General features: G+C 40.0%; 1 protein-coding gene, 1 long non-coding RNA gene and 2 pseudogenes across 2 annotated transcripts; 1 reads left to right on the top strand and 3 right to left on the bottom strand.

Annotated features, from left to right (window-relative positions):
• Positions 1-32,908: 32,908 nt before the first annotated feature.
• Positions 32,909-37,890, bottom strand: Tmem229a (transmembrane protein 229A). Its single transcript, NM_001109480.3, is given in 1 exon segment — positions 32,909-37,890. A coding segment is annotated over 1 exon segment (1,110 nt). The 5' UTR covers positions 37,549-37,890; the 3' UTR covers positions 32,909-36,438.
• A 2,013-nt stretch (positions 37,891-39,903) lies between these two features.
• LOC120102560 (U4 spliceosomal RNA) lies at positions 39,904-40,010 on the bottom strand (annotated as a pseudogene).
• A 3,396-nt stretch (positions 40,011-43,406) lies between these two features.
• On the top strand, positions 43,407-52,886 carry LOC148006254 (uncharacterized). The gene is made up of 3 exons (XR_015685964.1): positions 43,407-43,500; positions 45,600-45,643; positions 50,589-52,886. It is a non-coding gene; the product is annotated as an uncharacterized LOC148006254 (long non-coding RNA).
• Positions 52,887-58,727: 5,841 nt separating this feature from the next.
• Positions 58,728-58,837, bottom strand: LOC120102770 (small nucleolar RNA U3; annotated as a pseudogene).
• Between the last annotated feature and the right edge of the window lie 13,252 nt (positions 58,838-72,089).

Below are 72,089 nucleotides of genomic sequence, written 5' to 3' on the forward strand. Positions count from 1 at the left end.
TGCCAGTTGCTTAGTTTACCAAAATGACTGTTTCATGAGTGAAACTTTATACTCTGACCAACAGACGTCCATTTTACCTCACTACTCAGCCCCAGCACTAGGCAACTACTATTGCGTCCTTTCCTCATATTGAAAGGGAAGAAGTAAAGCAGTCCAGGCATAGACTGCAGCTGCCCAGCAGGAAGGCCAGCACTGAATGACTCCAGTGTACTGAAGTGACCAGCTAGAACCAGTCCCAGCTCAGCTCCATGGGTCACAAGCTGTGGTTCCACCAGGTCCAATCTGTCTGGCTTCATAAGTCAACCTGGTCAATGCCAAGTTTGCAATCAGGGAGGATGGACCTCTTCAGGATCATTAGAAACTTCTTATAAAGATGCTGCTGCTGTGTCCCTTGCAGGCTGGAATGAGATGCACACTGCCCAGAGACAGAGGACTCTGCTCCCTACTCTGTCAATTCACCAAGACTGCAGCTTCCAGGGACCGACTTTTCGCTTGCAGAACCCACTCTTACCTGATGTCTGAAATGTGACATTAATGGCAGGCTTTTGGCATTGTATGAAGCAGTTCAAGGAAGAGGCGGAGGGAAGTCTTAGTGTAGCACATACATGATCATAGAGGGAGGCCTGGGAGAGGCTTCTGAAAGTACTGGGGAGCAATATTCAATCAAGAAGCAGCTAAACACTGAGGACCACTTGACAAAGACTCTAAATCATGCTGTCAAATTTAAGTATAGCTTACCTTTGGCCTACCTGCAAAGAACCATAAAAATGAACTTTTTTTTTCTAGAAAGAATTTGAAAATATTCTTAGATTGTAGAACTGAAGAGTACAGCATCTTTATGACTCAGCATAAAGGTTATCCAGATACAGTAACACATTCTTGTAAAGCCAGCACTCAGGATGCTGAAGTAGGAAGATATCCATGAGTTAGAAACCAGCCTAGGCTATCTAGTGTGCTTGCCAAAACAGTGTAGTAAGACTCACAAACAAACAAACAAATATAAAGTAGTGATTATAATACCAATACTTGATGGCCAACAACGGTCAAACCAGTATTGTGTAGAGCAAAGGGAAGCCCTTAGTTACTCCTTCCTCGAATCTTTGGACTTCCCTTGTGCTCTCCTCTCCCTCTCACCTACATTCCAACATTGAAAGTGACACAAAAATTAACATTACAAGAGACTGAACATAGCTTTACAAAAATAAAGTGAGTGCAGACAGAAAGAGGCAAGGCAGGAGAGGGGTAAGGGTGGAAGTGAGTAAAGTGGAGGTTTCCAAAGTTTGGCTAAGGGGAAAAAAAGGAATCAAGACATCACACAGTGGCACGGTTTTTTTGTTGTGTTGCATATCAGACTTTCCTCTTTTTTTCTTAAGAAACTTTGAATAAATGTCTACTTTTTATATCATGAAAAAAATCAAGAGAAGATAATAAAATTTAAGGCTACTTAAAGGCCACTGGATATAATTATCCATTACTTAAAAGTAAAAGATCATTTTTCTGGAGAAAGATTATTTTGTTAACAAGGGGCCCTGAGCCAGAGATGTGTATAGTTATGTTGCGTTATCAACTTATCTAAAATCATTGAGTCTTCTAGATCATCTCAAGATGGAATTACTATTAGCTGAGGATAATTAGTGTTACATGTGTTATATTGTTTTTGTATTTATATTACTAGCATAACACAAATACATACAAATGCATAGGTCATTCTTGTACAGTTTAAATTTTAAATTATTGGTGTTGGAAAGATCATTCAGCCACTACACACGTTCGTTTTGCAAGCCTTGGGACCTGAGTTTGGGACATAGAACTCAATAAGCTAGTGAGATGATGTGGTATGCATCTGTAACCTCAGCATTCCCACTTTGAGGTGTGAGGCACTGCCAGGATGATCACCAGGAAACTTTAAGGCCAGGTAGTCTGAAGTACGTATCATGGCAAAAGTCTGGAAGAATCTAAGTCCACAGGTGCAAAGAGAGAACTGAATCCTGAAAGTTGTAGTCAGGCCTCATACACAGACTATAGCATGAGGTCACTAATGCTCACTTTCACAGTCATACACACACACACACACACACACACACACACAAGCACACACAAAAACACACACACAAGCACACACACAGAGCATAGCTAAAAAATGTTGATATTTATTTCACATTCCCATTCTTATTAACTATTATTATTTACTTCTGTTCCTGCTTTACACACATGTGCAGATCATGTGAATACTGCTTTGTCCCTGCCTTCTCTCTAGTATTATTTTTGTAAGGTTTCATTCACATATTCTCATTGTTTTGGTAATAGCTGGTTCATTTTAAGTATTGGATAATATTCTAACATGTGTGCACTGGTTTGTATAACAAGCCATCCCTAGTTCATCTAGAGACATGTATAGCACACAGAGCAGAGAACAGGTTGAAGAATACCTGTAGCTGTGTTAGTCCAATTGAAGTGTCCATCAAGAATTTTCCCTGAGTCTGACAGCTTGTCCTTCTCTTTTAACAGTCTTTTGTGATGAACAGATGTCTGTAATTTCTTCTTTTTTTCATTTTTGTCTCCCTTTTGGTGCTGAGAGTTGAACATAGTCACTCTTGCCTTAGCCCCCAAATCCTCAATTCCAGTATAACTTGGTTAATGAGTTCTCCCCTGCCTCTTAACAACTTTCACATAGATGAAACCATTATATTCTTATAAATGATAACATAGTTTTATTATTTTACTTTTCCTATTTAGAGTGATATCACACTTAGGAAAAAAGCTGAGGAAGAGGTGTTTTTCTGTCACATAAACAAGTTTTGTTTATAGTAATTATATCACATTCTATGATCACAGGTTTCTCTGTTTTTCTTGGGCTGATACAGAGTTATTTATTTAGATCCCTTTTAATGGCTATTAAACCAAGATCACCACCAGATTTGATCATCCTTTTGGGTTTGTGCCATGGTTCTTGAGAAAGCAACTTAAATTGGATTTTGTTTTGCTTTTATCTCTGAATAACTGTCAAGGAGTGAACGGGAAATGCTTTAGATCAAACTTCTTTCCCAAGGTCAAATATACTTTAGCTGAAAAAAAACGAACCAAGACCTCTATAAAAAGAAGATTAAAAACCCAGACTTGTCACTGAAATGGAGATATGAAATGGGACAGGAAGGTAATTTAGTTTTTTAGAATACTGAAATAAAATAAAGACTTTAAAAGCATTGACTTTCTAGAGCTAAAGGTATCGCTTACAGATGTGGCCATCAGGCCGTGCACTGAGCGTGAATGTTAAAGGGCACTGGTATTGCAGCCTTGACGCTGCCTCTCCCTGCTCTGCTCTACACTGCCCTGTGAGTCTCACTTTCCCTTTTATACAGTTGACTGGAGCGCATGAGCAGTATGCAGGTTTTGTCCTGAGGTGACTGGGAAACATTTCACTCTATGTGCTGCTTCCATGTGCACACTTGGGTCAACACTTGACTTAGGTTTACTCAGTTCATTTTTGGCTTTAACTCGTTCTAGAAAGCTTTCCCCTAAGGCAGAAAAGTAAAAGCTGTTGTATGGGAACCAGAGCTTGCATCCCCTCAAATTCATTTAGAGGAATTTTCAAATTATGTCATGGAAATAGCTCTGGGACCACATTAAGCGTAGACTGCACACAGAATTCGCTTTCGTTCTTTCTTTTTATTATCATAGCTTCCTAATCACTACTGCTCTTTCTTGTGATATAAAGAGAAGGCGTGGTTTTCTCTTCCACCTGGGTAGGGAGTAGCTCCATTTACCCGTTCTCAGTCGATTCTTCCATGTGACCAAAGCATTTATGAGCTGCCATTGTCTTAAACATGAAAGATAAGCTTGCGACTATAAAGAACAATGAAAGAGATTTAGAACTTGCAGCAACTATATTTCCCCAAATCTAATAGGCCATCAATTTAAGAGGCACTGTCATTTTAAACATTATAAAGGACACCAGCAATAAATGTTCTCAACTGAACCACAAAAACTCATCTACAAACATTCCAATATTAAAAGAAGTTTCTTCAAATCTATGAAGTATAGTCATCATTTGTCTTTCTAAATGGTTTATCATTTTCAAGGGGGGGCATAGTTATGTTCCTGAATGGTTGTGGCCGTATCTTAAGATTTCTCCCCCTATTTGTATGGAAATCATAGTAGACAAGGAGCAGTTTGCTTGGGCTTGGTCCATGGGGCTGAGCCTTCTAATCCTATAACATTAGGCTTTGAGAAACAGAAACTTAGGATTCTAGGCTTTCGAAGGCAAAGACCTATGATTCTAGGTGCTCAAGTTTGAGTCTCTAGAACTCGAGTGCTAATGATATTTCATCAATCAGCTAATATCACACTTCCAAGCTTTGGTAGAAACTCAGCTCTTAACCTTGCATGCCAGAGTTCTCTATCAGTCTTACCTTTCATGTGTCCTGGATTTTCTCAGTTGTTTTTCCTTTATAGTCTCAGTTCTTAGCCACCACTCCCCTTGCTATCATTTCTGCAATCATTACAGTCTTTAGTCTCTATGCCAGGCTGCTCTCTGTAACTTTTCAGGTGGCTTATAGATGCTAAGTGGTTCAAGAGCCTATGGTCCCTGTTCCTGCCTGAAGACTCACTTTCCTGCAGTCTGTTATTATAAGGTGCATGGGGCTGGAACGTTTGGGGTTTCTCTGGTCACTGGGTAGCCTGCTTACCCTATTATATCTTTGATATAGATCCCTAGTAGGTATTTAAAAGACCATTTGGGAGAGTTTTGCTTGTTTGTATTTTTTCTTTATTTGTTTTGTCAGGGACATGCACAAGAAGAAGGCCTACTGTACCAGCTTTGGGAGATTGAACGCGCAGTGTGCAAAGCCTTCCTTTTGTGAATCACACTTTACATTAAATCATTAGGAGATGAGCTCTACCCCTCTAGAACCACAAAATAACAGCTTTAAGGTAGGTAGGTCCATCTCTAGTAACTGTAGAACCAGTCCTGCACAGATTTCCAAGGCTTGCATATCCATTATATCTGAAGTGAGGTCTCCTGGAGCTGGTGAATGCTGTCTGAATGAGCCACAACAGCAGAAAGAAGTCCTAAAAGTCACAGCTTCTTCCACAGCAGTGGTTGCCGTGCCGGCCCAGCTAGAGTGGAGCTTCCTTGGGATCCCTATGAAGTGAAAGCACCCAGGCTGCCATGATGACTGACCAGCCAGTCACTGAAGAAGTGGCCGCTATGTTGACAACACCCTGCTCAGGGAAACTAGGTATAATGAGGGAGAGTTTAGCTGTCAATCAAGTGGCTGGGCAGCTGGCTCTTAATGGCTTTCATTATGAAAGGTAAACCATTAAGGAAAATTTCTAACACATATGTAACTTTCCTTTAATAAAGCCTGTGTTACAATGCTGATTCCCCTCCGTCTGACACTCTTAGGTATTGTTGGGTTTCCCTAAGTGTCTCAGGGAAAAGTGGTCTCCAAGCTGTGCTGCGTATTAGGATTACCTGGGGTTTATCCATCCCACTGTCTGCTAAATCTGAAGATTGGACGATAGCTTCAGGTAAAAATAAAGCAACCAATAAATTAATATAAAAACATTGTTCTCTTGGTTTTGAAGCTTATTCCTGCTTGAAAACTCCTGGGACAGAGGAGCCTGCATTGACTACTGTTCTTTTGCTGGTATCTGACGTCTACAGCCACCAACCAGGGCTCTCATCTGAAGCTCCCTGGTGTATTTATGATTTTAACATCTATAGTAAAAAAGAGTTCATTGAGAAGGATGTTTTCCACATTTTTCCCAAAAGACAGGAATATAAATAATGCTAATTGTAAAGTAGATATTGGCAAACAAAAAAGATGAAAGTAAGCACTAAGAAATAGTTTGTTATTTTAGAAATGAATAACCCAATCACAAGAACACACACACATACACACACACACACACACACACACACACACACACCTATTGTTTATCCTTTTTATTTTCCAAGTGATATTTCTTGATATCTGGGAGTGACAAAAATCATAATGAACATTTAGTGCAGTAAAACTTTGGACAAGATACAATTCACAGACCATATGAAGCTCAAGAAGGAAGACCAAAATGTGGATGTATCAGCCCTTCTTAGAAGGGGGAACAAAATATTCACAGGAGGAAATACAGGGACAAAGAGTGGATCAGAAACTGGAGGAAAGGCCATCTAGAGCCTGCCACACTTGGGGATCCATCCCATATGCAGCCACCAAACCCAGTCACTATTGCTGATGCCAAGAAGTGCTTGCTGACAGGAGCCTGATATGTATGTCTCCTGAGAGGCTCTGCCAGAGCCTGATACCGAGTAAGATGCAGTTAACCATTGGACGGAGCATGGGAACCCGAATGGAGGAGCTAGAGAAAGGACTGAAGGAGCTGAAAGGGTTTGCAACCCCATAGGAAGAACAACAATATCAACCAACCAAACCTCCTAGAGCTCCCACAGACTAAACCACCAACCAAAGAGTACACATAGGGGGACCCATGGCTCTAGCCACATATGTAGCAGAGGATGGCATCATCTGGCATCAATAGGAGGAGAAACCCTTGGTCCTGTGAAGGCTCATTTCCCCAGTGTAGAGAAATGCCAGGGTATTGAGGTGGAACGGGGAGCGCTGTCATAGAAGCAGGGGGAGGCGGATGGGAGAGAGGGGAATGGGAAAACATTTGAAATGTAAATACATAAACTATCCAATAAAAAAATATATAAAAAAAGAGCCAAATTAAAAAAAAACAAAACTTTGGACAAGCTTCCTATGATATCCTTGAAACTATGATTATGAAATATGTACCATATAGAATGAAATGAACTTGATTTCAAGACTGGATAAATAAATAATGCAATATTCTGTTGTTAGTTATATCTTATTTGTCATTCTTATTTTTACAGATGACTTTATTGAAACTATATAAGAACACATTTATCCAATTTGAGTATGGACAAAACTGGAGAACCTCATTTATGCTAAAATTCTTCAAAATAACTTGCTATAGGACCTTGAAATTCTGGACCAGAAGGTCAAAACTAACAACAATAAAAATTATATAATTGAAAAATTCAGAGACCTCATTTTACATTTCATATGTAATTATTTTTGAAAGTACAGCTCAATATCTTGCATTAGGATGTTTCCCCAACGCTCAGGGATCATCCTAAAAGAGGAACCCAAGAGGTTGTAAGAGCTAGAGATTGGAAAAGATCAAAACAAAACCTTGTCTTCTGGACACAACATGCAGGGCCTCTGCATTCATGAACTCACAGCTGTGCTTGCCTGAACAATACTACCCCAAATTGAGCTGATCAACATTTCAGCTTGCATAGATAAAGGGTTCACCTTTAGCTGAGGAACTATTGACAGTTGGTGGTTGCTGTAAGAGAGAAAATCAGTTTTCTTTAAGGGCCTAGCCCCTGGTACATTAATCATGATCCATGAACAACCATATATTCCCAGATATATGGGAGCACTAATTAAACATTGTGGATTTAAAAAGACATGAAATGAGAGAGGTTGAAGGGTTAGGGAAAATATGGGTGGAGTCAAGAGTGAATGTGATCAAAGTACACTGTAGGGATGCGTGAAACTCTCATGGAACCTATGAAGATATTGTATTATAAAAGCTTCTACAAAATGTGTTTAAATACATATGTATAGTTGTCTCCCAAACTTGAGAATTTTAGTTTACCTGAATTTTATTAATCATACTGTATAATGTAATTCTTGTACATTTAGAAATACTAGTGTGCTATGAGGGCATTAAACAGCATCATGAATGGAAGAGTATTCTAATTTTCTAGTCTTGGTTGAGTTAAAGTCTTTTGTGGGAAGGCTTTTTGGAAACATGTCATTTCTAATTCTTCTACTCAGCACACATACATTGATTTCCAATATGAGGGAGGCACTGGTCTAGACAGTAGAAATGTTTTCATGAGAGAAAGTTCTATGCTCTTGGAGATTTTAGTCTGCAGATAAGTAATGAACTAGCAAGCAATTAAACCAAGCAATTAAAGAATGCGCAAAACCAATAGATACTCTGGAGAATGGAGCAGGGACAGGGAAGTCAGGCATTCTTGGAGCAGGTGTGGGCAGATGCAATTACAGATGTGGAGCTTAGTGTGGATCAATGCCATTGAGAAGTTATAGTTGAGTAAAACCTTGAAAGCAGTGAAAAAGCCTTTAAAAAATAATAACACACCTTTCATGGAAGCAATAGTTTTTAGAACAGAAAAGCAGTATCATTTCTTTCTTTTCACCCACTATTTTATATCAGTCTTAGATCAATGGTTTTAATGGTTTCATGTTTGTTATTTTCATATGCATGCTGCTTTATTATGAAATTAGGTTAATCATTAAATATTTTCTAAATTCTTTAATAGATTTGTATGACATGAATGCGGAAGGCTATATGGCAGAAATGGTGTCATGTTTTAAGAATACGTTGAATCACTCTTTTCTTCTGGCTTTTCTTGGAGGTATTTCTGATGTGTAGATAACACCTCTTCATTAAGATGTGTAGCATGTTTGTAACACTAATAGCAATGATGCATAGTTATGAAGCACTGACCATGACAGGTGTTGGACTGAATATTTATGGTATAGTTTGAATGAAATCATCAGAGTAGTTCTGTGAAGTAGCTCTTCGCTCATGCATCACAGATGAGACCCCCAGAAGATTACACTGACTAGATGACTGATTAGATGAGACTACAGAAGATTAGTCAGTGGCAGAACAAGTTCTAGCTCATGTTGGCTAGGAATTTGATTCTTTACCTCACTGCAATTTCCTACAGTACATGATTAATTTAGGAATCATGTATTTATTGAAAGGTCTTGAATTTATACTCTCAATGGACATCGTGCAATGCGAAGCCACTGAGGAAGAAGGAAAAGATCTTGGTATTTTCACTTCTGTGTATCTTAATTCAACAATGCTCATTTAAAAATAGGTAAACATTTTCCTGAAGATGAGCCACATTTTCACTTACTAGAACGTAAATTTACAGAGTCTCAGAGATAAAATAAGACTGATACTTTGAATAAAACGGGTTCAACCAGAATTTGTGTGTGTGTGTGTGTGTGTGTGTGTGTGTATCATATGTATACATGTTTATACACATATTGTCAGTTATTTCATTTGCCCATTCAGTGTAATAAATAGATATCAGTGATTATATATTAAATTCTCATATATTTAAACAACTGTTAAGATGAAATGTTTAATCTTAAAATATATGTTGTGGTTTGCCCTGGAGTTATTTGTATTTTGATGCTAATTCCACTGCCCCAAGGACAACTGCTTAGTCATGTACCCAGGGATCAGGTGACTTCACCAGAAACATCTCCCCACTGAATTTGTAAAATACAGGTGAGGGGCAGGTACAGGACAGAAGGAAGCCTGTCATTGGAGGAGAAGGAAGGATAGGTGGGCGAGAAGTTTGAAGGAAGAGGAGGAGACTGGACCAGAGAAAGGAGAGAAGAGAGGGAGAAACCATCGCAGGCAATGGAGGCTGATGTAAAGATCTCACTCTGTGTATTTACAAGTTGTTATCAATGTTCCTAAGGGATGGATGGCACTGTGCTTTGTATGTTTAAGTGGGTGATTAGATCTTATCAACTGAATCAAAGATTATTGTGTTGTGTGTTCTTTTATGTGAGGGTTTGAGTGTAGGAAAGTGTGCGGCGGCAGGAGACAGTGGGCCACCGAGGAGTTGGGATGTGTTTCCGCCAAGATATCTAGCAGATATCTTGGGGCACTGTGGTGCCAGACCTAGCAGGGTAAAAGACAACAATACTTTTTTTTATTTTTATATTTTACACAAATATACTTCTTTATTTCTTTATTTTGTATGTATAAGTGTTTTGGACATATATGCAGGTGCACCATGTACATGTCTGGTTTCCACAAAAGTCAGAAGTCATTGAATACCTTGGAACTGGAATTACAGAGGATTGCAAGCTGTGTTGTGGGTTCTGGGAACTGAATCCAGGTCCTTTGCTACAGCAGTGGGTACTGAGATATTTCTCCTGCCCTGGAATATTTGTTGGATGAGAGTTTTGAAGGTTTTAGTTTGTAGTGTGTTTATCCTGTTGTGTTTTGGTTTGTGGTGAGTCTGATCACTAGAGGCAGAGATAGTGGGGGAGAGGGAGATGGAGAGGGAGAGGGAGAGGGGAGGGAGAGGGAGGGGGAGAGGGAGAGGGAGAGGAAGAGGAAGAGGAAGATGAGGGGGTGTGGAGTTTTACAACAAGAGCACAGAATGATTCACGGAGGGGATACTGTCCCAATAACTTCAAGAGAATGACTGTAACAGTTGAATGATCTTCTGTGAAACTTCACCTTTTCCACCTTTCCACCACTCCTAACACCTGCCCTTCAGCCTTCGAGACTTTAAATGTAAACTGTACCCTACTACAGGCACAGTGTGAACTTCCAAGGAGAAGGTTTAATTGATAAGTTGAAGTTAACAAGACAGAGACAGACATTTTAAGCAAGTGTCAGGTACACATGTGGCATGAAGATATTTCTAAGGTAGGTGGGGTAGATGAAGAAATGGAGCTGCTTATCTACCTTGGAGGAAATTAATGGGTGAACCAGTGTCAGCATGGATTAGCCTGCCTGATGAACTTTGCCTTTAGCATTCCATCTTCCTCAAACTTCAATTACTCTTATTAGAATAATTTTAGTAATTACATTTTAAGGCTTTTTAAAAACATCTTCAATTGAAGATTAGACGAAAGGCCTTTGCACATGCTCAGTGACTGTCTATTATTACTCTCCCAGCCCTTCTAACTGTTTCATTATTGTTCATTTGCTTTGGAGACAAGCTGTCAGTGATCTTTCTAAGGGGATGGTTGGTGGGAAGAAGCTGTCTTTGTCACTTAGCTCCTCCCAGGCACTGTTTAAACATGGATATCAACACACCAGCTCTGACTGAGACGAACAGCTTCATTGGTGGTCAGTAATGCACTGATAGAAAATCAGAGCATAAGACATCTAAATGGAGGCAGACTTCAAACATTACAATAGGAAATTTCTAAGCTGATAGTATTTCATGTTCAAGGGTATAGCTAGAATACAGTGAAACCAGCACAGGCCTCTCAGTAAAAGACAAAGGTTCACTGATCGTGAGGTTAAGATGAGCTGCTGATGGGTTGGGAGCTTGTGTGAGTATACTGTGAAGTAAAAGCTATGGATATCCTAAATTCTTCTTTCCTGGTTCCAAGGCTGGGGTGGAAATAATGTGAAGACTGTCTCTCACTTATGAAGATTGCAAAACAATGTTAAAAGAAATGCAAAATCATAAAAGAAAGCACAGGCCAAGCACCATATTTCAATCGGCTTTAACTTCTTGAACCAAGCTGACAGAAGGCATATTTAGTTGTCATTCCTTTCTGTCCTAGCTAAGTCCTGGATTCTAGGCCACCAGGAACAACTCTGAGCTGAATCCAAGGTTAACTCATATGCTATGAAGATTAACTATTTCCTCTTTTGGTTGGTCTACAAGGGTGGACCCAAGTTACCAGAACAGGAAGGTATTGGTATGTTATCAGAAACCACAGGTAACAAAAGGTCACAGGCACCTCATTCTTTTGTCTAAGTGTGTCCACCTTGTCCTCCTGAGTATCTCTTCATTTGCACTTTCTTAAAAGTTTTATATATATATATGTACATATATATATATATAAATATATTGCTGTAATGAGGACAAGAGTTGGAAAGAAGAGAATCAGCAGGGAGACAGAGAAATTGGAGAGGGTAGTAGGGTGAATGTAATACATTGTATCCATGTATTATATACACTGTCCAAAATAAAAATTAAAAAGTAAGCATTTTTGTAAAGAATAAAAATGAAGTATAACTTTTTTTAATCTTCTCTCTATGTTTCTCACAGAGACAGCTGTTGAGACCTCTAGCTTGCCTTCTTAGTTGCTTTCCTTTTTATATTATATTATATATTTTCATTAACTATTATATATTATATACTATACATATAATATGCAGTATCATGTAGTATATAGACTTCTTTCACTAATACATATATTTTATGTATACATTAATTAATGTATGCATATATATTAGTTAAAGAAAAAATATAATTATCCTTAAATTCCCTTTATATATATTTTTTAAATTCTTCTATCAATGAGACCAACAACCTGCAGAAGGGACTCTGTGACCTCTGTGACAATGTCTTCCTTTTCTTGCAAGTAATATTGATTTTCTTTCTATAGGAGTAATATTAATTTTATCTAATGATTAATTAACTTATAATAAAGTGACCTTTTAGTTTTTATAATAAAAAACTGTGGAGGTGACTATGACACAACACAAGTCTGAGAAATGTTATACTAAGCCAGACTTGGCGAATGACAACCCTTGGCTAAACAGTCAACCCTTGCTTTGTAAATACCATTAGTGAAGTGCACAACACCCAGTCTCTGATGACTATTGATGGCTGCTCTCCTCTATAGTGGTAAAGTAGAATACTTAAGACAGAGACAGAATGGCCCCACAGCCTAAAATATTTGCTATGTGATCATTTTATAAATCATTGTATGATCTATGTTTAGCGCTGTGCTAGATATCTGAAATAAAACTTTAATAGTATCATAATGACTTTCTATGACACTGTTGTATGGTTTTTCCTGAGGATTTGAACAAATCTATTCACTCTAGAAAGGTAAGTAACAGACTAAAGAAACAGTTCCACTTGCATCCTGCTTGATGAGACTGTGAGGTTAGTTATGGCTACAAAAGCATGGGCGAGAGGTTACTTGGGCAACTAATGCTTAGCTATCCCACTGAATAAAAACCCCTCTCTCCCTCAGGACCTATAAACTGTCTGTATATTCTTGGGAAGGGGTGAGGTTTAGTGAGTCTGCTCCCTAATTCCATGACTCAGAGTTGATAGGCCCAATCTTGTACTGGTCTCCATCAGATAATCATAGCTGCTGACAATTTGAGAGAGCAGGGACTGTGCCCTGACTAGAGGACAGAGGACTGTAATAAGCACAGATACAGTCACCTGACACACTTGGTGTATATGGTTGCTTTGTTTAGATTCAGGGTGGTTTAGTGCCTTTCAAAAGCTCAGGAGCATTCCAGGACACACAAAGGCTTGAGGCCATGTGAGAACACTGGGCTATTATGAGTTTCTTTGTTTACTGTTTGACAGGATAGATTCTGTCTTCTAGAATTCTGTTTTGAATTACAAACACTGTAGCATAGTAAAAGGGACAGACAAGTTACTCAGGCCCTGGAGCTCTACAGAAGAATAAGCCTAACACTTCAAAAGACACCGGTGAAAGAGAGAAAACCAATCGCTTTCTATTTTAAGCAAGGGTATTGAAAGGCTTCTGAGCAAGCTCATCCTATGGGAGTATCTGCAGAGGAGGGGCAGGTCTCCTCTGCTGATCAAGGTTACTCCGTCTTAGCCTTCCTCTTCCATTTAGCAAATAGATTCTGACCTTATTCTCTAGTTGGTATTCCCTGTAGCATACCAGAGTTCTGATAATCTGTGTGTGTCCCCTAAGCCAGTGCTTGTTCGTTAGCATTAAACATCCTTCAGGAGATCACTCTTTCCAAATGCTGTGCATTTGTGGAAATCGAGAAAGGATGCTAGGCAGGAAGAAAGGGGATAGAAAGGGCCATTTGGAGCTCTCTGTTTCCCAGGAACATTGAGGACTTATGAATGTGTATGTCAGTGTCTTCTGGCACAAATGACTTGATCAATGTTCAGTAGAATCTTTTTGATGTAGCCAGCATGTGCCTCCACTTTTTGGGACATATAGATATTAGCATGTTGACTCCCTCAGATGAAAACATAGCTGGTGATCAATAATACCCTGTATAGTTGCCATGGCCAGTCATTGATAATAGCCTTCAGATAGCGGTGGCAGACCCTTCCCTTCACCAGACAATACCAGGTCCCTACTGGATTGAGGATGTTCTGATTGACAACCTACAGAGGGTAATACTGAAGCCAAAAGGTGAAAAGAAATATGATATTCTTGAAACAAGACCATAAAATGAATAACTGTCTGTGGGGCAAGTGAACCTTGCCACCGGACAGAAGAACCAGTAATGTTGAAGGAGGTTCAAAACCCTAGGGAATCTCAGAAATGAGAATGGTAGGCATGGAACTAGCTCTCTCTTGAGCTCTACCTGTCCTAGAACACATAACAAAGAAAAAAACATGAAGAGGACCATCGGAACTGGTCATGTAGCATAAAGACCTGGAGTTCTCCATGCTAAGGAGGTACCTAGATAGACACTGAGTGGTCAGACAATGAACTTCCTTCATGGGCATTCCATCCTCCAAAAGGTATTCTATCCCTGACTCACCATGAGTAAGACATAAGCATTCACATCCACCACAAATAAAGCAGTTTGCACAAGCAAGGACCATCTCCTTCATCTCAGAAAGTATAATTTCTTTCTTCTCTGTGTATTCCTTTCATCCTGCAAGCCGTGGAGATGCCCACGTAACCCACTCTACTATTTTCTAACTATAGCTTCAGTGAGGATAATCCTTGCATTCTCCATTGCCCAATCTGCAACAAGACCCTGTGTCCTCTAATGACAGATGACCTTTTAAGGTGGGTTCTCTTATTATCTGTATTTCACAGAAGAGGGCACTGGGGATACAGAGAGATTTAGTAATGCACTAAAAATTGTAGCTTTTTCATAGCTATATTTTAATGTATGTTAACATTAGTTAATTTATTTATTTGAGAAAGGATGAGAGAGGCAGACAAAGACACACACACACAGAGATACATAGGTAAGGAGGGAAGTAGTGAAGAGCAAGATGAGGGAAAGAGGGAGAGGTAGAGATAGAGGTAGAGGAATAGGGACAGGGGCAGGGAGAGAATATGTCACAGAACATATGTAGAAGTCAGAAGACATCCAGTCTCTCCATTAACCGTGTGGGTCCTGTGGTTGAAACTTAGGTGAATCATAGCAGCAAGTGTCTTTACCTGCTGACCCATCTCAGCTCTCATAGCTATATTTTAATCAGCATGCTTGCCTGATCTTGATGCCCCAGGCAAGTGACAGCGTATAGCCATACCTTGTGCTTCTTTGCATGGAGTGAGCATTCTTGGTTCCAATTTCTGGAGAAAATACAGATTTCAGCCAGGAACTAGAGCTCGAAAGATTGGCCTCAGATAGGCTGGAGAAAGAGTTCCTGCTTCACAACTTGACTTTCTGCTCTCTGGACGAGACTGCTAGGCAGAAAGATCGAAGAAGACAGCAAGGACATTTCAAAAGGGAAAGACATGAAAATTTTAATAAAATTATTTTACGATATGCTTGTCTGTGAAAAATGATAAGCACTCAAAGGCATAAAGCAATTATTGTATGACACTAAGTGAGTGATAAGAGGAACCCAAAATGAATATGAGAAAAGTCCTGGATAGTAAGCACATATTACCAATAATTAGGAAACAGAAGAACACATTTCCATAAGAATGGCTTTTATCTTTAAGATCACAGGTACATTTGTTTTACATATACAGCTATAAATTTATATATAGCTATAAATTTATATATGGCTATAAATATTCATCCAGTAGGACATAGTTCTACTGCAAACTCTTTCCTATTTATTTGTATTTTGATAGCCTATGGCTAGAAGGGTATTTCATGACTTTTTGATGTGTAGAAGCAGGCCAAGTGCCAGGATCCATCCTTGTCAGAATGCCTGTAAAGGCCAGGAACTGCAGCACTGGAAGCCAGAGCATTCTCAGACAGAAAACTAACAATTCACTGAAGGACTTTGATCATTAAGTGTAGATCTTTACTAACCCAGCCTTTCTCACAGTACTTTCTTACAAGCTTCAATTAGGAGTGATGTCTTGCCTTCTTTGCTGAAAATACCTACTTTGAGAGCTAGCCTTCAGCATGAGCAGGCGGTAGAGGGTGGGGAAAGGCAGTCTGGTTACTTGCTAGGGAGTGCAGCTTACTTTTGTACTGACTGCAGGTTCTGAGACTTCTTATGACCAGTTCTTAAATCTACTTATTTTCTCTTGAGGAGAGTTTGAAATTGCCCAGATCTGCTTTTGTTGAAAGTCATCTAATTTGCAAATGCCTGTAGTTGCTTTGTGCTACTCCATTAGTCTCTAAATTGGTGCGATAACATTAGAATTTCTGTGCTAATTAAAATATCTTTTACATAGCTGTTTTTTTTTTCTGAAGAGAGCCAAGGAAAGCTCCCTTCCCACAATGCATTGCCTAATGCTATTCATTTGAGGATTAGAATTTTGATATTTTGGGATGGAGTACAACAAGCATTCAGGCACAGGGAAACGGAGGGGAAAGAATAAGATGGCTACGTAAGGCAGAGACGGAAGTGGCACATCTGCAAACCGAAGAACACCAAAGATTGGATAATACCAGAAGCAAGCAGAAGCAAAGAAGGACTGCCCCCTCCAGGCCTTAGAAAATCTGGAAGCGGTTACAATTTGACTTCATCCCTCTAGGCTCCTGAACCATGGGCTAACAAACACATGCTGCTTTAAGCACATAGGCTGTGACACCAGAAAGTGAACACATAAGGCACATAGCTATGTAGATTAGTATAATAGATACTCACTGGACTATTTCATTTCATTTTACTTTTTTATCATACCATAATTTTTTATTAGATGTATATCTTTATTTACATTTCAAATGTTATTCCCTTTCCTGGTTTACTGTCCATAAGCCCTCCCCATCCCATCCCCCTCCCCCATACAGGTATTTCCCCCATCCATCCCCCTTACTGATCCTCCATATTCCCCTGCACTGGGAGTCGAACCTTGGCAGGACCAAGGGCTTCCCCTTCCACTGGTGCCCCAACAAGGCTATTCTTTGCTACATATGCAGTTGGAGATCTGGGTCAGTCCATGTATAGTCTTTTGGTAGTGGTTTAGTCCCTGGAAGCTCTGCTTGGTTGGCGTTGTTGTTCTTATGGGGCTGCAAGCTCCTTCAACTCTTTCGATCCTTCCTCTAATTCCCCCCAAGAGGGTCCTGTTCTCAGTTCAGGGGTTTGCTGCTGGCATTGGCATTGGACATGCTCTGAATGTGTCTCTCAGGAGAGATCTATATCTGGTCCCCTTCAGCATGCATTTTTTAGATTCATTAATCTTATCTAGTTTTGGTGGCTGTATATATATGGGCCACATGTGAGGCAGGCTCTGAATGGCCATTCCTTTAGTCGCTGCTCTAAACTTTGCTTCCATATCACCTCCTATGAATATTTTTTTCCCTTTTAAGAAGGAGTGGGAGCATTCACATTTTGGTCATTCTTCTTGAACTTCCTGTGGTCTGTGGATTGCATCTTGGGTAATTTGAGCTTTTGGACTAATATCCACTTATCAATGAGGGCATACCACGTGTGTTTTTCTGTGACTGGGTTACCTCACTCAGGATGATATTTCCTAGTTCATTCCATTTGCCTATGAATTTCATGAAGTCATTGTTTTTGATAGCTGGGTAGTACTCCATTGTGTAGATGTACTACATTTTTTTTGAATCTATTCCTCTGTTGAATGGCATCTGGGTTCTTTCCAGCTTCTAGCTATTATAAATAAGGCTGCTATGAACATAGTGGAGCATGTGTCTTTGTTATATGTTGGAGCATCTTTTGAGTATATGCCCAGGAGAGGTATAGCTGGGTCCTCAGGTAGTAAAATGTCAATTTTCTGAGGAACCTCCAGACTGATTTCCAGAGTGGTTGTACCAGTTTGTAATCCCACCAACTATTTTATCTTAGCCATTCTGACTGGTGTTAGGAGGAATCTCAGGGCTGTTTTGATTTGCATTTCCCTTATGACTAAAGAGGTTGAACATTTCTTTAGGTGCTTCTCAGCCATTCGGCATTCCTCAGTTGTGAATTCTTTGTTTAGCTCTGAACCCCATTATTTAATAGGGTTATTTGTCTCCCTGCGGTCTAACTTCTTGAGTTCTTTGTATATTTTGGATATAAGGCCTCTATCTGTTGTAGGATTAGTAAAAATTTTTTCCCAATCTGCTGGTTGCCATTTTGTCCTAACAACAGTGTCCTTTGCCTTACAGAAGCTTTGTAGTTTTATGAGATCCCATTTGTCGATTCTTGATCTTAGAGCATAAGCCATTAGTGTTTTGTTCAGGAAAATTTTCCCAGCGCCCATGTGTTCGAGATGCTTCCCCACTTTTTCTTCTATTAGTTTGAGTGTATCTGGTTTGATGTGGAGGCCCTTGATCCACTTAGACTTAAGCTTTGTACAGGGTGATAAGCATGGATTGATCTGCATTCTTCTACATGTTGACCTCCAGTTGAACCAGCACCATTTGCTGAAAATGCTATCTTTCTTCCATTGGATGATATTAGCTCCTTTGTCAAAAATCAAGTGACCATAAGTGTGTGGGTTCATTTCTGGGTCTTCAGTTCTGTTCCACTGATCTATCTGCCTGTCTCTGTACCAATGCCATACAGTTTTTATGACTATTGCTCTGTAATACTGCTTGAAGTCAGGGATGGTGATTCCCCAGAAGTTCTTTTATTGTTGAGTATAGTTTTCACTATCCTGGGTTTTTTGCTATTCCAAATGAATTTGCAATTCTGTTTCCATGATTTGTTCATTGATGATAGTGGGGTGTTGAAATCTCCTACTATTATTGTGTGAGGTGCAATGTGTGTTTTGGGCTCTAGTAAGGTTTCTTTTATGAATGTAGGTGCCCTTGCATTTGGAACATAGATATTTAGGGTTGAGAGTTCATCTTGGTGAATTTTTCCTTTGATGAATATGAAATGTCCTTCCTTATCTTTTTTAATGACTTTTGGTTGAAAGTCAATTTTATTTGATATTAGAATGGCAACTCAAGCTTGTTTCTTCGGGCCATTAGCTTGGAAAATTGTTTTTCAGCAATTTACTCTGAGGTAGGGTCTATCTTTGTGTCTGAGGTATGTTTCCCGCATGCAGCAAAATGCTGGGTCCTCTTTATGTATCCAGTCTGTTAATCTATGTCTTTTTATTGGGAAATTGAGTGCATTGATGTTGAGAGATATTAAGGAATAATGATTGTTGCTTCCTGTTATTTTCATTGTTAGAGGTGGAATTATGTTTGTATGTCTCTCTTTTGGTTTCATTGCAAGGAATTTTTTTTTTTTTTTTTTTTTTTGCTTTCTGTATGGTATAGTTTCTCTCCTTGTGTTGGAGTTTTCCATCTATTATCCTTTTGTAGGACTATTGCATTTTAAATTGGCCAAAATATTATAGGATTTATCTCTCCAGTCACACTAGCTACAGGACAGATGTTCATTTACCACATGGGGTTAATGGATATTGAATGACTCAGACATAGAGCATTTCTCTTTGCAGTATGCACTTTGGACAATTGACTTTTAAATTATTTACCCCATTCACATGTTATTGAATAAGTCTATTATTAGGTTTCAAACCTGGGACAAATGGCTGAGGTGCCAATTTATTATATAAATTGGACCTGGCCTCCAGGCTCTCCCTGCATCTCCTAGACCCTTCCTGTTACCAGGTTCTACTGCCTGGCCTACCTGAACTCTCCAGCCTGGGAAGGGGAGGTTCTGCTGCTCTTCCCAATATAATCTAACGATATTGGTTACCCTCTCTTTTTGTAGCTTTGGGTCTGCTGGTGCTCCACCATGTCCTCCCTACCCATCTCTCTTCCCTTTCTGAAATCCCCACTAGGTACAGCTCAGTCTGATCATGTCTATTCTGGACTCCCCCAGATGTCTCTGGCTCTGGCTGTGCTTTCCGACATATCTACAATAAACTTTCTCCTCTACCATACCTAGGAGCAGCCATGTCCTTTCCTTTCCTTTTTATTTCATTTTTTCTTCCTTTCACCGATGTTAGTTACCTTTCTGCCATTTGACAGATACAGAAGAAAATCAACTTAAAGAGAAAAGATTCACTTTGTCTCACAGTCTCAACAGTTTCAGTCCTTGCTTGGCTGGCTCTATTGTTTGGTCATATGGCCAAGGCACAATATCCTTCTGGGAGGATGTGGGGGAGCAAAGTTGGTTACCTCTTGGTTGCTAGAAAGCAGACAATGAGGAAGGAGCAGAGGACAGAAGTCTCCTTCCAGGGAACACATATTTACCTGCTTTCTTCAAGTATCCAAAACTTCTCCCTTTAAATTACAGCATCACATTGTCAACTCCCAAAGACATCATCCACTGATGATTCAGAGCCTGCATGAATAAATTATCTCCCAAACTGCTCCTTTAAGTGCTGTTGCTCTGGGGACCAGAATACCCCAAATAGTGCTTCCTTAGGAGGTCACAATTTTCTACCAATCTTGTATCCAAACTACCTGATTTATATATAGCTTCCAGAGTAATGCAAGCTACTGTGGATTAAAACACAATCTTCCAGGGTCTGTGATATGGCACTGGTGGTGGGGACAGTTGTGCACAGGTTTTACAGTTTGTGAGTGTAATCTAATCCCACAAGGTGGTGGGAGAGAACTGACTCCTGGGCATTGTGGATAGTTACTATGCAGCATGTGTATGCCTGCACAGACAGACAAACAGATAGGCGGGTAGGCTGAAAGGCAGATGGACAGACAGATAGACACATGAAATTAAATTTAAAAAACTTAAAAATTCTTGGCTAAATGATCTATGGTATCTATTTTATACCCTGTTGTAAAGCCTCACACTGCTAAGCATATTTGAAATTATTTATAGACCATGCAGACATAGCGTTAGAATGTCTGCATTCTATCAATGTTTCAGAAATGTGAATAAATAGCCTATAAACTTAATGGGATTGTAGTAACCCATGTATAATACATTGGAAATTGATTTTGTGCTCTTGAATACCACTGGTAAAATATTTTCAACCCTTATCTGGAGTAGCCCTGTCTATAGTACCCTGCAAAGCCTGACTCAGCTCCACAAAGGCAAGCAGACAGAATGGCTTTGACCATATTTCCCTGAGAGAGAATTTACTGAGTAACAAAATACACTAAGAAATAAAAATAAAAATAACAAGGGACTAATTAGGAATCTGTTGCAAAGGTTAAAGTTTGGCATGAAAAAAATAGAGCTCCTCTCTGGAGAGAATTAAAGAAAAACTAGTGACAACTAGGTTGTAAAGGTGAAGTGACAAGACAAAGGAGAGCTTTTTTATTACAGGGATACTGCTCTTTCCCATCTAATGACACAGTCTCTAACTTTCTGAGAGACAGGTAATAATGCCTTAATACATGCTAGAATAGATTATATTTCCTGTCTCTTCCTATCTGTGTGGTACATGAAGTCTATGAATTTTCATCTGTGAGTCATGGGTAACAACAGTAATTACAATAAGTATCATCACCAGGTAGGGTCTTTGTGTTGGAAGAGCATAAGTATTATAGAATGAATATACTGAATTGTGAACGCTACCCCTCAATGTGCATGAATGCAGACACAGGATCTTTACAGCAATACTAAAGTTAAATGAGAACCTGAGGGAAATGGTCTGAGACTGTGAGGTTACTGTTGTTCTCAGATATGGTAGAGCTTAGTCTCTGAACTTTGGAAGGAGTTAGTGAGAAGATTGTCATTACCAATCCAGGCAAAGAGCATTTATGAGCCATTAGCCCTCTCATCTCTTAATTTGGGGCTTGTAGCCTTCAGGATGTTGTATACACTACATCCATACTATACATGTCAGTCCATGGTATTTTGTTGAGACAGCCTCAGGTAACAAATGCTATAAAGTACTGTTATTCTTTGACTATGCAGTATTGGTATCAGCTCTAATACCATGGGATTGGCTCCCAGAATGTAGTGCTACCCAGAGAGATTGTTGGCATTTCAGAGGTGTAGGAGCTGTAAGAAGCAGTCACTGAAATAAGTCCATGAGACCAGCTTGTCAGTGGCCCCCTCACCCCTTCTTTGCTTCTTGCTCTCTATTGTTCCTGCTGTCATGACCACAAGAGACCACAAGAGACCATTGTGGTTAAGCCACCACAGACTGAAGTCTTGAAAAATATTATCCTAAATACACTTTACCCATCTTCGTGTTTGGCATTTGGATGACAGATGTGCAAGCTAACCAGAACAATATTCCGTGGTAGGATACATCTTAGACTTGCTTATTTTTTCACCCAAGAACACTCTTATATCAGTTTCTTAGTAGGCACTCAAAAGTCCTTTCAAGAAACCCACAAAAGTTAGTTATTGCATAAATCTTTCAATTTTTTGAGTAGGTATGAATTCAAATGTTTCAGTGCTTTCTTTACTGTGATGTGAACAGTGCCAACACCAGCCCTTCCCCCCAACCCTGTGCTCCCGATGATCTTCCTTTGATCTTTCTGATCACTTTCCGGTTCTGAAGGTGACATTTAGAAAATGCAACTTGCAATCCAGATCCTGACTGTTGGAGGACAAATCCTTGTTCTCCCTTTGTGAGCTTTGCAAAGATAATTTGTCTCTTGTGCCCCAGCTCAGCACATATGAAAATAGGGATAATAGGATAATAGGCTCTTTCTCTTCATGCAGTCAGGAGAATTAGACGAAGTGGCAAGTGCCATCCCTGGAAAACACACCCTGGCCTCCCAGTAAAGTTAGTAGTTATCAATTCTTCCCAGCAGTGTTTAAATATGTATTCTCTTCCGTTTTGTATTTTCAGCTTCTAGGCCGATGAGCAGACTGTCCCACAAGAATGCAAATTTGCACAATTCTCCCAATTTGGATGGAATCAATTCTTCCTTGAATTCCTATCCTTACAGCTACAGGGTAGTCTGTCATCTATTCCATTATACTGAAGGTCACTTATGCTGTTGTTGCCACTCATGCAGATTATGTTCCTCAAAATATTTAACTTGAACACACTTGTTGCCATCTGTTACAGTTTGGATATAAAGTACTCCTGAATGCTCTCGTGTTAAGGCCTTGGTTGCCAGTTGTCTTACTGAGGGTTTTACTGCTGTGGACCGAAACCACAAGCAAGGCAACTCTCATAAGGGCAGCATTTAATTGGGGCTGGCTTACAAGTTCAGAGATGCAGCCCACTATCATCAAGGCAGGAACATCCAGCATCCAGGCAGGGATGGTGCAGAAGGAACTGAGAGGTCTACATATTCATCTGCAGGTCTCTAAGAGAAGACTGATTTCCAGGCAGCTCGGACTAGGGTATTAAAGCACAGGCCCACAGTGACACACCTATTGCAACAAGGCCACCTCCTAATAATGCCACTCCCTGGCCCAAATATATACAAATCATCACATTCCACTCCCTGAGTCCCATAGGATTATTCAAACATATGAATCTACTGAGGCCATACCTAAACATAACATAATGCAAAATACATTTAGTCCAACTTCCAAAGTCCCTATAGTCTATAGCAGTCTCAACCATGTTAAAAGTCCAAAGTTCAAGGTCTCTTCTGAGATACATTCAGTCACTTATCTGTAATTCCCAAAGCAAGACAGGAAATCAGCTGGACAAAGTCCAAACTCTGCATTGCCATGTCTGATATCAAAGTGATCCTTAAACTCAACTCCTTTTTCATTTTTGTTGACGGCAACAAACTTTTTTCTCCTGGGCTTTTTCCTTTCCATGTTAGCAGCTTTCCTTGGTAGATATCTCATGGCTCCGGCAGTCTAAACATCCTGATGTCTCCAAGCCAACTTCAGCTTCACAGTTCCTTGTTTTGAGATCTACACATGATCTTCTGGGCTTCTCCAAAGAGCTTGGGTCACATCACCAGCTCTGCCCTCTAGACTCAGGTTGATTCAACTTCACTACTGCTCTTCTTGGTAATCATCTCATAGCACTGGCTTCTCCAATATGCTGACATCTTCGACTGTAACTATGCTTCACCATTAGCCTCTTAAAGGTTCTCTTCATGGCGCCAAGCCTTTGCATGACCCATTCAGTTCTGGGCTGTCAACTGCAATTGGGGCTTCGCCTTCACCAATGGCATTCCATGTTCTTTCACAGTGCCAAATCTCAGGTGGTCTTCTTGGCCCCTTCATGCCTTCAAAACCAATATCAGCTGGGTGACTCTTAGACAGTACCAAGTTCAGCTGCAGCATGAGGTACAATTTTGGTTATCTCTGGAACACAGCTTCTTTGTGCTCTCAGAAAACACTTATTAGAAGATTTCACTTCAGTGATGCTGGTCTCTTCTTAATCATTACTAATTTCGTAGTTCCAGCTAACCAGCATCAATTGTCTCAGTAGTCCCTTTAATTTTTCACTCTAAAGTCAGAACTACATGGCCATAGCTGCCAAGTTCTGCTGCTTGCAGGAGCTGGAAAACGGCAATGGTGATTACCTTATTGCCAGCTTTCTGTTTTCTAACTCCTTCACTGCCTAAGCTTGGCTGTCCTGAATTATGTTCTGTAGATTGACCTTGAACTCAGAGATCAACATACCTGTCTCCTGTACCACCATGCCTGTATGTAAACTTAGCTGGGTGGGATCTTGCCCCAAAGTCCCACTCCTGCTATCTCCTAGATACAGGTTTGACCCCATTTCATTTCCTGATGCCCTGTTAATACTCAAACCATATATTTTATATTTTTCCTTTCTTAGCTTGCTATGCTTGCTCAAAATTCTCTTCCTAAGACTTAACCAGAAAACAAAGTCTCTGCTGGACTCTTTTGAGACTTCCTTTGTCAGTGCAATTAACATAGCAGTCTTTACCTTAGCCTCAGGTAGACGTTTCAGACAAGGGCAAAAAGCAGCAACATTCTTCACCAGAGTACCACAAAAACAGTTTTTTTTTGCCACTGAAATGCTTCTTCTTGGAAACCAATTGGTCCAGGTCTGCACAGTTCAAATTATTTCAGCAACAAAGTCTTCCATATTCCTACTAGGATGGCTCATTAAGACCCATTTAAAGCTTTCCATGGCTTTCCAAATCCAAAGTCCCCAAATCAACATTCTTCCAAACAAAAACATGTTCAGGCCTATCACAGCAATACCCAACTCCTGGTACCAACTTCTGTCTTAGGGTTTTACTGTTGTGGACAGATATCATGATCAAGAAATGACCAAGTCTTAATAAGATCAACATTTAATTGGGGCTGGATTACAGGTTTAGAAATTCAATCCATTATCATTAAGGTGGTAGCACGGCAGCATCTAGGCAGGCATGGTACAGGAGGATCTAAGAGTTCTATGTGATCATCTGAAGGCTGCTAGAAGAATACTGGCTTCCAGGCAGCTAAGAATGAGGGTCTTAAAACCTACATCCACAATGACATGCCTACTTCAGTAAGACCACACCTAGTTCAACAAGTCCTCACTTTCTAATAGTGGTTTTTCCTGGCTGAGCTTATGCAAACAATAACATCAGTTGATGAACTTTTGAGAGGTGATTGTAATATGAGGTCTGTAGCATTGTAGCTTGACCTATTAGGAAATTATGTAACATACAGAGATATGGTCTTGAAAGATATATATTATCCTTGGGTTCTTTCTTTATGTTCCTTGTGTAGTCTGACCACTATGAGGTGGTAAGCTTTCTCCAGCACACATTCCTAGCACATCTGCCTCTGATGACTGTTTCCAGTTCTGAGTGAGATTCATACATCCTCCCTTGGGCCCTCATTACCTGGTTTCTTTGGAACTGTGGATTGTAGCATGGTTATCCTGCACTTTATGGCTAATGTCTGATTCTACGTGAGCACATATCATACATGAGGATCTGTGTTACCTCACTTAGAACAATATACTCAAGTTCCATTCATTTGCCTGCAAATTTCATGATGTTTTTGTTTTTAACAGCTGTATAATATTTCATTGTGTAGATAGATGTACCACATTTTTTTTATCCTTTCTTTCATTGAGGGACATGCAGGTTGCTTTCAGTTTCTGTTATTTTAGGAATAGTTTCTATGAACATAGTCAACATCCTTAGTCATCAGAGATGTACACATCAAAATGACTCTGAGATTCCATTTTGCACCTCTCAGAGTGGCTAACATCAAAAACTCACATGACAACCCATGAAGGGAAGGATGTGGAGCATGGGAAACACTTCTCCACTATAGGTAGGAGGAAACTTCTACAAGTTCAGAAGTAAATGTATTGGTTCTTAGAAAATTAGGAATAATTTTATTCAAGACCCAACTATATCACTCCTGGCACCCAAAGACGCCTCACTACACTACAAAGACACTTGTTCTTAGTAATTTTATTTGTAATAGACGCTGTCACTTCATTTTTAAGATGAGCTTCACAATACTGAGCACATACTGATCTCTTCTTGCTGTGATTTTAATTCTTATTTTCCCCTAACGTCATCCTATGGCCAAGGCTGTGGTGTTAGAAGTGAGGATTATTTTCTCATGGTTAAATCATAAATGAGAAGTCTTCTGAGACATTGGAGTTGGATTCAGAAGACTTTTGCCTCTGTCAATGTCATGAGGAATTTTCTCTAGTAGTTTTAATGTATCATATATTACATTAAGATATATGATTCATTTTGAGTAGATTTTTGCTCACCATGAGAAATATGAATCCAGTTTCATTCCTCTATATCTAGCTACCTAGCACTATTTTTTAGAGCCTGTTTTTCCCCCCAAATTATGTTTTGACACCATTGGTAAGAATCAGGTGACTGCTGTTACTGTCCTTTTATTCCACTCCTTGTCTATATGTGTTTTCATGCCAATAATGTGCTTTTTTGGTTACTATAGCTTATTTTTTAAATTGGGTATTTCTTATTTACATTTCAAATGTTATTCCTTTTCCCAACTTCTAGAACATGTCAAATACAGAGGCAAATGCTAGCAGAAAACCACTGAACTGAGAACAGGGTCCCCATTGGAGGAATTAGAGAAAGGATTGAAAGAGCTGAAGGAGCTTGCAACCCCATAAGAACAACAATGCCAACCAACCAGAGCTTTCAGGGATGAAACCACTACCAATAAACTATACATAGACTGACCCAAGGCTCCAACTGCATATGTAGCAAAGGATGGTCTTGCTGGGCATCAATGGAAGGAGGAGCTCTTGGTCCTGCCAACGCTGGATCCCCAGTGTAGGGGATTTGTTGTATGTTTTGAAATTGGGTTCTGAGATACCTCCATTATTGTCCTTTTTATTAAGATTGTATTAACTATTTAGGGTCATTTGCATTTCCGTATAAGTTTCAGGATTTTCTTCTCCTGATTCTGTGAAAAATATCATTGTAGGTCACATTGACTCTGTAGACTGCTTTTGATAATATGATCATTCTAACAGCACTAATTCTGCTAATCTGTGAGCATAGAAGCTCTAACTTCTAGTATTTTCCTCCTTTTATTTCTTCAGTGTTTTGTAATTAAAGAACTTATTTATGAATGTCAAGCTGACAAGTGGTAGACTTGAGATGTTAATTTTATGTGTCTACTAGACTGTCAATGGGATATTTACATAAGTAGTTAAATATTACTATAGCTGTTTCAGCAAGGTGGCTGGTAAACTATTTTTTGACTTGAATTTACTAAATGAAGAACATATATTGCAATCTGTAGAGTTGATAGGTTCCATTCAATTAAAGTCTTGAATAAAGTTAAAAGACTGACAACTAGAGTGAATTCCTTCCCACCCCTCCCTCTTTCCCTCTGCATGTTTCTTCCTGTGTGTGTCTCCCTCTGTCTTGTTCTTTCTTTCTGTCTCTAAATACACATATAAACAGATGTTGCATATATACTCACACATATAAAAACCCATTCTTGCATACGTCTTCCCTCTATTTTTATTGTTTATTTTCTGGATAGCCTAATATAATCTACTAATCATATTTAAAGTTCAAGGAGCAGGACACAAATTAGAGTCACAAATGTAAACAAGTACCTACCACTTGCCATAATCAGTAATTAAACAGGTAATAAATTGAAACATTTTATTTTCATTTGTTTTATACAAAACTTACCAAAATCCAGAATGTCATTTTTAAAATAAAAAATAATCTAGAGACCTCAAGAAGGGAAAAATGACCAAATTAGCTTTTGTGGAAGTCATATAACCAAACACATTAGCCAACCACGACAGTTCCGGTGTACATCTCACTTTTAAATTCAGATTTTCGAGGTGATTATCTGAAGGATAATTTGGATTACATAATGAGATAACTAACTAAAAATAACTTATAATGTAGATAAACTCAAAGAAACTGAGTTTTGTGCTAAGAGAAACTCCTAAGCAAAAAGGGGAAGAATGTAAAAAATTAAGTTAGTTATTTTTTCCTACTAGGCACAGAGTGATTCTTGTTTATATTCATACATAATGAAATTGAAATTACATTTTGTTATTTGGAGAGATTCTTAATTACTGCTGTCTAGTATTGAAACAATATGTCCTCACCTCTACTAGCTCAGTGTTTGGATTTGAAGTATAACCTCCTCAAATTGAATGGCCTCAAGGCGTTGTCTAGTAAATTAAGTCATAGGGTGGTGGCAGATGGTTTGACAATGGAGGTTTGAGTAGATTAGATGATCTCTTTTATTAACTGTGATCAGAAGATGGTAGGTATAGGTCCTGAAGATCTGCATGGTATTCGTAGACAAGCTAGATAATCTCTGGTTTTCTTAAGAGTTACAGTTCTGATAAGTGGATATTAACCCAAAAGCTCGAATTACCCAAGATGCATTCCACAGACCACATGAAGCTCAAGAAGAAGGATAACTAAAGTGCAGATGCTTCACTCCTTCATAAAAGTGGGAACAAAAATACCCATACGAGGGGATATGGGGGCAAAGTTTAGAGCAGAGACTGAAGGAACAGCCATTCAGAACCTGCCCCACGTGTGGCCCATATATATATACAGCCACCAAACTAGATAAGATTGATGAATATAAGAAGTGCATGGTGACAGGAACTGGATATAGATGTCTCCTGAGAGACACAGCCAGAACATATCAAATTAGAGGCGAATGCTAGCAGCAAACCAAGGAACTGAGAATGGGACTTCCTTTAGGGGAAATAGAGAAAGGACTGAAAGAGCTTAAGGGGCTTGCAACCCCATAAGAACATCAATGCCAACCAAACAGAGCTGCCAGGGACTAAGCCACTACCCAAAGATTATATATGGACTGACCCTGGGCTCCAACTGCATATGGAGCAGAGAATTGCCTTGTTGGGCACCAGTGCGAGGAGAAGCCCTCAGTCCTGCCAAGGTTGGACCCCGAGTGGAGGGGACTGTCAGGGGGAAGGGGATGGTGGTAAGGGAGGGTGGATGGGGGAAACACCCTTTTGGGGGAGGGGGAGGGTAAGGGGAAGGGTAAAGGGGAGCTTATGGGCAGGAAACAGGGAAAGAGAATAACATTTAAAATGTAAATAAAGAAATATACCAAAAAAAGAGATTTACAGTTCTATGATCTTTGATTTATAGTTACCTATGATTTCTTCACCTGAATAATGGGGAGAAACTTCAACTGCTTTATTATTAAAACCACTGTATCTTGGCCAATAATCCATTTATTATACAAGATTAGAAAAATTTCACCTCAAAAATATTAATCCAGAATTGCTCCAGTTAAAAGGAAATGCAGGGATAAAGAGTGGAGCAGAGAGTGAAAGAAAGGCCATCCAGAGACTACCCCACCTAGAGATCTAACCCATCTTCAGATACCAAATCCAGAGACACTATTGCTGATGCCAAGAATTGCTTGCTGGCAGGAACCTGGTATAGCTGTCTCCTAAGAGGCTCTTCAGAACCTGACCAATACAGATGCAGATGCACAAGCCAGCCACTGCACTGAGCCTGAGAACCACAGTGGAGGAGCTAGAGAAGAACTGAAGGAGCTGAAGGGATTTGCAAACCCATAGTAAGAAAAACAATAACAACCAACCAGACCCTCCAGATCTCCCAGAGGCTAAACCACCAACCAAAGAGCACACAGGGATGGACCCATGGCTCCAGCTGCATATGTAGCAAAGGTTGGCCTTGTCAGGCATCAACGGGAGGAGAGGCCCTTGGTCCTGTGCAGGCTCGATGCCCTAGTGTAGGGGAATGGCAGTGCAGGGAGGAGGGAGGGAGTGAGTGGGGATAGGGGGTTTGTTGAGAGAAAACTGGGAACTGGCATAACATTTGAAATGTAAATAATAAATAAAATATCGAATAAAAAAGAACTTAAAGTATGAATGCTTGTTCTGTTGTACTCTAGGAAACTCAGTTTTCCTTCCTGCTTGTTCATTGCTTTAATAAAAGGTTAGTAAGAAAACAATTTTCTGTCACTAATGTATGAGAACAAATTTCCTTCAACCTCTGAAAATTAATGAAGCTACAAAACAATATAATGTGACCATTTTGCATACCTCCTTCATCATTGTTCTTTCCAGATAGTGGTTTTTCAAAATATTTGAAGTTCAGGATTTACTATTCTATAGGAATATTAGGGTCTTATTGCTGTGAACAGATACTATGACCAATGTAAGTTTTATAAAGGACAACACTTAACTGGGGCTGGCTTCAGTCCATTATCATCATGGCAGGAACATGGCAGCATCCAGTCAGTCGTGATGCAGGAGGAGCTGAGTTCTACATCTTCACCCAAAGGAAGCCAGGAACAGACTGAACATCCCTGGGCAGCTAGGAGGAGGGTCTCCAAGCCCACCCCCACAGTGACACACTTCCTCCAACAAGGCCATACCTTCTAATAGTGACATTCACTGAGCCAAGCATGTGCAAACCATCACAGAACTATAGGAACTGAACTGAAGGTATAAAAGATATGTAAGATCTATTGCATATAGTATTTATCTACATTATAAGGTGATCACATATGTAACTCTTTTTGTTATTAATATGTTAAGTGCAAGTTTTAAAATGTTCATGTTGACTTATGGCATGTTTCAACAGTACTTGGCTATCTCCTTTTCTCTTTGGCCTCTTAATTCATGCGTTTCGTGGGAGGAAGGACATCAATTATCTTGGCCCATCACTCTCTACCATATTCCCGTGAGACAAGGTCTATCACTGAATTTGAAGCAGGGTTTTTGGCCCAGGAAATCCCAGTCACCTGTCCCCCTACCGTTCCCTTGTCATCTTCCACAGGGCTGGACTTACAGGTGCACATGGCCATGCCCACGTTTGTATGTGGATGCTGGCATCCAAATTGAGGTCCTCATACTGTGTGGCAAGAACTCCTAATCAGTGAGCCACATCTTTGTCCATTCAACTATCCCCCCACCCCACCCCCAAGTTCAGCTGGATAAATTAGCAGGGACTTTCCCTAGGTGATATGCTGTAGGCTAAGAGAGTTCAAATATTTCCTAGATTTAACTGTGTGGCGGCCTCAGTGACTCATGCAGGGTTCCTGTATTTAGCCAACTATTGTACTTGTAGCCAAGGTGATTTTATTTTCAAAATAATCATATTCTGAAATTATGAAAGCCTTTCATCATTTGAATAATAAAGTCATAGTATGACAAAATTAAACATGGTGATTTTCAATTAGAGAAAAAGAATTTCTTATAAAAGAAGAAAGAGGAGGAAGAGGACAAGAAAGAGGAGGAGGAAGAAGAGAAGAGGAGGAGGAGGAGGAAGAAGAGGAGGAAGAAAAAGAGGAGGAGGAAGAGAAGGAAGAGGAAGAAGAGAAAGAAGAGGAAGAAGAGAAAGAAGAGAAAGAAGAGGAAGAGGAGGAGAAGGAAGAGGAGGAGAAGGAAGAGGAGGAGAGGAAGGGAAGGGGGAGAGGAAGAGGAAGAAGAGGAGGAGGAAGAGGAGGAAGAGGAGGGGAAGAGGACAGGAAGAGGAGGGGAAGAGGACAGGAAGAGGAGGGGAAGAGGACAGGAAGAGGAGGAGGAGTGATCCTCCATGGAATCAATGGCAAGCTATTGGCTCACAATGTTTCAGAAGCCTGCTTCTTTTATGGATAGAGAATAGACTTTGTGTAAAAGGTGTAACTCCTTAGGTGGTATAGCTTCTTTCAGTGTCTTTCAAAGTTTAAATCTTCTTAATCATAGTAAACACAAATTAATTTCCAGCTGGGAAAATGGTTTCATGACAAGTTTCACATTGTGAGGGAGCTTTAGAGGTAAAAAGTAAATTAGCCTTTACCTCAAGGACTGGTCCCTCCTGCTCCTCCCTCCCTGCCAGTAATCTTGAAAAGATCATTTTAAAATTAAGACAAATAGTATCCATTTTTATCTTTTTTCTTAGTCATGAGAAAGTGTTTTCACTAGAAATCTTTCTCTTCACACACCATGGAGCGTTTTGCAATCTGGGTTGCTTGTGACTGGAATTAACCGCCTGAGCGATGGCCTGCTGCCACAGTGTGAAAAGTTGAATGAGGCCAGGTCTAATGAATAGGTTCCATTAGACACACAATCACCAGTTCTGTTCCTCCCTCTGCTACCAATTCTACTAGAAGAGGAAAAAAAGTCCTGGCAACACAACAGAACCTCCTTTTACTGCCACCTATCATGATACCACAAAGTAGGTGTTCATGTGTCCCTTGGAGGGAGGCGAAGGGACAAGGTTCTAGTTTGTTTCTTTATTTTTACTTTCTGTACCTCTAGGAAGGACTGTTGTGTACTCTAAATTAATTGAGAAGGTAAAGAGTTGTAATGCCTTTTAATATATGGAAATCCTGGCTTTACTACAGGGACAGATATTTTTTCCTTTCTCCTTACTAAGTGTTTCATGAGAGCAGGCTATATTTCATGGATATATCTAGCTTCAGATAAACAGATGCTCGATGAACCTCCAATGTGAAGGATGAGCCAAGCCCGCCCACAAAACCCTCCTCCATGCTTCTGAGACAGAACCAGGCCTGCCAAACTGACCGACACTATTTCAAAGTAGTAAAAATTCTTTAAAAAAAGTGTTAGTAGATCGGATTAGCCAATTAGGTATGTTTTTCCAACAGTGAAACAGGGCATGTCTTTTCAAACCCCGTGTCTTGCCTGGTGGCAGTATGGACCGGCAATTATCAAAAGGCAACAGAATAAAGTACACAGACTAATGGAAATGCTCGAAGTAATGCAAGGTGTTAACTTTATTGGGGTTTTTCTTTGATATCTGGACTTCTGTATCCATTGTTAACAGGAAAATTCAAGAGCTTATATTCCTCTTTAGATTCACAGAAATTAATGGAATTGATTTAAAATTTCAAGTACTTCTAAAAGGAAATCTCAGCATGTATATATGTTAAGCACACTTGTTACTTTTATGCTTTCCCATTAAGAGTATATTTTCTCAGTATAACTCAGAATAAATGTCTTTGTAAAAGTAGTTCCTTTTAAAAGGCAGGATGCCATTATGTACCCTAGAGTGACCTCAGACCTGCAATCCTCCTGCTGCAGCAGCTTCGGTTCTAGGATTACAGTTGTGTGTCACCACAGTTGACCGAAACTTTTCTCACTTTGGGTGTATTTAGTTCTTACAATGGTATCTGCCTTAGGTACAATATTTAACGTATAACAGTGATCAATATTATATATATTCGTACCTTGTGATATGACCTACTTTGCATCTTAGCACGTTAGTTTTATATTTTTTTTTGTGTTGCAGAGAATTTTAGCTTACAGAATGCACTTCCTTTCAGGGCACTGATTAAATATAAGGCATTGTATTTAAATGTAAAAGGCTGATTGTCGACTATTTATCCTGATATTAATTACTTCATTATGAACCATATACTAAAAGAGCAACGTGAATCCTTTGCAAACAATGTCTGCCTTCTATACAGTTGTCTGTGCAACTCTAACAGTCAAGGGAAGTACAGTCCAGACGAGGTCTAACTCGCTGAGGCCATTAGACTGAGGCACAGTCAAGCTGCTGTTAAATAGTAAACCGAGGAATCCAGCGTTCATTAATTCAAATATAAATGCGCCAAAGCGGTATATCTTGGGCTTCAGTTTTATTGCCTTCATCTATAAAAGCAGGATTGTTGCAAGTTTAAGTGAATATATACACATATATGAATATGTACTTAAAATATATACTATATGCATATTCACTTAAGGCATAGTATATAAGAATGTGTTCTTCATTTGATATCTATATAATACACATACATAAACACTTTAGGGAAGTTTTGTCACATAGCAAATGCTTTTTAAATATTAACTATCATACTGCCTTATCACTCCCACTTCTAAACTACTAATACTAACCAAGTTAAATGATCTGACAGTTTTCTTTTCCTGAAGGTTCAAAGACCATAGCAAAATGACTCCCTTAAAAAGTGGAGCAAACACACAATGAGAAGCCCTAAAACAATGCACCGAGTTGCCAGACAGGCTAATCACTTCCTGAAGACACAACTAGCATTTTTCAGAAGTGGCAGAGGGACTGTTAGTCGGGTTAATTTTAGGAATGAGGGATTGTTGTGTTCGTGGGACAGAACTGATGAGAGTTACAACTCCAGCTATTCATTACTCATTACCAAACCAACAGTCTTGAACGACAACAACAGCAACAGCAACAACAACAACAGCAGCAGCAGCAGCAACAACAAGAAGAGGAGTGTAATTTGAAATAAATCAAAACAGGTTGCCAACTTCATAAGGAAAAAGATTTGTCTAGTGGTTCATTGCCGTATCCATACGGACCTGGAAAGTGTCTGGGTACTATATTTAAAGAAGTCTAATGAGTGAAAACTTGCTTGGTCCTTTTGATGGGGAAGTGTTAAAAGGAGAACAAAATGTCATGTGTTCCTACATGGGATTTTTGTGAGTCAGAGGAGCCTAGTGGGCTCCTCTGTGGCTCTGAGAGCAGCAGATGCAGGGGGTGAGTGCAAACAGTTTAATAAGCGTTTCAACAGCCCTGGCGCTGACTTGACCTTGCCAGGGGTGTGCGATGTGCAGCCGTGATACACTAAACTTAGATTCCCATGCACGTGTCCCATTTGAAGTACAAACACCTCGTCCAGTGTCTAGCTTTACTGCCTCTATTTAGATAAGTTTCCCCTCAAGCATTATTCAGAAACCTTTGACCTGTGACAAACTGTCATAAAAATCTTACGAGAAGCCTTTGGTAGACATAGAGCCTTTTAACTTTTGGCTGATAAATTAGTTGGTCGTCATCCATTTCACAGCGGCGGTTGATTACACATCATTACTTATAGTTTAGCTCAGGGGATAGATGACTATAACATCATCAGAACTGGACATCACGTGTAAATATACAGTCTTTTCTACTTTCATAGCAACGTTTCCTTTCCTTGAAACAAAAGCATCCCTGTTTACAGCACAGGCGAGTTGAAGATTTAAACTCATTAAGACACGTTCTAAGTTTTCCTAATTATCTTTGTACTGAAAGCTGAGAGGTTATTGGTCATCCTTGCCTGAGCCACACACCATCCTGCTTGGTCTTCTAAATACAATAAAGCAACAAACACCCTCAGAGCACATTATTAATCAATTAGATATAACTTCTTAGAATGGCTTCCATCATCTCATTTAACTTTGAAGCTTTTAGACATGAATTAATCATAAGCTGTCAAAAAGCTATCATGGATTTATACTGTCCATTACTGCATCAGCCTGACCCCAAATTCTGGGCCTGGAATTTTTATTTTTTTTTAAAAAAAGGGAACTTTAGGGAAAATATGGAGAAAACACATCAATTAGTAGAGAAAACGATTAGGCCTAATGTAATTAGAGGGAGAATTCAGATTTTTTTTTCCAAAGCACTTTTTCTATATTTGAAACTCTGTGTAGAAAAAGGGTCCTTAGAGTTATAACACTATTGAAGGTGGTCTAAGTCACTTGACCCTGGGACATATAGGGTAAAGAGTAAGTTATTGCACAGTTACAAAAGTTTAGATAACACCATGGTCTGGTCAATGTTAACACAGGTAGTGTTTAAGGCTAGCCAACATTGGAAAGCAATCATTTCCAAGATAGTGATCAAATATCTCAACACAGTGTCACCTACTGGGGTTGACAGAAAGGACTTCCTCATGTCAAAATGTGTTCATGGGATGTTTTCACACTTGCCAGCTTCCTCTCACCTGTATGCTGGACAGAGGCACTTTAATAGCTGTGGACTGAAGTTTCTGAAGTAAAAGACATGGAGTTTCAGCCGCCACTGGGTAAACATGGAAAGAAGGTGGAAATGAAATTGCATCGAAAAGAAAGTAAACAGATCATTACATCAGAAACTTGAAGTCGTCACTGTTCTCTGGTCTGAAAACTTCCGCAGAGGAACAAAAAAATATGTAGCTATCGCTCCTGGAGGTCACGTGAATACTACCCGTTCCTGATGTTAAGGTCGAGTGGTTTTGCTGTTTGGCCTCATAAAGTTTTAATTGTTGATGAGTTAAATATTCTGAGTTATTTTTGAGTAACATTCCAAAGTACTGAACTTTACATATAGAGATTCCAAGCAGTCCAGAAAACTAAAATGTCAAGAACATGTTGGAAGAGTTTAGTAAAGTGTATAAAAAAATTAAAAGACAGAAAGCAAAGCCACCTTGTTTAAAATGTGTAAAAATAAATTGCATCATTTTTCAGATCCCAATAACTTTCTTTTCTTCACCCCCACATCCCCCCAAACTTAGTTCGTTGGGACATACTGCACCCGCCACAACACGTTGGACAGTAGGTCCTGGTACACACTAAGAAACAGCCAACCGGGTAAATACATCAAGGTGATGAGACCCATGAAATTAAGCGGGTAGTGAGAATAGTCCCAGGAACAGGCCCCACACATGCGAAGTCCCAGACCCCAGGAAAACTCCCAAGCATAGATGAAGATCACGTAGATGGGCACCCGCTTCCACGTGCCCCAGCCACGGCTGTATTGAAGGTGGAAGTAGAGTTTTTCCACCACGAAACTACAACTTCCATACATGAAGAAAGACCAGAGAGATGTGTGACCACTGCTGGTCCCGTCCCCCTGTCCCAGCACATTGAAGAAGAAGGTGAAGAAGATCTCATCCAGAAAGCCGTGCATTCCGAAGAAAAGGAAGCGAAGGAGGTCAGGCAGTCCCTGGGTAGGGGATCTTTCTATGCCCTTTGGACTTTGGGGTCCTCGTCGCTGGCCACCAGCCTCCCAAAGGATCTGGGCGTCCGGGGCTGCGGGTACTGTGTCCCTGGTTTGCTGCTCCCGCTGCCGTGGGTACCGCAAACGCAGGAAGCGCTTCAGGAACACTTGGCCGTGGTAGAGCGCGAGCACGTACTGCAGCGCCAGGTCGAGCGCCCCGGGCTCTGCCGCGCCCCCCGGCCCGCCGCCTAGGCTGAGCCTTAGCGCCTGACCCGCCAGGGTCTGCAGCCCGACGTGCGCAGAGGGGTAGAGTAGGAAATTGAAGAGGAAGGCGCTGGGGCAGCGCGGCCGCTGCAGGTAGAGCTGCTCCAGGGCGAAGTGGGTGAGCGAGTGCAGGAGGCAGCGGTAGGGCGAAGAGAAGCCCAGCATCCGCAGATCAAGGCTGCGGGCGAAGCGCCTGGCAGAGGACACCAGCACGTCCAGGGTGATGCCGTGCATCCCATAGAAGTAGAGGCGCATCCAGGCGGGCAGCGCGCCACGCTCGGCCGGAGCTTCAGCAGCGGACAGCGGCTCCGGGCAGCTGGCGGCCGTCTGGCTCCGCAGCCCGCCGGTGGCCCCGGTTCTCCGGGTCGCGCCGCCCCTCGGCGATGACCCCTCACTAGCCAGGTCGCTACCCGCCATGGGCTACCCGGGAGCCCGGGGCCCAGCGGCCGAGCCCCACAACGATTCCCCGCCCCGGGAACCGGGGAGGAGGGCACGCAGCTTCGTTCGGATCGGGGTCTTCCAGCGCTCGGGAGACGTGCAGGTCACCTGGGACGCGAGGAGTCCCCGTGAGGTTGCCCTGGCGAGCCCTGGTCTCCAGTCCAGGGTGAGGTGTTGCCCACCCGCGCCCGCGCTCGCGCCGGCGATCACCCTGCACGGCCTAAGGAGTGGCGCGGCCGGGCAAGGGGAGGCGATACCCGGGCTGTGGGGAAGAGAGGCGAGGCTGGTGGCAGCTCCATCCCCTCCGTGGCTCAGCCCCGCCGCCTCTGCGGCAGCCTCGGGGAGCGTTACGCGAGCGGAGATCGCCCTTCCCCCGGCCCTTCCCATGCCCCTCTCCGCCCGGCTCGACCTCTCCCGCCTTCCCGGGTCCCCGCCCCGCCCAGCCTCCGTCGCCGGGACTCACAGGGGTCTGCCCCGAAAGGTGCAGAGCTCTGCCGGCGTCCCCTTTGGCCATCTCTGCAACCGTGGGCCAGTGCTGCGGGGGATGGCAGGAGTGGAGAAGCCCCTAACAGGTGTGAAGGCGAACTGTGGGGCATTCCCGGTATCGTGGAAACCAGGGCCAGGCCTTGGCTGGCGGAGACAAATGGCCCAGTGCCACCAGCCTAAGGCCGGGCCCGGGACCAAACTGTGGTGCTGTATATTTAATGTCCGTATGCAAAGCCAGCTGTGTCCCAGTCACAGTGTGTTAACCGGAGACTCCACGCCTGCCTGCCCAGAGCAGCCTGCATCTGAATGCTTTCCCTGGGCCTAATCCTCCCTTTCAGTCTTTGCCTAGGCTGGTTTACTCAGGGCCAAGCCAAGCAGAATTAAAAAAAAAGAAAGAAAGAAAAAAAAAAAAAAAAAAAAAAAGACTTGAGGCCAGTGTGGCTGAATTGTGCCCTGGCTAAGTTGGGATGATAGGGGTGTCTCCTACCATCAGCGCGCTTACTGACACTGTGTGTATGTGGTGGGGGGATGGGGGTGTTCTTGCAGAACTAGGTCATTTCAAATACAGAGTGAAATGGAGAGCCAAGCCTTTTTCTTTTCCTGTCTTTTCTTTTTCTCCACCCTCCCCACCCCCCTACTCTTTCCGCTGGGTCTTGGCCTTCTTCCCTCCTTAGTCCCCCTCCTGGCTTCCTGTCCCCTTTCTCTCCTTCTTCCTCCCTTTCTGTCCTCTGTCAGGTAGAGGGGATGGAAAGAGCTTAGGAATAAGTTAATATCATTATATCCCTCTCCTTGTTCATGTCTAAGTAGAAACTAGGTAATGATTTTAGTATGTCTGGGAGTTCAAATCTTCCTGGATTAAAACAGAAAAAACAAACAAACAAACAAACAAACAAACAAACAAACAAAAAACTCCAAAAAACCAAAAAACTTTATGAAGACATATTTTCTTCGGGAGAACAAACATACTCTGCTAAATCTTCCATTTCTGAAGCAACCTTGTTCTTGTGTTTTTCCTTACTCATTTCACCCATTTAAGCTACTATCTATGGTAGACATGTTGTCTGTGAGTTAGCTAAGAGAGTAAGATGAAAACAATGTTTTGTCTGATGTCGGAGCGAGGCGTTTTCTCTCAGCTTTGCTAGCAACTTGTTTCTTCTGCTGACTTTGAAGTTGCCACACAAAGATAGTAGGCTCAAAGCAACTGTGAGGACCTAGGCACCCAAATTCTCACCCAGAATAGAAAAAGGGCAGTAAGCCCGCCCCCTCCCTTTTAGAGATAGGGTTACTCTGTGTAATAGCACTGGCTGCCCTAAAACTCACTTTGTAGACTAGGCTGGCAAGCTGGCTTCGAACTCACAGAGATCTGCCTGCTTCTGATCTCCCCAAGTGTAACCATTACTGACTGGCTTTAAAAAAAATGAATTTAAAAAAAATATGTACTGGTGTTTTGTCTGCATACAAGGCACTTTCTCATTAAAAGACTTACAATTGGTTGGTGTGAGAGAAAAGAACCTGCCAGGCTCAGTGATGTAGCACCAGGAAAAAGGGAATTCAAGTCAGCTCAGACAGCATAGTGAGAACTCCTCCTCTTTCCCGTCCCCTGAAAAGTTCAAACAGAAACAAACAAAACACAACAAAAGTAAAAACAAACAAACAAAAAAAGATCTGAACTGTTGTGAAATGATCTGTTATTATAGACGTTGATGATAGATATTGTGATTGGCTAGGAGTCCATACTAAGGTAAAGCTGATTGATTTCATTCTAACGCTGAATAACTGCGCTTTAACTCCAGCATTGCTATTCAGTCACGAGACAGCTCTCCATCCTAGCTACAGTATATATCCAGCCATTCAGGTGTGGTGGCTTAAATTTAGATTGTTTTTAGTTTTCAATTAGCAGTAATCATGCCTTGGATAAACCTCATTGGCTACGATATTGCGAGCAGAGCTAGGCTGTTTTTAAATAGTAAATTAAGCTTTAAAGATATATGTCTTCTAACTTTTCCCAAGAATGGAAAGGAAACTTGCAGCATAATGTAAGGAAATCTTTTGTATTAAAAAACCGAGCTCCTGGGGTTGGGGATTTGGCTCAGTGGTAGAGCACTTACCTAGGAAGCGCAAGGCCCTGGGTTCGGTCCCCAGCTCCGAAAAAAAGAACCAAAAAAAAAAAAAAAAAAAAAAAAAACCGAGCTCCTAAGCATCACTGAGCCTGGCAGGTTCTTTCCTCTCATACCAACCCAATTGTAAGTCTTTTAAAGAGAAAGTGCCATATATGCAGACAAAACACCAGTGAATATTTTTTAAATGCATTTTTTTTTTAAAAAGCCGGTCAGTGATGGCTACACTTGGGGAGGGAGAAGCAGGCAGATCTCGAGTTTGACCTTGTACTTCTGTGTTAGTCTACTGAATCCTGAGATTACAGCCTTGTGCCAGCACTCCTCTTTCTAATATTTTGATTCTATCAAGCACATTTTTCTAATTTTCTGTAAGTGCTTACTAAAGTGGCAATATACAAAGCAAACAGTATAAAGTGCGTGTATACTTCACATGCATGTATGTACATATGATTTATACTAAATTTTTAATGGAAAGTATATAGTAAAAAGTTAATAGCTCACTATTATCAAGTACTATGACTCCTGAAAATCTCATTAGTTTTGGGCCTCATTCTGAATATTTCCCATTTCTCTTAAAGTGATACAACATACACATGAGCATGTGGAAAGCCAAAATATAAGCACAGCTGCTATCCCCCATGTTTCTTTTATATTTTCATTGCAGACTCCTTTATAATAACCTAGACTGTGCGCGAGACTCACTTTAAAGTAAAACAAAACAAAAATGCCAATAAGTACGAGAAAATGAGCAGAAAAACCATGTCTTATTTCTGCTTTTAGTTCTTTTAATTCAATGTCTTCTTCAAAAAATAATTTGTAAATAATTAGCTAATGTATTTTTCATTCAAATAGAATAAATGAGGCTGGGAAAGTTTTAAAGAAAAGAAGATTATATAATTGACGAGTTTGGAGGTCCGAGAGCCTGACACTGGATTTTGATGGACTCTATCAATGCCTCATGGTAGATAGCTTCACAGTGGTGGGAGTGTGTGCAGAAGAGTTTGTATGGTGAGAAAGGGAGTCAGAGGGATTGGTAGGGATCGATAGGTCAGGCTTTCTTGTAAGAATTCTCTTTGGAGGAAACCTAGCCCAGAAGATCAGCATTAGTGTCTCCTGAAGCTTTCCAACGACCTGATGACCTTTCAGTATGCTCATTTCCTGTCAGTTCCATCATCGTCCATCATCCTGCAATCCACTCACATTTGGGAGCAGTCTCCCAACAGGTGGCCTGTTGGCCACCACAGGAATGATGTTTCTGCTTTACTTCTCAACCTTCTTTTTGCTGTGGTCATCTCATTGCAATGTTTGCAAATATTTCCTGCTTTAAAACTACAGAATGGATTTAACGATCCGCAAAAATTTACAATTAAAATCTTCATGAACATAAAATTTTCAAAGTACTCTGTGCGCGCGCGTGCGCGCGCGCTCTTTTTCCCCTGACAGAAGCCCAAACTGCCAAAATATGTTTGTAAACCCAGTATTTTCCTTAGGAGATTGTTGTAGGTAGAATGCAGTGGAAGAGTCAGAAAGCTGCAATGAAATACTGTCAGCTTGAGATTGCTTGAGCGTAGGGGCAGCTACTCAAAGAATGGTTCAAGGCACTCACTTTACAAAAGGGAGCCCATGGCAGATACTGCTTGGGTGGCTAGGAACTGAAGACTTCATGGCTTAGAGACCTGGGATAGAACCAAACATGACTGGCTTTAAAAATTAATAAAATGATTCCCCATAATATTCTCTGATGCTCACAGAGAAGGCTTCGTCATCAGAGGCTTCTTCCATTAGCAAATGAGAGTGGACTCAGAGACCCACAGCCAGACATTGGAGAGAGGGTCTCCATCAGGTCTGCCTACCTCAGGAAATACCTCAGAAGAGGGGTAGGAATGAATGTAGGAGTTGGAAGGCATGGAGGACACCATGAGAACACTTCCCACTGAGTCAGTTGAGAAGGGCACAGATGGACTCCCAGAGACAAGCAAGTGGCAAACACAGGACATTCGTGGATCGGCACCAGGTCCTCTGTTTATGTTGTGGATGTTGTCTTGGTATTTTTGTGGGACTTCTAACTGTGGGAGTGGATATGTCTCTGACTCTTTTGTCTGCTCTTGGGACTCATTTCCTCCAGTTGGGTTGCCTTGTCCAGCTTTGGGGTGAGGACTTCAGTCTTATGGATTTTCTTTTGTTATGTTTGGTTTTTGTTTCTCGGAGGCCTGTTCTTTTCTAATGCTAGACAAAAGAGGAGTGGATCAGGGACAGGGGAGATCATGGCAGATAATTGGAAGAAGTAGAAGGAGGGAAAACTGATCAAGATGTATTGTATGTGAGAAGAATCTATTTTAAATTAATAACAAAAAAGAATGCTTTAAGGTATTGCTCTGTGGTAGAATGTACTGGCTTCTTTGACCTCAAGGGTTAAGAAAGCGTCTGAGTAAACATATCTGGGCAGGTGCGATAGTTTACATAGGGCCAATACCTTACAGGATTGGTCAGCTTGGCTATAGACTATTACAAACCCTACAACTAGATTAGTCAGTGTAATCAGAAAGTAATAGAGAATGAATAGAAGGTCCAGGTACTTCTGAGGATTGTAATTTTTGATCATTTGCTGCCTAGTGGCCATAAGTTCAGAACTGTCTTCTTTCAGATTCCTGTGTAGGTATGGCTAAGACTTCAGTGCATGTTGGAAGATCCAAAAGAAAGCGGGTAGAGAACATAGAGCTGAAAAAAGTCCAAAGGAAATTGAATAACTAAAACATGGTGAATTATATCTGGCTCAGAGCTGCCTCTATACATAACTAGGTTTCCCTATCAATAGTAAATTGTTACCTAACATTACCTATAGATATATTGTAGATTACTTGCAACAAGTAGCTAAGGCTTAGACAATCACAAGTGTGTGAATTCTGCTCAGCTTCCTTTGATTTTTATTCATTCTCCTCTCCCTTCTTTCCCTCCCTCCCTCCCTCCTCCTCCTCCTCCTCCTCCTCCTCTTCCTCTTCCTCTTCCTCTTCCTCCTCCTCCTCCTCCTCCTCCACCTCCTCCTCCTCCACCTCCTCCTCCTCCACCTCCTTTCTTTCTGTGCTGGGGATCTAATCAGGGCCTCATGCCTATTGGTCAAGCATGATCACTGAGCCACATCCCAGACTTAGAATTGTATTTTTAATAACTCTATCATTGTTGCTTTAATAAAACATTTTTATTTTATTTTCATACTGTCCTCTGTGTTATGCCTAGACAGTCAGACCTGGTACTAAAGTCAAGAAGGAATGTAAACCACGCTCTTGTCCACGCTCTTTGTCCTGGGTACCATGTAGGTGCTGAGAGCCAGGTGAGTCTGGAATGACCTTGTGGAAAGGTCATTGTAGGAAATCTCAGAGGTCTAATGAAAATACAAATTTTATTTTGTTTTTGTACTTTATGATGATAGCTAGCTAGCTTTGCTTTTCAAATTAGCAATTCAAATTTTTTGCTAAAAAATGAGCAAAATAATTAGGCGTAAATAATTAGGAAATGATGGTGAACACCTCAAAGTTTACAAACCCTTTTGATATTTAGAATCATAACGCAAAGAAAAATTATTTAAAAATGCTAAAACATTAATCATTAATCATAATTTTTACCTACTTCAGCATCTTGCCTTTATACAATAAAGAGAAAATGAATGTTTTTAGGTGTGTCAATCCATGTGAAAAGTTTCATATTTTGAAAACATATCTGGAAATGTTAGTCCTCACAATGTTAGGGCACATTTGTTTAGGATTAAAATTGCAATTGATATCTAGTAATTAAATGAGAAATAGGGGAAATGTCATATAAGTAAAGCAATGGTTTATGCAAAAAGTGTGTTTGATGAAAGTTGAGAAATATCAGAATGTTTTTTTTGTTGTTGTTGAGGGAAAAAGAAAGTGGTTTTGTTCTAATATGGAGTGAATGTTGTCCCCATGTGATGGAAGAGATCACGTGACTGAAGGGTATGATGCATTGCAGGTGACTTATACAAAATGAGTCCTATAAATTAACCATGTTGTGGCTGAATTGGCTATTAATAGAAGGAAATAAGTGGATTTTCTTTTGCAATAAAAATTGACTTTTGATACTGGAAGTCAAATGATAAGAGTTTTATCCCATGTTGGAATGATGTTAAAATTTCTTGGAAAATCATTGATTGGGTCTGAATAGAATATTTCTCAGATCCTTCTATTAAAAATAAAACAGAACAAAATTACATCTATAAAAATGTAATTGGTCTGAGAATAGGACCCCCGTTGAAGGAATCAGAGAAAGAACTGGAAGATCTTGAAGGGGCTCGAGACCCCATATGTACAACAATGCCAAGCAACCAGAGCTTCCAGGGACTAAGCCACTACCTAAAGACTATACATGGACTGACCCTGGACTCTGATCCCATAGGTAGCATTGAATATCCTAGTAAGAGCACCAGTGGAAGGATAAGCCCTGGGTCCTGCTAAGACTGAACCCCCAGTGAACTAGACTGTTGGGGGGAGGGCGGCAATGGGGGGAGGGTTGGGAGGGGAACACCCATAAGGAAGGGGAGGGGGGAGGGGGATGTTTGCCCGGATACCGGGAAAGGGAATAACACTCGAAATGTATATAAGAAATACTCAAGTTAATAAAAAAAATGTAATTGGTATATATAATATATTTCTGTGTTTTATCAATAATTTTTCTGTTTTATGCTATTTTATGTTTTATTTAAGAAAACTTACCTCTTTCATTAAAGAGAGGACTTTTGCATAATGATGTGAGCTTTCTCGGATTTTCCTCTTAAATTTTGGTTTTCTTTCATAGTGGTCTGTGATTCTAGTTTTTCTCCATCTTTATTAATGTGAGTATTTCTTATTTACATTTCGATTGTTATTCCCCTTCCCGGTTTCCGGGCCAACATCCCCCTAACCCCTCTCCCTCCCCTTCTATATGGGTGTTCCCCTCCCCATCCTCCCCCCATTACCGCCCTCCCCCCAACAATCCGTTCACTGGGGGTTTAGTCTTGGCAGGACCAAGGGCTTTTTGATAGGTTTGACAAGCCTTACAAAATTAAATTCTAAATTGAAATATTCCTGAAGTTTTATTAACCTTGGGATGTCAGAGAATCTAAGGATGTCCAAAAACTTTATTTATTTACACAGGAAAGATGAACAAATAAGAAATTATACTAAAATTTTGTCTTTAATTATCTTTCCATAGATATGTCTTTGATGCAGGGTTGAAGATTTTCATGAGACTCTTAGAAAACTGAGGCATCTTGGCCTAATAGTATTTCAGTTGTTAAATTGTATATGCCATAGAAATGAAAAATGCTCACTGATAATTAACGATGGCTGGGTTAAATCTTTCCTGCAGTTAAAAATTTTAATGCCTTTTTGGAAGTTTCTATAAATGTTAAAATTACACATTATGTTGCTCTAGGGGAGGTCTGTGAAAGGAGGAGGAGTTCTAGGAAACAGGAATGGGTAAGCTTTTTTTTTTTCTCTGAAATGATACAGGAGGAACTGACGAAGAATTACAGGTTTGTAAGTCACTTGGGGTTGATGCTGCTTGTCTTTTGTGTGCTCTGGTTCAACCCCTGGTATTTGTCCACGGTCAGTGACTGTTCTACCATTGAGCTACTTTGCTAGTCCTCTCACAGATTTTCTTTATGTGAGACCTTGCTAGTTGTTTTAAGGTTTTCTACATTTACACACACACACACACACACACACACACACACACACACACATATATATATATATATATATATTTTTTAAATTAAGCTATCCATCGCTATCCATCTTGCAGCTTTGATGAGTGTTCTTTAGTTTCTTGATCCACCCACACCCTGAGTAGGATCCGGAACTCTTCTGGTTCTCTCTAACCCAGACCTTTCATCTCTCCTCGGAAGAGTAAGGGTTAACCACTCTGCTTCTGAAGACAGGGGCAAAGGCCTGGCAACTTCGCATACATTTCCTGGCAGGTGCAGGGCCTCCATGGAGTTCAAGAAAATGTTTCGTTCACCAATCAACCCAAAGGCTGTTTGCATTGAAATAGTAAAATAACGAAATTATGAAAATGAGGTGACTGTGTCAGCCATAACAATGGAACAGCTCAGAAAAGACTATTCTAGAATCATATCCTGGTACAAAGGCCAACGGGACCTTAATAGATAATACTTCTGCAAGGATATCTGCCCAACAACTCATCTTCTCATGCTACCCTTGCGACAGACCTTTCTGAAACAGCTCCCAGATCTTATCTCTTTCTGCCTCTGATATTTCCATATCTCAGTCTCTTTGGAAATACTCCCTATTTACTACAAAATGGATCTTCTCATTTCAGTAGCATTCTATGCACAAATGTTATTAATTTTTTAAAAAAATAATCTTAGTTGTTATCTGTGTTGACACCAAAGACATTCATTCTGCAATGTAGTATGTGACATTGGTGGTTGCTAAGTTCTTGGCGCGAGCAGCTTCAGACCGTGTTTTGGCACTAGATTCCAACAGATCAGAATTAAGGGTCACTCATGTAGCACGTGGTCATATTGAAACTTTTAGGAAGCAAGTTGAGTCCTGAAAGAGAGTAAGAAATTCTTGCTGCTTTAAGCCTTACCTATTACCACTACTGCAATGGCCTCTGCTACTAGCAACAATAACCTGGAGAAACCCAGTGTTCAGCAATGGCTTCCACCACTGTCTTGTTTCCTACAGAACCCACTGTGAAGCAACTGTTGCTCAGAAGTGAGACCAGGGAAACTCATTATTGATGTGGGATGTAAATTGTTATCCATGTCTCAATTTTTAATGAAAGCCCTAGAAAACAGTGACCCAAATTGGAAGGATGACTAAATGGTGGGGCTGGTGATGGAAGAGTTGTTCACACTCATCAGGGTTTGTCAGGGTTGCTCTAAAGCTGTCTCTGAGTGGATTTCAAGTTTTGCCTTAAGTCGTTTCTGTACATGCTGAACAGCTGCCCACTTTTGAAACAAGGTGGTAGTTCTTAGCTAACCACAAGTGGTGATTCATTACAAGACTACTCAGACGTGGGGTTAAGTCAGTAGAAAATCTTTATTAGGAAGCCAGTGGCTATATTTGGTGTTTGGGATCCCAGTATAGCACTGAACCTTTCTCAGACTGAGCTTTTAAGTAAAAAGCTCTGGGTTGACATACTTTGGTTAACAAGAACCATTAGCCAAAGTGGGACTGCAGAACCCAAAAAGCAAGGTTAGTACATTCTGAGACTTTCCCAGAACTGTATGGACTCTGATGGATTAGGCCTTTGTTTTAATTTGGGCAGATGGTATTGTCCGCATGCTGAATTTTACAGTCTGAATATGTCTTACTATTTCCATTTCTATGGAGAGATACCACGACCAAGGCAACTCATATAAAGACAAACATGTAATTGAGGCCGGTTTATAGTGTTAGAGGTTTAGTCCATTATCATCATGGTGGGAAGCATGGCAATAGGCATGGGGACATGGTGCTGGAGGTGCCAAGAGTTCTAGATTTTGATCTGAAGGCAGCCAGGTAGAGTATTCAGCAAGCAGCCAGGAGGAGGCTCTCATCCACAATGGGTGGAGCCTGATCATAGAATTCCTCAAAGCCCATCTATGCAGTGACACACTTCTTACAACGCCTAATCCACTAAGGCTGTACATCCTAATAGTGCCAATTCCTATGGGCCAAGCATCTGCAAACCACCACAGAGTAGTACCACCATCCCATCATGGAGTCAGTTGTGCTGGGGCCTTATTAAAAAACCGAAGCTGTAGCCATTCTCCCTGTCTCTGAAGCCCATTTCCACTTTCTATATGTCACTTCCTTCTCTTCTGGCTATAAATATAACATGGCCATGTGGTAGGACAGGATTCTGTACCATTTTTGGTCTGGAGAGATTCCAAATCTCAAATCGCTTCAAAACTCAATTAAGATCCACAGAAGTTAAACTTGTTAGAATTTTGTTTTGAAACAGTTCTGGCAAATGTAAAAAGGAACTGACTGACTGAGTCAATGGACTCTTCAAGGACAAAGAGGTGTCTTCTTAGCCCCTAAGGATTCACAGTGAACTACAGTGAACATTTTTTCATTGGCCATCTCAATGATTAGTTCTCTATTTTTAAATTTTTATTTTTAATTTAGGTACTTCACATTTGCATACATATGCATATACACATACATAGATACAAATACATAGACATATACATGTAGCGTGTGTGTGTGTGTGTATACGTGCATGTGTATTCATGTATTCAGGCCTGAGTGTGTATGGAGGCAAAGATTTATACCGGGAGTCTCCTGCTATTGCATTTTTTAAAAAAGTATGATCTCTCACTTGAATTTAGAGTTAAGATTTAGCTAGTCAAGCTTGCCTTAATAATACCCTGTCATTGTATCCCAAGCTCTGGGATTACAGGATGGTTGCCAGGTCAGGCCGGCATGTAATGTGAGTTCTGGGGATGTGAACTTTGGTTCTCAATCTTATGATGCTTGTGTTTTACTCACTGAACAATCTCCTTGGCCTATCCTATTGGTTTTCTATTAGTTTGTGTTGGGTTGAGGTAGCTGACTTTGGGCTGCTGTGACAGCGTTTGGTGTAAGAGGGTGTTAGTCTACTGCTTTGTCATAGTTGACAGTTTAGTGACAAAATAGTAGTTTAAAGGGAAATGGAGAGGGATTGCAAACAAAATATTATGGGACATTGACCATAGAGATAATTCCAGAATTTTGAGTTCACGGACATGTGGGTTCGCTTTTCTTTTCTTTTGCTACACCCCAAGGGAAGGAAGGCTGCAAGTGTCTGTCAGAGTAAAAGAAAAACCCAGCAATAAATAGTGACCTACTGTACAAAAACCCATCTGTTCTGGACAAGAGGACCTCAGCCACAGGCTGTGGGCAGAGAACAACTTGAGGGAGTTGGCTGTCTGTTTCTCCAGTGTATACCCTAGGGGTTGGACTCAAGTCCTCAGGCTTGGCAACAACTGCCCTTTCCCACTGCACCGTTTCACTGGCTCCTATTATACTCCTTTATACTTCGTTCTCATGGCCTAGTTAATGCAGAGTCACAGGGGTACAGACATCTTACTTCTTCTGGTCTCATGCTTCCCCTTTGAGCTTTTTATTTCTTTCAATTGTCAGTTTCAATGTCAGGGCTTTTCTTCCATCTCAGGAAGTCCTTGGAGCTGCCTTTCCCCTCTAAGAGACTCTTTTTTAGCTGATGTCATCTCTCACTTCTCTAGGATTCTGTTAATTCATAAGGCTTTTTTTTTTTTTTTAATTTTGGTTTCGTTTTTAAAGGGAGCAAGGTACCCTGGCAAAAGTTACTTCATCAGTTTCCTTCTGAATGCTGGGCTATGTAGATTAGTAGATTTCTGGATGCAAATCTGTTTGCCAGGGCCCAGCCTTGAGTAGTTAGAAATACTTTTCCCTTCCCAGTTTATCCATTATAAGTTTCAAGGGAACTATACAATTTTTGAACGTTTCTTTTTCTACACCAAGAAACAATTTACCTGCTAATAGAAATTTAAGAAAGACAAACATTTATATATTTCAGGTTCTCTTCCCTCTCTTTCATCCAATGCCAAAAAAAAAAAAAGTCATTTAAGCCACACCTTATAGCTATTAACCTAAATAAAGCTGTGAAGCCAGTTTCAAGCAGACACTGAAACTCATTTGTGCGGCCCTGCACATCAGATCCAAGCCACCTTGAATGAGCTGTGATTTGCAGATTCAATGATTAAAAGACAGCCCTGTTTCCTGGGCCCCCAGCGGGTAATATTGTACTGACTTGTAGCCCCCCCCAAATCACTTTTCTTAATTACCATGCATTTCATTTTAATCAGCTGAACGCACAGCCATTTAGAGTATTATCCCTACATGTTAACTTGTTTAATCCTATTTTTCTTAAGGATTTCTTCGCAACTTTGCCAATGACTGTGTGTTATTCTATAGTTTTCTGTTGCTGTAACTAAATTCCTGAGTTAATAATTAGAGGTTTTATTGGGTCCATGGCTTCAAAGGGTTTGGCCCACAGTAGTTGGTTGGGCTTGTGGCAAGGCAGAACCCATGCCCACGGGAAATTTTCCTTCTGCCCTTTGAACATACTGGACTAAATTATCAAAGAAAGATTGTGTAGAGAAAGCCATGCGAATTATGTCACATGTCAGGAAACAGCCAGCGAGTACAGCAATGCAGTTCAATCCAGAAGCTTACATAGATCTTTCCGTAGGCGTAGGGGAGATTGGGGAACGTAGAAAGCTTTAAGGAGTTGCAGATGCATAGTGAAAGAGTGAGGGTGAAACACTTGTAGAGGTTGAAAACAGCTTGTAAAAAACATTCCTTTCGGAATTCAGTCCAAGAATCAGACATTATCTTGCAACGGAGTCTACCCAAATTTGGTAACGAGCTTCATCTTTCATTTCAGAAACAGATGATGGTATTTCACGGTGATGATGAAAGACACTTGTGCTGCCTGCTTCGTTCTGGCCATAACATGAATTAAATAAGTCTGGAGGGAGCCTTGCTCTGCATTGGGTGAGAAGAAGCAATACAAGCTTACATACTTTCAGGGACCCCCGACGCTGTAACTGCTCTTAAAACCATTTAACTTTAAACAAAATGCTCCAGAGACCTAATTTTTGTGATCTTCCATGTGAGACCCACCACGGTTGTATTTCAGACATTTATTGAGCACGTACTACACGCAAGGTATTCTGCTGCGAGCTGAACGTGAAGCCGAGTCTAGCGTGGATCTCTTTCTCACGGAGGTTATAGCTTAAGCCGCAGTGTTCTTTTGTAATTATTGCAAACAAGATGATACGCTTAAGCTGCTGATGTGTATAGCACTGTAGGCCTGGAGAGATCTGATTTGATGCCAGCAAATGAGGATTGCCAGGTGTTTTCCACATAAATAAGAACGCAACAGCCAACTTGTCTGATGCGCACGGCAAGCCAGCATCCTGGCTGGCTGTTGTTCATCTTGATTTGGATCCCTGTCTCTTGTCACTTCGGCAGCAGAGGTAGGTGAGAGTTCTGTAGGCATGAGTGGGATTTACTTAATCCTTCCAACGGAGCTGAACCGGGAGACAGAGCGCATGCTCTCTTGCACTCTTCAATCTAGTCTAGCTATTCTGGAGGTTGAGTTTATAATAAAATTTCCTTTCACTAGTCTCGAGGAATAAAATCAACACACTTCAACCCACTAATTTCACTTAATTTTTTTTTAAAAATAATTTCATTTGATTTTCAAACCTGATGACTTCTTTTGCTTCAGAATTTGTAAATCTCAAGAAAAACAAAATCAATGTATCGCTGAAATTCACAGACAAAGTTAGCGATAGAGTTGTTTCTCAGGATCCAAAGGCAACCCCCTTTAGACCATATTGTCCTGCTTTAGAAGAATTCTTCTGTTAAGTGAAAGGTTTTACACACACACACACACACACACACACACACACACACACACACACACACCCCTTGACCTACACCCCTTGACTATTTACAATCAGCTGTTTGATGATTAGGTATGTCTTGGCATTATAACAAAATACTATCAACTGAGTGACCTATAAGCAATAGACATTTATTTTGAGTAGTTCTGTAGGCTAGAACATCTGCAACCAGGAGTACATAAATATTTGTTGTCCATTGAGGATCTGCTCCAGATTCAGGAATTTCATGCCCTTGTTCTTTGTTCAGGAACTTTATAGGGTGTGTGTTCATGTGCATGCGTGTGTGTGTGTGTGTGTGTGTGTGTGTGTGTGTGTTGGGAGATGAGAGATTTGTCAGGGTCTCACCAGGGAGTTCTCGGTAAGAACGATAATTTTTCAGTTGTGTCTTAATGTTGAGAATGTAAACATGGTGGTGTGTATCACCCCGGGTTGTAATGGGTTGACTGCAGTAAAGATTTGTAAAGTCTAAAATCCAAATTATAAGAACTTGATCTTATACACTAACCACTTCCCAAGCGTCCCACCATTTAACACTACCACCTTGTGGGTTAGGACTGTAATATATGAAGTTTTCAGGGGCACAAACCTGCAGCCTACATAGCAGGGACTCAGAGAAGACTTTTTTTTTCCCACTGAAATTCCTAATAGCACATTAAGGGAGATGAGTCAATTTTGTTGGCCTTTGGCCTAGACTTCTTAGACTCCCAGGTGAGAGTGAAGCTATTGAGACAGCCTATGTTACCTGCTTCTCTTGGCTGAGTTCCCGCCTTTTTCCTGGCTGCCCAGTGACAAGGTTATTCTTTCCCCTATGGTTGTAATGAGCCTTACCTATGGGTTTCTATTTCTTCAGAGGCAGGCTATGTTAGTGAAATGTCACTCTTTTCTGTGGTTATGATTACCAGGACTCTTGATTTCAGTAATAGGACTGATTGTAATATAAATATATGTATACCACAAATTCTATTTAAATTATGACAGTAAAATGGGGATGTATATATTTGTTCATTCAACAACTATTGAACATTATTATGTAAAAGCATTTGCTGTGCCCTGGACATATCATACTGAATATAATGAAATCTATATCCTCTTCAATTGAAAATACAGATATTATAATGATATAGATGTTTACTGAAGAACTCATAAGTAAATAAAAGTAGATAGTAAAATAAGTCCATATCACCTATGAAAACACAACTTACAACAACTGTTCATACTTTCACATAATATTTTACCATATTATGGTATTAACAAAAGCAAAGCATGTTGAACATCTGTGTGTGATTTGCAATTGACTCTTGTTACTTACTTATAGTTAGGAAGCATCTTTTCTTTTGGTAACATCATTGGTTGTGACTGCATATTATTCCTTTCCTCAGATATTCTAGAATCTGTTCAGTTGATCCCTAGAAGGCGTTGCCATCATGAACTTTGAAGGGCCATGTGGTTTATTCATAGTCTTTCCACAGTCATGCTTACTTACCTAGAAATCAGTAACATTTCACTGAAAGATCAAAGTTTCACAGTTTAGGACTCTCTGCAGTTAATAGATTGTCCTCTAAAACTCATACTGCCTCTGAGGGGACCAGGGGGTCACAGGTGAGAGAGATAATTTTTCAATTGATTCTTAGTGTTGAGAATGTATACATGGTGGTGTGCATTACCATGGGTTGCACTGAGTCAGCTGTAGTAAAAGTAATCCTAGAAAAAGTGAATCCAAACGTGTAAATATAAATCTCTCTTCTGAATCATATGCAGTAACTTCCAGCTGGCCATGTATAAAATGCCTCGCTTGTCTCCTAGTGTGAACTAGAAACAAGCTGCCTTTCTTTCTCTCCTTTTCCCTTCACTGTTGCATGCATACAAACATTTTGTACCAGATTTCCCACAACTAAAGCATGACGTTTACTTTCCGCAGCTAAGGAGCAGAGGTATTTTAATGAATAGCAACCACAGAACTGCTTAACATAGGTTGAGATGGCAAGACACCTCCGTGTATTTGCAGACTCAGGAAGAGTGTGGGGGAAGTTGTTCCCTAGACTCTTCCAGTTCTCTCTACCTGGACTCTCTCTCAGCCTGTCTCTCATAGTCAGCAGCTGTTATGCCTACTTTTCTTGTCCCATGATTTTTTAACACATCTTATAATGCATGCTCATTTGTAGGCATGCTATTGCCTTCCTCTAAGTCTCCATCACCAAGAAGTGACTACAAAAGTTCCTAGCACTGACTTCTTGACTATCAGTGCCAGTCATGAACCATGCTATCAGTGCAAACTCACTAAACAGCTGCCTTGAAGACTTAACCACTGTCATAAAAATAAAATCCTCAGGTGATTTTTATGGGCAGAGTTCAGAAATTCTCACCCATTTTTCCATGTTCATTTCTTCTGTTTTCAAAGCCTTTCCTGGATTTCTCCCTCATGGAAACACCTACCCATTCTCTAAAGCCTATATACCTTGATCTGCCCTTCAAGACTTGCTCCGTTTGTCCAAAGTTGTTGTATCACTCTTATGAGTTCCTGACTTGCTCCTTTTATTACTACCCTGGACATTTCAAAATTGTATCATGTGCAGGATAGCCATATTGTGAAATCATTTGAATCACAAGTACACACAGGATATTATTCATTTTTGGTAGTGTGTATTAATTTAAAGAGCTCCTGACAGTCTGGAGGTTCCTCAGAAAATTGGACATTGCACTACCTGAGGACCCAGCTATACCTCTCCTGGGCATATACCCAAAAGATGCTCCAACACACAACAAAGACACGTGCTCCACTATGTTCATAGCAGCCTTATTTGTAATAGTCAGAAGCTGGAAAGAACCCAGATGCCCTTCAACAGAGGAATAGATACAAAAAATGTTGTACATCTACCCAATGGAGTACTACTCAGCTATCAAAAACAATGACGTCATGAAATTCATAGGCAAATGGATAGAACTAGAAAATATCATCCTGAGTGAGGTAACCCAATCACAGAAAAACACACATGGTATGCACTCATTGATTAGTGGATATTAGCCCAAAAGTTCGAATTACCCAAGATACAATCTGCAGACCACAGCAAGCTCAAGAAGGATGACCAAAGTGCAGCTGCTTCACTCTTTCTTAAAAGGGGGGACAAAAATATCCATAGGAGAGGATATGGAAGCAAAGTTTGGAGCAGAGCCTGCCCCACATGTGGCCCATATATATACAGCCACCAAAACTAGATAAGATGGATGAAGCTAAGAAGTGTTTGCTGACAGGAACTGGATATAGATGTCTCCGGAGAGACACAGCCAGAGCATGTCAAATACAGAGGTGAATGCTAGCAGCAAACTATTGAACTGAGAACAGGACTCCCATTGGAGGAATTAGAGAAAGGGTTGAAAGAGCTGAATGGGCCTGCAGCCCCATAAGAACAGCAATGCCAACAACCAGAGCTCCCAGGGACTAAACCACTACTCAAAGACTGTACTTGGATTGACCATATGGCTCCAACTGCATATGTAGCAGAGAGTGGTCTTGTTGGGGCACCAATGGAAGGAGAAGCCCTTGGTGATGCCAAGGTTGGGCCTGCAGTGTAGGGAATGTCGAGGGGCAAAAAGGGTGGGTGGGTGGGGAAGGGAACACCCTTATAGTAGAAGGGGAGGGGGATGGGATAGGGGGCTTATGGACAGGAAACTGGGAAAGGGAATAACATTTGAAATGTAAATAAAAAATACCAATTAAAGAAATAAAAAAGCTCCTGATATTTCACTGATATATGAATTAATCACTGATATATGAATAATAATAATATTAGCATAAAAAAGGTTGTGTGTATTTTTACTGCCCCTCCACTTTTTATTTTAATAATGATTGCTGTAGACAAGTTTCCATATCTTCACCCTCTCCTCTTCCTAGAGAATTCTAGGGAAGAAAGAACTTTTGTTTTTCTCAGACTAGGCATACACCTCTTATATATAGTCTTCATTTCTGCACGCAGTTTTGTGCAAGAAAGAAGAAGGGAAAGGAGACCTGTGTAGAAAGAAAATCTCTGTGCTTATGCAGTGTAGCGTATACATAAGCAGGCCTGGATGCTTGCTCTTGTCTTTTTGATCAGATTTGTGGCAAGCACAGCTGTGAAAGCCTTTCTCAGTAAGTCTAGACTTCATTTCAGAATTCTGTTCAGCAATGTGATTCAGACAACATTGATCAAAATGAGTTGTCAAGATAGATGAATTCTTCTGAAAACCCTTATTTGGTTATGTATATGGGGCAGGCATTTTTGGGTAAATGTAAAGCATGCAAAATTACACATAAACATTTTCTCATGATTGGTACAAGGAAGTTCTTAATTTGTCAGCAGATCCACACAGTAGAGTTCTTTGAGATGATGATTCAGTTACTAAATTAAATGTACACTCTGAGTTACACACATCTATCTTCAAAGCTTATGTATGATAGTGTCATAGTTAATTTGATTAAGCTTGTTTAATTAAGAACTACTTAGGGGATTAAAGAGACACACCTTTGGGTGTGACTGTGTGGTTGTTTCCAGAAAGGTTTCTGTAAAGAAAGATGACCCATCTTGAATGTGAGTGGCAGCATCCGGTGGGCTGGGCCAGTACAGTATGAAAATAGGGAGCCAATAACACACCTATATTTTGTTACTCTACGTCCTGATCTGCTCACGTGTGAAGAAATCACCAACTTCCACTCCTACCTACAATGGTGGACTTCTTATGATTAGTAGACTGTATCTTTTTAAAATACAGCCACCAAACTAGATAAGATGGATGAAGCAAAGAAGTGCAGGCCAACAGGAACCGGATGTAGATCTTTCCTGAGAGACACAGCCAGAATACAGCAAATACATAGGCGAATGCCAGCAGCAAACCATGGAACTGAGAACAGGACCCCTGTTGAAGAAATAAGAGAAAGGACTGGAAGAGCTTGAAGGGGCTCGAGACCCCATATGTACAACAATGCCAAGCAACCAGAGCTTCCAGGGACTAAGCCACTACCTAAAGACTATACATGGACTGACCCTGGACTCTGACCTCATAGGTAGCAATGAATAGCCTAGTAAGAGCACCAGTGGAAGGGGAAGCCCTTGGTCCTTCCAAGACTGAACCCCCAGTGAACGTGATTGTTGGGGGGAGGGTGGTAATGGGGGGAGGATGGGGAGGGGAACACCTATATAGAAGGGGAGGGGGTGGGGTTAGGGCGATGTTGGCCCGGAAACCGGGAAGGGGAATAACAATCGAAATGTAAATAAGAAATACTCAAGTTAATAAAGATAAAAAAAAGACCATAGACTGAAAATACAAAACACACACACACACACACACACACACACACACACACACACACACACACAAATGTGAACCGAATTTAGTCATATTTCACTTAACTTACTGTTTTACTTGGGGTTTCCACTATGTGAAGAGACACCATGACTAAGGTAACTCTTATAAAAGACAATATTTAATTAGGGCTGGCTGACAGGTTTAAAAGTTCAGGCTATTATCATCAGGGCAGGAACAGAGGAGTTAAAAGTTCTACATCTTGTTCCAAAGGCAAACAGGAGAAACTGCTGTCAGGCAGCTAGGAGGTAGGTCTCTCAAAGCCCACCCCTAGAGTGACATACTTCTTCCCACAATGCCATACCTCCTAACAGTGCCACACCCTAGGCTAAGCATATTCAAACCACCACAGTTACTTTCTGTCAAATATTTAATTATGGTACTAAGACAGTTAAATTAATTCATTATGTGGAACACATTTGATTTGTGTGTGTGTGTGTGTGTGTGTGTGTGTGTGTGTGTGTGTGTGTGTTTATGCTTAAACATTACTTACAGAAGCCAGAATAAATGGCAAATAAATAGGTAAGAATTTGTGTGGCATTCTTAAGATGTCGGACTTCAGAATTGAGTTTCAATAAAAAACATTAGCATAAAAACCTTATGATTCATGTCAAGGATCCAGGATTAGTTAATATTGTTATATATGTCTATTTTTAAATTTATATTACTTTGTAATATATTAATATTAATATTAATATATATTACTTAAAGTAGTTTTATGTTTATCATGTCATTGGCTCCTAATCTCCTTCTGGTATCTGTCTTTCATCTACCACCTTTCCTTTCTGACAATCTTTTTGCATAGTACTAGCTTTGTTATTCCAAGAGTTATTATCTCCAATTCGTCTTATATAGCATCTCACCTCTACCAATTTCATGTATAAAATTTTTGGTACCCCGTTTAACGTAGGTTTGTGTGGAAGTCATTCCAGATATGTACATAAAGATCTCATCTTCATTTTAAAAAGGCATTATATCATTTGTATTAATTATAATTATCCATATAGTCTCCTATTGATAAAGAATTACATAGTTTTGAATCTTTTGGCATGGTAACAAAATGTGATAATGTTAAAACCTTGAACATAATCCACTTACCTGTGTGGAAATAGATCCTCAGGGTAAATTTCAAGACTTGGAAAAGGGGTGTATAGAGTTGAAAGTTGTCCTCATAACACACTGCTTGTACCTTCTTGTTCTCTCACTAACAATTCTGAGGTGACCTGTTTCAACACAGCCTTCTCAATTGGCAGTTCCTTAGACTGTTTTGTATTTACCTATCTGATATTGTGAAACAGTCTTTCACTATAGTTTTAATTTCAAATTATTGTATTAGGAGTGAGGTGGAACATTGTATCTTATGGAGAGTTATTTGCTTTTTCTCTTCTGGGAAATATCTCTACCTGTTCTTTCCCAATAGTCTTTTGCGATATATTGGGAACAATTCCTATTTATTAGAGAAAATTGTTCTGTATGTGAGGCATAAGACTTTTGAGACTAAATTTTATGCTCCCCTGCTTGCACTTAACCAAAAAAATAAAACATTATTTCCAAAGGTAATAGTGCCTCCAGGGAGTGTGAGTTGTTTGCATTATTTATTAATATGGAATGATATTTCCTTTGTTTCTTTCTTCCTTGTAATCAGTTTATAATATTGGTGAACTCAAGCTTCCCATTATTTTTCCTTGTTCCTTAGAATTTTAAAGTATCCAACAAGAATAACCCAGTTCCTCACAGTGCCCTGCTTGCCAAAAGGTATTTCCTTTTCTTGAAATATTTTTTTCCAGAATGTGTAGGAACAAATGAAAACCTTCCACAATACCCTTGTGAGTCCCCATGTGAATCTCTAGTAACGAACTATAGAAATGATCCCTGAAAGTATAGTCTTCCCATGTGAATCTCATTAAGCATTTTGGATCCCAGATCTGTCTACCTACCTTCCTCCCTCCCTCCCTCCCTCCCTCCCTCCCTCCCTCCCTCCCTCCCTCCCTCCCTCCCTTCCTTCCTTCCTTCCTCCCTTCCTTCCTTCCTTCCTCCCTTCCTTCCTTCCTTCCTCCCTTCCTTCCTTCCTTCCTCTCTTCCTTCCTCTCTTCCTTCCTACTTTCCTTCCTCTCTTCTTTCTTTCTTTCCTTCCTTCTTATTTATTTATTTATTCATTCATTCATTTATTTATTTATTTATTTATTTTTGAGTATTTGTGACAGTCAGCTGCATTCTCCAAGTTTATTCTCTTCAGTCCTTACCCAAAGCAATTTTTGTTGTTGTTATTCTGAAGACATTTTCTGGGATGGCTAATTTTCTGGGACTGACTTTGTAAAAAAAAATCAACCAGCATTCTTTCCCATGCCCTTCTGTCCTCAGAGAAATTTTGGTGGATTATGGCAAACCAAACACAAGTTCTAAAACTATAAAGGACAGATTGTAATTGAGAAACTCTGTTTTCTTGTTATTCATGCAGCTTTTGAGCAATAGCACAAAACTCTCTTTGTCTTTTGAAAACAGAAAGAACCTCTTAACTCACCAAGTATTTAAATCTGTTGAAATACAGTAGGTGGGCTAAAGCGCGAATTCTTGCCTGGAACAACAGTGATGCTGTGAGCAACTCTTTCTCAAGTCATATATGCAGCTCGATTTGCAACTATGAATAGGACAGAGGTAAAAGTTTGAGAGGAATTTTTAAATGTTCAAAGATAGTAAGAATAATTTATGGAGTCTGGAAATTAACATTCTGTATAATTATGTAATGAATAATTATAAATGTATAGTTGTAAACGTATAATTATACAATGTGTTTACACACACACACACACACACAGAGGCATATTTATTCATGTGTGTATTTAAGGTTACATCCAGGTTTAGATTTACCCTGCAAAAGAGAAATTGCTAGAGTAAATTTTAAGGTAACAACATAATTATGGAAAGGTGGTGCTTACTGTTCTTTTTTTTTTTTCCTGATGAATACTGGAAAAGTAGCCTATACATTATGAAGAAAAATTTAGGTTAAATAGAAAATGGCATTTCACTTGAATGTGTCCCCCATTCAAAAATAAAACTGTAGAGGGGTTTTTGTTCATTTAACATCTCATTAACACACACACACACACACACACACACACACACACACACACACACACACACACACTTACGTTTCAAATGTGTAAGATTACTTGGGGCCAGTAGAGGGTAGATGGTTTCGTAGAGTTGAGCCATCTGGAGGATAGATGAGCAAGTAGGAGAGTCTGACCATGTCCCAGCATCACTGCTTCCTGCTTGCATGACCAGGTATAGTCTTTCTTCCTGGTTACCAGCCTCCTATCTCTAAGATAAGACAATGAGAGTGAGGCAACATAGAAAAACTGAAAAAAATGGGGAGCATGACGAAAGAGAGAAAAGTAGCTCTTTATAGGCTCCACTTGAGGCTTCTGAATACAGAATCAAGAATTCCAGCTTGAAGATCCCAGCGCAGTTAATAAGAGCCCAAGGCCTTTCTTTCTCCCTTAGGAGGTGTATGTAAACCTGCAGTCTTCAGGAATCTCAGTAGAAAGCTCATTTCTCTGGAAAGGAAGTGCGCTAACTGTACTGTGCAACAATATTGGTTTTGGATTTTTGGATTTTACTTTATTGGATTTTATTTTATTCAAGAAATCCTTGAAGCTACCGCATACATTTTTCTTATGGGAATGGAGGGGGGGGAGAGAGAGAGAGAGAGAGAGAGAGAGAGAGAGAGAGAGAGAGAGAGAGAGAGAGAGAGAGAAGTTCTCTTATTCATTTTGTGAAACACATATCCACTAGACAATAGATTGGGCCTTACTTTGTTCTGAGGACCTCGTCATTTTAACTCTTTCATTTAAGACTATATTAAAATGTTTAATAAAATTACTTTGTTTTACCAAACTGGCAAATCCTGAAATCCTTTTCCTACTGAAGCCAGGAACCCCAGTTTGACCTGAGATTCCCTAAAACTCTAGGAAAAAAAATCCAGGTTACACATCCGTGGGCATATGGTTTCTGCAATTCTTGTCTTATCTGGGGACTCTAAAGCATATTATTTATATTTCAAAGTATAGACATATATATTGTAGCTGTCAACAAGGAGTAGGACCAATATTTTGGCTTCCTTTTCCTTGAGGTCACCTTTTGAAAGTTTCATTTCCATCCCTAGCCAGTTGCAGCTATCACCTTCCCCTACTGCATTTAAAGTGCTTAGCATAGGATCTGTCCTTAAGTGGCAACTCTCATGACCTTTAACAATACAAACTCGGGTTCACACACCCAGAGTCATGGGAGCTGTTTTCATCTGTGTCTGTCACAGACACTGTCAACACAACAGTTTTAGAACATGAAATCATCTTTCACTTCATGTCTTTTACTGATCTGCTCACAGAGTATGCACAAACTTGGCCTTTTGCATTCTCAGCTTTCAATGTTCAACAGCTTCACTAGAGTTTTTCTCTAAGGTAGCGTTTTATTTTAATTTCTAAATTTATTTTAGTTTAGGTTTTTATTATTTTGAGAATTTCATGTATGCATGCTGTGTTTACATCATTTATACTTAGTGGGAGCATGGTCTAAGAATAGAGTTGTGTGAGTGGGTTTCTGAGTGCTTGTAAGAAAACAAGAGTCTCCTGACCTTAGTTTATTCAAAAAGACAAATTTGTTCTTGGATTATGCTCTCATTACCAACCACTCCAAGTTTTAGTATGAGACTAAGTAGAGCAATTCAGTGGGAAGCCAAGAAAAGCCAGACTGAATCAATCAGCTTGAGAGATTAGATTGTACAGAGGCTTGAAGCTTTCAGGCCTAGGTTTAAGGATATTTAGAAGACCAAGAAATGTTCTGGGTTCAGCTCAAACTGTGTATTTACATAGTTTAGGTATGACTCTCACCTCATCCCTTCTTGTGAGGAAATAAAAATGATATTTACATATATATATATGGAAATAAAAGCACAAATCTATATGGATGTCCAATTGACTCTTTTACATTTATTTATTTTGTGCGACTGTGTGTGTGTGTGACTGTGTGTGTGTGTGTGTGTGTAGGTCAGAGGACAACTTGTGTAATTCTTTTTTTTTTTCTGTGAAATACATTCTGGAGCTCAAATTCTGGTCTAGAAGGAAAGACCCCTTATGGGTAAGAATCCTGTTGGTCAAGGAAACTCAAAAATTTAAAGCATCTTTAAAGGTCCTTTGGAGACCATTGTGGGAATTTGAACACTAGAAAATGTATTCGACAATACTAAGTTATGATATTTTCTTATGCTTGATGGAGGCAATGTAATTTTCTAGAAAATGTCCTTAAGTTTGGAAACATATTCTTAAATATTCATGTGGGAAGGGGAAGGGGAAGGGGCAAATAATTAAAAAGATAGTACAAAGGACATAAATACAGTATATATTAATCAGCGAGTCTTTTGGAGAGTGAATATTTGTTACATCTAAAGGAAAATCTATTGACTTTAAAATACTAAAACAAAAATATTGAGAAAAATTCAATGTTTGACAGTGATTTCATTTTAAATAAATCAGCAAAAATGATGTGTTATTCAATGTTCTGTATCTTGGCAGCCACTCTGCAGCCCAGGCTCACCTCACACTCAAGATATTCCTGACTCGGTTGCTGTGGTGCTGGGATTGGTAAGACAAAATTCTGACATTCCAGCTGATGTCTTGTCTTAGCTACTGAAGTGTTGAATGCCAACCTGAGTAAAGTCTTCAATAGACAACATGGTGTCTGGAAAACACTACACCAGAAAGGGAAGGTGGTTTTATAGAAGTTGCCAGTAAGACAGAAAAATAAACAGAATAGATGAATGGACAAGGTTTCATAATATTGATGGTAGCAACAATAATCATTATCTCTTATGGGGTAAAGTTTACCATATTCCAGGACATGTTCAAACAACTTTCATATGATAGATATTATCGGTGCCATTGTTCACTGCTCTAGTTGATGACGTGAACCTGGGAAGGTGGAGCCTGGAAATGAGGTGGAATAAAATCTCACTCAATAGCAAATTTCATTCAGAGAACCAAACAATTTATACCCTGAGGGTTAAAAAAGGCCACCGGAGTAAAGTTCTTAGGAGTTCAAGCTCAAAACAATCACAATGACAAGCTGCATGAGGCAAAAAGTGTGTGTTTCCCATAGAAAGCACATAAACAAATAACAGTAGCTAGTCGTAATGAGTAATAAAAAGTAAATTCACACCTATCTGCTACAACTGAGAGGAGCATAAGACACATTCCATGAAAAATTCCATATTTTGAAAAAAAAAACTGAGGTCATAAGACCTTTGTGGTTTTTGAAGTATTCTCATAAGCACTCAGAATTTTCCTCTCAGGACTCCATTCTTGCACTGTGTTCTGACACTCAATATTAAAAGAAGTCAAGTGTCAGCCGTAGACACACAATTCTCTTGGCCTTCCTCATCACTGAAAGTAAACCAGAGCAGAGGGTGATAAGTGATTGGCCAAACTCACCCAAATAAGAAATAATAGAAGTTAGGTTCAATATTAAGAAGACAGAGGATGGCCTTGTTGGGCACTAATGGAAGGAGAAGTCCTTGGTCATGCCAAGGCTGGACCCCCTAAGTGTAGGAGAATGTTGGGGGTGGTGTGGGAAGGGAGGTAGATGGGGAGGGGAACACCCTTATAGAAGAAGCACAGGGGGATGGGATAGGAGGCTTATGTCTGGGAAACCGGGAAAGGGAATAACATTTGAGACGTAAATTAAAAAATCCAATAAAAGAAAAAAAAAGAATAAAAAAAATCTCTCTGTCTTTGGAGTTTGTTGTATGAATTGCTTTGCCTCTGTTTGTTCTTTTTAAAACCCAATAATTGATTAGAGGGGGCAGTTTAAATTCACGTTTAGTGATAGACAGGTAATCACAGAACATGGGAATCTGAGGCAGGAAGAAGGTGAGGTTGAGTGCCATTCTGGGCTGTGTAGGGAGATGCCGTTGCAAGAAAGGGAAAAAAGGAAGGAACAGAATGAAAAACATAAACATCAAAGCCCAGAGGACTGCATTATTGTTCTAGTTTTATTGACCTCTGATCATGTGAAGAGGGCCAGCACCCTGGTGATTGTCTAAAGTGGGCATCTGATTAGTGATGTAGCATTTTCGTGTGCATGCGTGTGTGTGTGTGTGTGTGTGTGTGTGTGTGTGTGGTGTATGTGTGTGTGTGTGGTGTATGTGTGTGTGGTGTGTTGTGTGTGTGTGTTGTGTGTGTGTGTGGTGTGTGTGTGGTCTATGTGTGTGTGTTGTGTGTGTGTGTGTGTGTGTGCATGCGCGTGCATGTGTGTGTGGTATGTTTGTGTGTGTGCGTGTTGTGTATGTGTGTGTAGTTTGTTTTATTTTTCCATATTAGTTTTGTTGTTTGTTTTTAAACATTAAAGGAGCTGCGCTTTTGAACTGATGAGTGGCTCATAGCAGCTATCTAGTGGTAAACCGTACTAATGCCACTGATCAACGTTTGCATTCTGCTTCTTCTGTCTACATCCTCATCCGTGGTGAGAAAATACTCATACAATACTGCCAATTGGTACTTTTATGACTATTTAATATACAGGATGGGAAACAGAGCCCAAGTGGTTGCTACATTCCTGGATTAACCAATCACAGAACTGTGATTTGAAGTCTGATCTGTCTCCCTATGTTGAGCATTTTCTACGTTATCAGCCACTGGGAACAAGTCTTGCATTTAGTTTGAAGTACACATGGCTGTCTTTTCATTAAACTAAAAGATAAAATGTCAAGCAGTGTTGAAACTGATATCAGCCGAATAATGTAGGCTTCCAGTTATTCCAGTTTTACATGTTTCAAAATAAGTGTAACTAAATGCAGTAATTGCAGTAACCTATGATTTTATAATTTCCCCCTTATATGATGGCAAAGGATTTTGTCTTTATAGACTAGGTTTTGTTTTTCAGTGATTTCTCATTCTTTGAGTCTATGGCATATGATGGTATTTTATTCTTGTGAATTCAGATCTACTAATAAAATGGCAGGTTTCTTATAGGTTTTATGTGCATGCTATGTTTGCATATGAGAAGTCTCCTGCATGTGTGTGAACACTTGGCTCCTTGCAGGGGAGAGATCAGTGCCATTTCTTGAGGGCTACAGCCTTTCCTGGACCCTACTTCTTCATCACACTCCCACCCCCACAGCCCATGCTGCTCTATCAGCTTTTCCTTCTCCTCCATCCTGGACTGATACCCTCTGAAACCGCACAGGGTAAAGCCTTTCTTTTCTTCTCTTTCTTTTCTTTTCCTGTCTTTTTTAAAACCTGTTAGATATTCTACTGCAGAGACCAGGAATGCAATGATGCAGTGTCAAAACGTACTAAATTAGAGATGGGTGGATGTCTTGGTGTTTGGATTTATCTATTTCATGCGTATGATGTGTGCTTTGCATGAGCATATATGTGCATCATGTGCATGACTGGTACCTATGGAGGTTAGAGAAGACATCAGATCCACTGGAACTGGGATGACAGTTTTGCTCTGAGTCACAAAGTGAGTGCTGGGAATGGAGCTTGGTTCCCCTGCAAGAGCAACAAGTGCTTTTAACTTCAGAGCCATCTCTCCATCCTCTTCGTGTTTAAAGTTTGTCTTATTCAGTGTGAGGCTCAGACCATGGATCCCTAGAGCTAGCTGGCTAACTAGCCTAGGAGAATCTGGGCAACGGGACCCAGTGAAGGACCTTGATTGCCTCAATGAAAAGCCGCTGAGAGAGACATCTGATATCAACATCTGGCTAGCACATGTGTATACATACATATTCAAATATACATACACATTAGCATTCATCACACACTTACACCGTATACGACATGCGAGATAATGCCTTGTACTTTAATGCATATTAATATTTAATTGTTTATTAAACCATGTATTGCAGGATCAGCCAACAATTAACATTTGAGAGATTTTAGTCTTCAAGATCAAAAGATATAGTAGTATCAATTGAGTATATAACACCCAATACAGTCTTTACATTAAACAATTATGTGGTATAGGGCCAAGGATGTACTTATGTAGAAGAGTATTTCCTGAGCATGTGTCGTGCCATAGACTTTATTCTAAGACCCACATTAAAAACAGGTATAGAAATCCCAGAACACTGAAAGTGGAGACATGGGGAATGGAAGTTCAGTTATCCTCAGTTATATACCGAGTTCAAGGCTAGCCTGAGATCCCATCTTCAAATCAGGTATGTAGTATAAAATGTTAATAATACCACAGGAAGAAGCCTTCATTATCCTTACAAAGTGTTATGACCTCTTTTTGAGATCTTAGGGAGATTAAAATCTTGCTCAACTTTGTATAGCCTGAAAGTAAAGACGAAGGCCAGAAATAGAATTACATCTAGCTCAAAGTCCATGCTTTATATAAGAGGAGGGGAATAGTTTAGTTCATGGAAGACAAGAATTAACACATAACTTACTAAAGGATGATAAACTGATAATAAGCCACTTTCAAATGGTATATTTAACCATAACTTCTGACAGTGCTGTGACACCAGAAGTTACTGACTAACACGTCAAGTGAGATATAAAACTGTAAAGAGGATAGGTGAATTGGAATAACTTTTCATTCATTTAATCACTTCGTGTATATGTATTTTTTAAATGCTCAAAAAATATTGCGACTGGATGTTGGTGCTTTAAATGAAACAAGCAGACATTTTTCATGTTTCTAGGAAAGAGGGTCATCAAAAGGAATCCATCAAGACTTCATTAAAAATAGAGGCATAATGGAACAAAATTGATACCAAGAAAAGACTTGATGTATTGGTAAACTGTCTGCATGCTAAAAACTCTTTTAAATGAGTTAATTGCAGCTTAGAAATATAAATAGATCATTTTGCTCACTAAAAACAAGAATGCCTACTTACTACGGTTATTTTACAGAAACCTCTTAGCATTTTTTCCCTATTCAGCTAAATATAATACACTGGGATTTATATTTGTAATCATATACATATTATGTGTAATCATGTATATTATATATAATATATATATTCTGATGTAAGCAATTTACAAAGACTGAGCCTAGATATTTTAGGCTTTTATTTCTGAGAAAGAAATATTCCTCCCAAGTCATTTTCTACATAGGGTTTCCATAGGAGGAAGCGGCAGATAATGGAGGCAAATGAAGGACAATTAGATCTTATTCATAACATATAATTTGGGAATGGGTGGAACGGTGATATTGCTGACTATAGGGTGGAATGTAACTTTGAAGATGGTACATTTGGATGAAGAAGACATCTTCAGGTCTTTTCCCCTGTTGATGATAAGACTCCCAAGTGCTTATAACTCCTGAAAAATCACTTTGTACCATGTTTCCCAAACAACAGTTGTTTGTGGTTGTGACTCTAGAGTCTAGATCGTAAGTGGGACCATGGTAAATTTCTAAACTTTGTTTTTCGTCGTTAGAGATTTCTTTAATAAGCTATTGTGTGTATAGGAAATTTCTTCTCATGTAAAAGTGGTCTATGTAATTAGAAGAGATCTGCAGATAGTGAGAAGGGGTATTTGTTGGGGAAGAAGTAGGTAAATAATTTGTGTGCACAGGGTAGAGACTGACGGTACAGAAGAATTTATGTCACTAGAAAACTGAAGTCTGAAGTGAAATTCTTTTTCATTTCTAGTGTGTTAAAATCATCTTTAATCTTTTTTATATTCCAGTCATTGTCCCTCTCCAGGTTTGCCTCCTACAGTTCCTCTTCTCCTTTCTCCAGAGAATGTCTCCCGCCCCTGAACAGACCTCCCCACTCCATGGGGCCTCAAGTCTCTCGAGGCTTACTTGTTTTTTCTTTCACTGTGGCCAGACACAGGCAGTCCTCTGCTGTATATTTGTTGGGACCTCATAATCAGCTGGTATATGCTGCCTGGTTGGTGGTCCAGTGTCTGAAAAAATTGGGGACCCAAGTTAGTTGATACTGCTGATCTTCCTATGGGGTTGTGGAGTGAAATTCTTGTTTCACTAAATACAGACAGATTCCTGGGAAATGGTTTTGAACAGATCGTTGGAAATAAAAGGGCCTTGTATAATATTTTTTAATGTATTTGAGGCTATTGAGTAGGAAATGAAGAGCGAGCTTACTGCTTTCCTTTTTCTCTGCCCTGGTTATATTGTGTTTAGACCCTTCAGTTGTGGTGCAGTCAACAGAAAGCTGGTGTGCAACTGCTGTTGTGATTTTCATTTTGCTGTTGTCTTTCCTTTTTGGAAGGAAAACATTCAGAATGGGAGTTGTTTTGGGTAGACTTTGATAGCTTCTCATTATATAGTTTTCAATTTTCTTTCTAACGACATATTTTATTAAATTAATGATGGATACTTTTCTGATTATTGAAAAACACTTTAAACATATCTCATGAGAACTTGATAGTTTATTTGCAATGTTATTAATAATCTATTACTTATAAAAGTTAAACAATATGATATCTTGCATTATAGTTCATTGGCAAAATAAGGTCAGTAGGGAGATAAATGCTTGGGACTTCCAAAGATGTGAGCCAGGGGAACTGACCAGATAAATAAATTGGAATGGATCAACAACTGGTTTAAGTACCTCTTTGTTTCTTGACCATATTTTAGATGTCTGCTCACTTTCTTCTGGTTCTGCAGAAAATGACATCTAAATAAAATGAGATACACAAAATCTTCTCGAAAAAGGAAAGTGAGATAGTGAACACATTGTTGCTGAGTTTGGATCCTACCAGATCTGGTTAGCTGGCTGCTTGGTTTCACTTTGGTGTGACTGAGAGTTCTCTTCTCTATGAGTGATGGGTGCATACTTCCCTGGGTCATCATAGAGCTTAGGATCTGGGGAGGTCTGGTCTTGTCAACCCTCTCATCTCTTAAGGATTGTACATGTGCTACTGCCATAAGATGACTTGCGCAAAGCAACACAGGAAGAGGTGGTTTACTTAGCTAGGTCTCAGACTCATGTATCTTGACTCTCAGTTTGTTTTCTTCCTTCTAAACTGTGTAGTGTCTGTAAAATTGACAGAAAGAGATATACAAGTTCTTTGGGGCTAAGGGATTGATTGAATACAGACCTTCCTGTTAAGATTTAAAATCCAACAAAAGTTGTTGATAATGACATAGAACTATCCTAAAATAATAGAGCAAACACAGTTGTACAGTACAATAACACACAGATTACATAAATTGAAAGATGAAAATTGTTTAAGTTAGTGTTGTTATAGCTAGGTCATTGTTACATGTGCATGCATGCTTTCCAAATCTAAACAATAGCAAAATAATCCTGACTAAGAGCAAAGAATAATTCTTGGATACTTTCTTCAGTTATTGAGAGCAGTTCACTGTTAACTCCACAATCTTCTCAGGGGTAACTTTAAGGAGACTTCAAACAAACTCGATGAAACATTAGGGAGAAAGGATTAGCCCGTGAATCGATCCCATGTCACCCTTCACACCAAAAGGAGCAAAGGCTTAAAACCATGCTTCTGCTAATCTTCTGCTAATTGTTGGTTAGAAAAACTGATATGAAAACAATACACACTAATAAAAGAGTATACTACAAAGACTCCATTTTTGTTTAAAGGCATGTGTTTTATTTCTATGCTGTCATAAGTCATCACAAAAGTGTGATTTAAAACTTATCCTATATTTGGAGAAGATTGAATTCTCACAATGGATAAAGTCACAGCGTCAACACAATGTAATTTCTGCTTTGAGTCTCCAGAAAGAATCCATTTTCCTGGATTTCTCAATTTTTAGAAGGTGCTCCATTTAGTGAGCATCCTCCATTCTTAGATGTATCCCTGTTTCATCCCTTTAGTCATTCTTCCAGCCACATGCCCCTCTGGCTCTCTTTTACCCTCTTCCACTTTTAGAGACCGTATGATTGTGCGGTCCACCTGCATTGACCAGAATAACCGAGTTTTAACATTAACCTTGCATTAACCATGTCTATTTCCCTATTTGACATAACTTGTGCTAGATGTGGACTTCATTAGAGGGATCATAATTCTGCCTCCCACAGACTGTATTTTTGTACAAAAATATTGTGCCAAAACTCTACTGTCTCCAGTAATACATTAGAAAACTACCTTATGTTAGTATACGCACATGGCTAGAGAACATAAAAAGTGTTGAAGAGTTTGTCTTTCATTCAATGCCATTCATTAGTCTTTACAAGTTACCAGTTATATATTTCAGATTTAGTTAGGGTGGTTACCTCTCACCTCCAGAGAAATCACATGTAGTGCTCTTATGAGTTGTTTACCTCAGATTCTTTTAGCGATGTCTGACTAGGAGCTCACACTACTTTGGGGGGGAGGCAAGTTTGTCAGTGCGGTAGTCTAGGACATTGTTCATCATGACGTCTGATGTTATGAAGGACCTGTGTGAGTGTGTAGTTCTGGAGTGGAAGAACTTCACAGGCAGTCTGGCATCACTGCTGTGTTTTTTATTTTGCCGACACAGGGAACACAGAAGGAAGCCATTGTTTCCCACTGCAAGATTCAGCTGTGTATTTAGCTATCACTAAAATATTGTGAGTCTATTCCTTTGCACAAGCAATGATAGGATGGATTCCCTAGACTTTTCGCATGCTAGGCAAGAACATTTCCACTGAGTTGCAACCCCTCTCCATCCTCTCAGTTCATAATAAAATGTTCAGGATGGTTCTTTTTAGTTTAAAAACAATTTAAATTCTTTTTTATTAATTACCTTTCTTAGACACTTTCATTCGTCTATAAAATGCATTCTAATTACTCTTTCCTCCCACCAGTATTAATTTCCTTTTTCCTGAAAATCCTCCCTTTACCCAAGTTTTCAGCTTTTCTTATTACCCACTCAGTCTGACCAAGGCATTTCTTTGTGACTATGGGTTGTAAACTATCCACTGGAGCCTCATCAGCTCGCACACAACTAAAGACAATGACTTTTCAGAATATTTTAGTAGTCAGGAGCTCAACTTGGAGGTGTAAGCCATAACCCCCTTTCCCATTAATAACTGATTGTTGACATGTCTAGTCTTTTGTAGGTCCAAACTGGTAACTACTCTGGCTATGACTTGAAGGTGGCAGTCACAGGGACTGAAGGATGGCTCAGGAGTTGACATCACTTGCAGAGGACTTGGATTTTATTCTTAGTACCTACATAGCAGCTCACAAGTGTTCTAGGGAATCTCATATTCTCTTCTATCCTTCATCGCCAGGCATGCGTGTGATGTACTTACATGTACGTGAGCACTCACAGATACACATACAATAAAAGAAAATATTGCAGTGACTGTCTTATGCCTGTGAGACAGCTCCTTAAGGCTCTTACATGGTTTTTGACTCCTTTTCCACAATGTTCCCTGAGCTGTAGAGGAAGAATGTTGTGCCTATCTTAGTTGCCAGCTTTTTATACCTGGGAAGGGTTAAGCACAATTGCAGAATTTTCTCCACAAGATTGTCTCCTGTTTGTCTATAGGTCATTCTATAGATTGCTTATTAATGTAGAAGAGCCCACTTCCACTGTAGGAAGTGTCACCTCTGGGCACATGGTTCTGGACTGTATCAGAATACTTGCAGAATATGAAGTAAGCCAATAAGCATTGTTCTTCCATGGTTACTTCTTCAAGACACTGCCAGGAGTCCCTGTCTGGGCTTTCCTAGAATATGTATTGTAACTTGCTAGCCAAAGGAGCCCTCTTCTCTCCAAGTTGCTTTTGATCATGCTGTTCTTTGGTTACAGTGTATCCTAACCAGGAACTTTAAAGTTGTGTTTAAAATTCTCTTCTGCACCCAATTGTCCTTTTCTTCTAAGGGGCATGTTTTCCTTCTGTTTATCTTGCCATTCTCACCTGTGCTGCGGCCTTCACCCCCTTCCTTCTGTTAGCCAGGGATCATTCACAGTTTATTTACACGTAACACTGCAGAAATCATGCTGTTGATGATGTGCTTTGTGTGAGAAAGAGCATGTGGATGAGAGCTTTTGAATATTGAAAAGAAGGGGCTTTGCTTTCCGTCACTAACGTAAGACGTTAGACTGAAGTTTTTTCTGCATGTGAAGACTGTCATCAGGCTGATCTCATGCATATCTCTGTGAATTCCGGTTTCCAGTTCTACGCTGTTCTAGCCGTTTGCTCTTCTGCTGCCTCTGATCTG

This window comes from Rattus norvegicus, chromosome 4 (genome assembly GCF_021556685.1).
Source record: "Rattus norvegicus strain SHRSP/BbbUtx chromosome 4, alternate assembly SHRSP_T2T, whole genome shotgun sequence".
Lineage (NCBI taxonomy): Eukaryota > Metazoa > Chordata > Mammalia > Rodentia > Muridae > Rattus > Rattus norvegicus.